The 61,194-nt window shown below is 41.1% G+C and overlaps 1 protein-coding gene across 1 annotated transcript; it reads left to right on the forward strand.

Annotated features, from left to right (window-relative positions):
* Nucleotides 1–29,627: 29,627 nt before the first annotated feature.
* On the forward strand, nucleotides 29,628–60,406 carry plekhh1 (pleckstrin homology domain containing, family H (with MyTH4 domain) member 1). The gene is made up of 30 exons (XM_067478951.1): nucleotides 29,628–29,916; nucleotides 34,156–34,338; nucleotides 41,691–41,753; nucleotides 42,650–42,799; nucleotides 42,891–42,974; nucleotides 43,222–43,303; nucleotides 43,624–43,806; nucleotides 44,488–45,245; nucleotides 45,686–45,764; nucleotides 47,122–47,213; nucleotides 47,356–47,503; nucleotides 47,919–48,055; nucleotides 48,392–48,502; nucleotides 48,829–48,915; nucleotides 49,579–49,737; nucleotides 51,006–51,086; nucleotides 51,238–51,417; nucleotides 51,523–51,634; nucleotides 52,416–52,528; nucleotides 53,539–53,715; nucleotides 53,822–53,919; nucleotides 54,018–54,195; nucleotides 54,770–54,925; nucleotides 55,362–55,459; nucleotides 55,672–55,813; nucleotides 55,962–56,104; nucleotides 56,374–56,503; nucleotides 56,774–56,857; nucleotides 57,524–57,670; nucleotides 58,718–60,406. The coding sequence occupies exons 2-30, from the start codon at nucleotides 34,195–34,197 to the stop codon at nucleotides 58,868–58,870; spliced, it is 4,269 nt and encodes a 1,422-aa protein (XP_067335052.1). The 5' UTR covers nucleotides 29,628–29,916; nucleotides 34,156–34,194; the 3' UTR covers nucleotides 58,871–60,406.
* Nucleotides 60,407–61,194: the final 788 nt, after the last annotated feature.

Genomic DNA, 61,194 nt, shown 5'->3' on the forward strand with positions numbered 1-61,194 from the left:
GTAACAAGGCAGCTGCTTGCTAACATGTTTACTATCATTCTAAAGTGACGTATGTATGAATATGGTCAACAGATTGTTGTATTTACCTCAAGTGGAAAAAGGTTTTGCAAGTCATCTTTAAATGATTTGTGCACCACAAATTATTGTTTCAGTCACTTCATTGCAACAGTGGCAGAAACATCTGAAACAAAACTCTGAAAATAAAACCAAAAGTATCCTAATGGCTGGCAACCACAAGGAATAACTGAAAGAAATGTACTTTTTGGCATTTGCATGACCTGAGGCAAGTTATTTTAGGTCTCAGAAAATAAATGACACTATAACCCTACAATTAGTTGTAGTGACTGAATCTGTTTATATTACATTATTTATTACGGAGGATCATCAGTCTTATCATTGACTTCAGTAACAGCCACAGAACAACATTTTTCAACTGTGGTCTAAACATGGCTTCACACCAAATTCTTCAGTTCCTCCAGTGGGTGGAGTTTTCCCAGAGGGTTGCTGACGCTGGGCTCTGATTGGCTGATGGAGACAGTTGAGCTGAGTGACGGGCTGTCAGTGGTGATCCATCGAGGGACAATGTGTCCACTGAGAGGCTCAGAGGTCAGCCTGCTAACAACGGCTCCACTGGTGAAGTTTGTTTTCTCGTGAGGAGCCACTCTTTCATGTGTGCCAGTCATTATCAGAGCTTGTGCCCCCCACTGCCCTAAACAAGGCTGTCTCTGTACAAAATTGTGTGTGTGTGTGTGTGTGTGTTTTACCAAAAACCTCTTTATATACTATAGTGACCCTTTTTTTGCCAGAACTGGAGCGCATACAATTGGGAATCCGACTCAGCTTGACCTCAGCTGGTCAAGACTCACCTGTGTATTATTTGGCATCAAAGAGGGGCAGAGGGAACAATCAAAAAGTGCCCTTGTCTTTTTTTATCTGGAAAATCTCTATCACTTGTTGCAGTTTCACTCTAGCTTTCCCAGGCCTGCAACAACCAAAATCCCAAAACTTTTTTAACTATTCTCATCTGTCTGCATACCAAGCCTTTACATAATCCATGTCGCAAATAGACGAGCGGCTTTGAAACACTGTGCAGATATGGAATATTTCCTGGAATGTGGCTACCCTTGGGGTGATGTCAACGGGGCCACATTTTTAGGAGTTGCTGGTGAACAGCAAAGTGAGCAGAAACAGTGGACATCCTGTGGAGGAACAGACAAGTAAAGATCAATAGCTTGCAGCGAGAGGGGTTTTATTTTGAGCTGAAAGCAGATAGACACAGGCCTTTTGTGTTAAAGATGAGAGAGTGATTGATGCTGTGTGTGGACTCATAGAGTTAGTGTGTTCATGTCTGTCTACTTCTGCGCATGCATTTGCAAAAATGCCTGCGTGCAAACACTGTATGTGTAAATGAGGAGGTTAGCATGCATTTCCGTGCATGTAGGTGCGTGGGTTCAATTGCATGTGTATGTGTCCATTTTGGTATGTGCGCTGATCTGACGTGACCTTTTGTCTGGAGAAGAAAGCAGCTCACTGTCCTCGCGCTGTCCTGGGTTTAACGTCTTGCCGGGTATATTCTGAAACCGGGCCTGCGTGGCTGAAGCTCTGTGTCTCTGCATGCTGAAGCCCGGCCTTGTTCCTAGCTGTTTGTTCAGCTGGCCCACCAGCAGGGGCACCAGGGACCGGGACCCCCTCCCCTCCCTCCCTCTTTAGGCCCAGTTGGACACCTCCACTCCTGCACCCACCCAGGTCACCAACCTCCTGACCCCCTCGCCTGAGGGTTATTTGCTCCGAGGCCATCGTTAAAGAAGAGTGTTTTGTTCGGCCCCCATTTGGTCCACAGTCTCCACTTAAGCTCTTATCATCAGCACCATTGATCTGCTTCAAATGAGTTGATTAGGGGGCCTGCAGTTTGTCCCGCTGAGTGGGCCGGCCTAAGCCGGGCTGAGCTCGGCAGGATGAGGAGGAGATTACTGGGATGAGGGACAGAGGTCAGAGTGCACACAGAACAAACACAGTTGGGCATTCACGCTCAAAGATGCAACATGAAATTAGTAAATGTTTGAAAGTGGATTGGATCAAGCCCATTGGGATCTGCACTCAGCGCTGGTCTCTGACATTGTTCTCTTTGATTTTTACTTGTGTACATAGGACTCTTTCACTTTGTATTTTGTGTCATTTTGCTTTTGTGGCCAAATGTGTGTAGACTTGTCTCGGTTATTTTGATGACAGAAGGCATGAGATTCAGGAAATAGCTTACCGTTGATCTGGCTGATCTATGTGGGAGGTTGATAAACAAAAAATAAAATCTTAACAGGATACACCTAAGCTCCATCGTTTAAAGGTGCCAGCTGGTTTGTGATCAGTGCATTTGTCGTTTTAACATCACCTGATTTTATGACTGTAATGGGAGGCAAACACTACACTGAAAGTCATAATCAAAATCAAGAAAGTCGTGGTAAGAGCAGCCTGACCGCCAGATATTGCACTAAATGGCAACGAGTGTCGTGGGAGTCGATAAACCTGTCACTTTTTCCTCTTGGTGCACAGGAAAGAAGCAAACCAAAATGCATCAGTAAAAACCACGTGAGAATGCTCACTCCACTCTTTGGTTAGATGTGTGAAGTAAACAAAGGAAAAAAATTCTATCTGTCAGAACTTCAAGGCTGCAAGGTATTTTGTTGTCATTCCACGTCAAATCTCGTTCTTCAGTTAGCAGCTGGTGGTTTTGCTCATGTGCATCCTGGTGTGCATGAGCTGTTTAGCTCAAAGTCCACATTGTCACGTCGTCAGTGGGTCACGTCGAGGTTGGATCGTGTTCCCACCGCAAAAGAACTTCTCCAAAATGTGTTTGTGTCTAAGACCACTTCCTTATGGTGTGGTTATTTTGAATAAATCTTCTCAAATCTTACCAAGGGAGAGAGCAAGTCTGATTCAACCACACTAAACAAAGCTGGTTTAAAAGCAACCTTTGAGGAGGAGACAGCTACAAAACCTCAGAGGTTCTTGGTCACCCAGTACAACAATGTCCTTTTAAAAGCTGAAATCAAACCTTGTGCCCTTGATAGCGACATGATGTGTGCCTTTGTGTGTATGCATGAGTTTGTAGCTTAGAGCACTAATAAAGTTTTTTAGCATTTGCAGCTATTTATCAGTCAAGGGGCCTAATAATTATAGTCTTCCTGTAATCTAAAGCTCCCACCAGTCTCTATATAAACTGAACATCTTCCCTCCTTCAGGCCAGGAATTAAGAACAAGGCCCTGCTGAAAGAGCTGCACATTACTCTGAGACAGCCTTTTGTCAAGGGAAACATCAATAATATTAGAAGATTGGGGTTTGTCTAAGACCCAGAGATAAGGAAATAATGACAGACAAAGAGGGGTTACCTACAATTACTCACACAATTTGTCCTGGATACATAAACAGAGAGGCAATTATTTGAAATAATGAGGGGGGGTGTATATTAGTATAATGTGGACACACTGTGCACACGCATGGTTAGAAACTCTTTCATATGCAGTGTCTGATCTGAAAGGAGCCTGGGAGGTACAATGAGGCCTTTGTTTTTGTTATGTTTTTCACTTGTTTACTGCAAGTCGATATTTTCCACAATTTGAGTTGGTTTATGGTGTGAAAACCTTTCTTCCACTGGGATGGTGAAACTGCGAAATGCTTTGGAAGGATGCCGTCTACTTCTGCAATGAAGCTGTGTTCTCCTGCCAAAACTGTCTTTTTTTTTTTTTTTTAAAGCTAGGCTTCTATGCTATGCTGTGTCACAGGTCGAAGTTTATAAGGTCAGGGTGCATGCTGTGTCCTCATTAGAGGTCTGGAAGTACTCAGTGACCAGACCTCCTCCTCCTCGTCCTCTTTCTTTTCAAAACTCTCTGTCCGTTTCTGATAAACAGCTTCATCCGAAGAGCAGTCTTAGCAGTGCCAACACACTGACATGATCCACCAGTGAGACGATTTCTGCAATAAACTCATTCGCTCTGCAGCAACAAAAAGATTGAAGTCATGAAATGAGTTCACATCTTTACTTGCTCTGGGTTTTTTTTTCCTTGAAACATATTTCGATGATGCATTGCTTACGTTTCGGGGGGGGGGGGGGGGGGTGATGGTGATGGTTTCAGCCTTGAGAGGAAATCATTGCAACAGCCAAATCTCTATCAGGACACTAAAATACTGCCCACACACTCAAGTAAAACAGTTAAACACAAACAGTGAAACTCATAAAGGTGGAGAAGGTGCAAAGTGCAAGTTTTGTTCTTAATTTCACATCAGACTACAATCTCTGTTTCTGACAAACCATTAAACATTCAGCCTTCAGTGTGTTGCAACTGACCATATTTTAATAGAACAACAAAGAGTGTAAGTTGCAAACCAAATTAGATTTAAAGACATACGGTATGTGTGTACACCTTTGTGGACAGCAGTATTTGCTTTTCCTCTGCATGTTCATTGCGATTGTAATGTTGCATAGAGATAAAAAGGAACAGTTATATTGTCACTTCAGGACACAATTTGCATAAGAGCCAGAAGATAATTAGTGCAAACTAAAATAAATCCTCAAGACAACAATAATCAACGTTTGAATGAAACCCCTGATAAAGATCTGCTAGACTTTTTTTCTGTTTTCAAAAGAAGCTGAATTGATTTATATTAAGTATTTAGTTATTATTGGAATTTATTTCGATGTAACTTTTGTGTATATTAGCTATTTTGTCAGCGGTTTATTGACATGTCTGTTCTTTTCATCGCCTGTCAGAAAGTCCTAGTAGTTTATTTCTACTCTGCTGCTTCTAATTACAGTTTAAAAGATGCAACATAAATTTACAACATGGGGCCACAGAACAATCACCTTGTCAAGGAAAGCGTCATACTGCCACACACACAAATCCTATTTATTATTTATTTTTCTAATCACAGCTGTTTTGTGTGAAATGCTGGATATGTTTACCACTTGGCGCCACAACAAACCACTCAAACGCATCAGCCTGAAAATGGGCACTGGGGAACACTGACAGTCAGTGTCACCTCACACATGTTTCAAGGAGAATTAGCTTCATAATAGAGGGTCACCATTTCAGAAGAGAAACACTTTAGTGATACTGAGTCCGACTTTGTAACGGAAGGTTGTTGCGAGGAAACCTGGTTGCAGACAAATATGGGAACCTACCAAGCTCAGCTGGAAGTAGTAGGCATCAGCCTGAAGGTGTGTATCTCAGTAATAGATGGACATTATGATAAAGATGGTTAGGATAAGGTGGCTAGGGTTTGTCAGGGCAATAGGCACAACACAGTCTAAAATGTTACTATATCCCATCTGAGGTTACAGGTTTACCATACTTCTGGTGCTAAAGGGTGTATTAATGCAAGAAGTCAGGTCTGTGAAGAATAGCATTCAAAAGAAGTCATTCTTTTTGCATTTGGCATTCAGCAAATTATAGTTATTATTGCCATTATTTTATTGATGCAGCTTCTAAAATAGCGTCCTAAAATATAATGTGTTTTAATCCAAGTTACTAAACTCAGATGAGAAATGAAAACATTTCCAGTTGACATTACTCAGCATTCAGGATCCTACAGTGCAGTATTTGTGTATATGTACATCTTCAATTGATGTGAGCCGATAACTGTTCTGCCTCCTTAATTCATGTCGTGTCGAGTGTATAAAGGAAAATGTGCAACAAAATCAAACTACATCACTTCCTGTGGGTCATGACAGTTTCACAAGAGTGCACAAAATCGTGTTACCTTTGGGCAAACTCACTAGACTGGGTTTCTTCCAGTCTAGTCAGCTTCATGCTTAATGGGGAGACATAAAGATGGTTTTGTCATCTAACGTTTGCTCAAAATGAAAACAAGAAAATTCAAACAGTTCCTGTGGGCCAAATGCTTGGTTCCATCTTGTAGCATCTCACTGAAAAACTGATTGTTTATTAGATCTTTCGACAGTTGTTCCATTGCTTCTTTGGATTTCTAGTCCTGGGTGAAAACAGATGCTGTGGAAGTAAGACACAGATCATGTCAGAGCAGACCTCCAAACCCATTAAGATGCTTTTCTGATCCATTGCTGAAACATTATCACGACACATAATTTCCACTACAGAGAACCCACCAGGTTTTCGATCCAAAGTTCAGGAAACCAAGGCCTACAATGGTGCATCAAACTAAACTAGACTAAACATACTCGAACGAGTTAGACGCTTGACCACACCAGACCAGATGCAACACATATGAGAGGACTGTCCCTCTTCCTCCCCGAGATCATTATCAGAACAATGACATCACTGTAGTGTTGTCTGCCTGTGACATTACCAAATCTGTGGAGGGTTGTGGACAGAGGGCAGAGGAGCGACAAAGGGAATGAGACACAGAGAGCAAAAGAGCGAGAGAGAAAGATGGAGAAAGACAGAAGGATGCATTGACAGAGACACAGTGTCAGAGAGAGGGAATAAGAGAGGCAGAGCTTCGAGTTGTGGCTTGGCTGAACTCACCATGAACTTTTGCAGATTTATTTTCTCCGGAGCCTGTTGCTCAGTCAAAGGGGGCCAGATTTACGTGCCTCTTGCAGAGCTGCTGTGAAGCTTGGACAGGGGGAGCTGAGGATGGGTTGAGTGGGCTGAAGGGATGGGATGGAGGCTTTTCGCGGGTTAGAGAGGTGACACACAGAGCAGCAGAGGGAAGAGGGTTTCAAATGGAGTCCCCTCTCTAGTCCATTATTTGCTGTTTAATGATCTGGCCTGCAGTTTCATGTGCCCTGGTGGAGCATTCCAGCATGTCACCCTAATTAGAAACACTCCCTCCATTATCTGGGGTGTTTCATATTAAACTCATTGACAGAGTATGGTGTGAGCTGATGGATCCCTGCTCCCACAGCTCGGTCTTTGCATCTTCCTGTGGTGACGTGTGCATTTTTGTTTTCTTACCATGAAGGTCATGTAATTCTCTTTTGACACAGTCTGGTTTATGTAAGCAGTAACATAATGTTCTGGATTCACACTTGTCGAGATAAAAACCTAGACGTGTGCAAACACAGGCACTTCTAGTAGGGCATCATGCCACGTTAATGCAGATTTTAATACTGCTCTTAGCGACAATGTGTGACCACTCAGGCATTGTATATTTAAACTATGCATGTACCACAATCTATGTGCAATACCTTGTTCCCAGACATGTTTAACCTTGTTCAACAATTAGACTGAGAGAATCCTATCACAGTATGAAGCAGTAACCATTTTTCTATCACAATCAATGTATTACCTACAACTAAAGGCAGCAAACTCAGACTGACTTTCGGGCTTTTTTCGGGAAATGTAGCGAAGACTATAGACAGAAACACGTATGGGTTTTATTTTTCATATAAATTAAGCCGGACGTACATGTATTACTTAAGTTTGAACAATATTGACTCTCCTAGTCCCACAGAGAGCGGTTTGTGGCAGTCGTTGCTAAACCTTCAGAGTCATGTCTCAAATTCTGAAGGCATTTACTCAATCATATCAAATTTCTGTAGCTATCTAGATTTAAAAAATATCTGGTTCCCTCCTTTTACGAAACACTTTTAAACCACTGGCTGTGACATTTTCTCTCAACAAAAACAAAAAGGTTGACAGGAAATGTCATCCCACTTATTTAATTTGAAGTTTTTCTTCCTTCTTTGGAAGGAAGAAAATGCACCCTTCTCAGATCCTGTTGCTCACTGGTATTTTTATTATTAAATTCTGTCACATTTTCAAACCTTCCTTATGTGAAATTAGAACTGTTACTGTGTAGGCGAACTGGAGATAGATGTGTATTTAAGGTTATTAGCCAAAATGGAAAGAAGAATGAAAAAGGAAAATTTTGAGTCATCACACAGAAACCAACAATAGCTCAGACTGATACAATGTTACAAGTAGCATTTGATATATTAGCCAATTAATAAATTATTCTGAAGGTAGCAGCTGAGGTGAAGTGAATTATACATAAATGAATTAGAATAGAATCATCCAAAACAGAAAATAAATGGTCCCCAATGTGAATTTTGGACTTCACTCTCTCGATTCTTGGCCACATCCATCAAAAAGCACAAATCCTGTCATCCTGACATTTCACAAATGTAAACCTTTGTTTGGATGTATAATTTGTTCAAAGGGACAAAGGCTTTGTAAGTTTGTAAAGTTGAAATTATGTTTCTGGGGGTGGGAGTGGGGGGGGCAGCATGGTGGTGGAGTGGTTAACGCTGCCGCCTCACAGCTAGAAGGTCCTTGGCTGTGGCCTTTCTGTGTGGAATTTGCATGTCCTCCCAGTGCTTGTGTGCATTTCCTCTGGGTACTCAGGTTTCCTCCCACAGTCAAAGGACATGCATGGTAGGTTAATTGGTGCTCGTCTCTCTGTGTTGGCCCTGAGATAGACTGGAGACCTGTCCAGGGTGTACCTTGCCTCGCACAATGACAGCTGAGATGGACACACAACCTTGGACAGGGTAAGCCGTTACAGATTATGGATGGATGACATGTCCAAGCCAAATTTTGACAATACAGGAAGCCTGTCCAAGTTGAAGGTTGAAGTTAAAGTTGAATGTTTCTCTCATTCATTTATATTCATCTGAAGAGACTAAAGAGGAAAGTTATAGCATGGAAGAGGACTAATTAATGATATGGCTTGGAATAATAATAAAAAGCAAAGATAACATCATATAAAACCTTATGGTGATGTCATTTTGTGATAACAAAAAAATTGTGATTGTGATAGCAGACAGCTGGTATTTCCACGACTGGACTAGATTATTTTTAAATATGAAGAGCTAGAGAAGTCTATGAGGATTTAGAACATTTCTTTCACTTAAAAAATTGAAAAACTGCCGGCATGTACTTTCCTGGATTACCTGGGGGCCAATGCTATGACTGGGGTGTATTTACAGCCAGAAAGTCTAATCTGGGACAAAGTTACTGGGTAGAGCTGAAGTCAGATGAGAGAACAACAAGCATTAGACCGTGTTGTGATGGCCATTTTTGTAAGCGACTCAAGCGAATAAAGGCAACCACACATCCAAACAGTTTCACAATTTCCCCCAAAACACACATTAGAGGAAGTGTAATTAACAAACGCCTGTAATTTCTTTTGTGAATATAAATAACTTTGTTCTTCTTCTTTTTTTTAATTCATTTTCCACCCACTTCAACAGAGCCAATGTGAACAACTCCTAGATGAAAATGCTTTGACCCTGGCTGCAACATCTAAACTCATGCTAAACAGAAGCTTTTTATAAGACATGAATTGAAATATTATAAAATATAAACTGTGTAGTGCATCTAATGCCATGTTAAAGCATTTAATATTTATTGTCAGATTTCCCTTTCAAAGAAGTACACGAGTGAACTTATTATATTATATTCCTCCAACTTAAACAGGATTTCTGCTTTTGTCTTCGCTTTGTACCTCGTGCCTTGTAATTGAGGAGATAATACTCTGCTCGATGTGAGCTTACATGCAGAGGAATCAACAAGTCAACTCTCTCTGAACTGCTTGTGCAGCCAGGGGTCAGCGACTCTGGGTTTCATATGGCTTTTTTACCTTCCTTTGCTCGGCTGTTTTCGCCGGGGGGGTGAGTTTCGGTTTGGGAGGCAAGAAGGTTCTGGCCTTCTGATCCCAGAGCTCGCTTCATCTGACATATAGCATTCAACACGCCTGTAGGAGCTGCTCAGCTATGACCCCGAGAGAGAAGAGGTGTGAGGGCAAAAGGCCAGACAAGAGACTTCGGTCCTGTTCACCTTTCATGCATATGTCCATGTTTTAGATTCTATAGTTAAATAAGGGAGATGTGGAAAGACCATAAAATATGTCCTTAGTTGCGACATATGTCCCCTGACAATGTTGATCTTGGGTGAGCTCAACGCTCGCCGTTTTTTAACATTGATTGTTTTTCTTCCTCTAAATGTGCAACTTCTGTCTTCCTTCCTCTGTCAGAACACTGAGATGTGGACTCATGTGGAACATATGATTGCGGTTATGATGACAAACTTGCTAAATTTGTAGTTTTACTTCTCCAAATGAAAAGCCTTCATATGCTGAATTGGAGTTAATAAGTGATGATATGGTATGTAATATTTTGTTTTCAGCATGTAGTGCAAAATAAATAAAACAGAGAAGCTGCAAACAGCAAACTCAGATTCTAAGGTTATGTGGAAAACGTTTAGGCATTCAAGTAAAAAATAATCATTTCAGGACTATGAATATTGTTTTTTATCAGTTAACTTCATGCAAAGTGCATTAAAAAGAACAAATATTGGATTTGTTATTCCGAGCATCTTGTACAGCCACAGCTTAGTTCAGTTGCCTTGGTTGCTTCTGCCTATAATCCCAGACTGATCGGGTCTCTGGGGCGACCTTTCATCTGTTATTCTTCTTGATATTTAAAACAGTTTATCATTGTTTTGAGCACCTGGAGGTAACTCAGCACCTTTTAATAACATAATAAAATATTCTCACCAGTTAAAACTTGATCTTGCACATACGGCACAGCGTTGGCATTCATTTGGGATAGCTTTTCTTGCCACCCGATGAATATAAGTCAAATATTAACTTTCCTTTCAGCGCGTGCGGCTTTCCTCCAGGCTAATTAACTATTTGAATAATTTGGTCCAACATCAGTTAGACATTCTGTAAATTACAGACTGTCCTCTTCATGTGTGAAGGGAGACGAGAGGCACAGCTTGAGGAGGTCATAACTGTGCAGGTAGTGTCAGCAGGATTTAGAGCTTTAATGAAGGCATATCAAAGAAGTGAGAACCTGTAGAAAATGGTTATAAAGTTACATTTGGTGGAGAAAGTTCTATTATTTGTAGCTCTGAATCAAAAACAATCAAAAGAAAACAACAACTTTTGATACCTGAATAACTGAAGATACTGAATACTGAGGTGCTGAGCATAAATTATAGACAACGGGCCCAACTAACTTTCAATTACTGATTAATCTACTGACGCTGTTTACCCGGTGTTAACACTGAACGTTTGTGTATAGCCAGTATTTCCTCTGACAATAATCCACTTACTCAGCTGAAGCACTGAAACTTTGCCTCATTGCTGAAGTCGTCTGCCTATTGTGGTTGGAAACAAGATTCATGAGAGTGTTGAGAATCAAAACAGCAAACAGTTGCATGCTCCAAAACCAAAAGCAACAACCTGAAAGTTGCCGCCCTTTTCACATCGAATTTAGTCATATGGTTGTTAGTAAATTAATGAAATGAACAGCTTTAAAAAATCTGATATGAACAAATTGACATGTAATATTTGATTGGTATAGCTTTTTGGTTAAAATACCATGTATACAAATACAGCCTGGGCTACATTTGCAACAGAGTAGACGTTGATGGAAGTTATTTTCCAAGTGGCATATCAATTATGATGTCATTCAATACCAAGTAACTACACTCCTGCAGACTCTCAAAATGAGCAAAACAACTCACATACTGCCTTACAACACACAGACACGAGTGCACAAAATCAGAGACACAGACACCCCCCCCCCCAACATTTGTACAAATGTAAAGACGCTGTAGTATTTCATCTTTGGCCTGTCAGAAATACATGGAGGCTGGAGTAGGAGGAGCTGATCAAAGTAAATGTGGCTAAAAAAAAAGGGACACCCACTTCCACATAAACAAGGGATCTCCTTACCAAAAACAAAGAGGCCTGAGCAGCAAAAAAAGAATGGGGGAGGGGGCATCAGAGAACATGTTACATGGGCGGAAAGGTAAAGCGAAATCATTCATTACTGTAATTGCAACCTGAGCCCACTTACTCTTTCATTCAGTGGGAGGAGAGGAGAAGAGATAAAGAGGGAGAGGTGTTTAACACACTGACGGAAAAGGACACACATACTGCAACACACACTCCAGGGCTTTCCTTAATCAGTTAGCATAATGCGGTTTCTGCCAGTAAATGAAATGAGCTATGAAAGGCCTGTCTAAGTGTCTTCATCGCAGTATTTATTTTCCCTCCCTGCCCTGAGTCATGCCCCCCCCCTCACCCCCAACCCACTGCACCTACAAAGCAGAACAGTGTTTGGATGTTTAATGCGTTTGACTGTCAGCTTGTTTTTCTCCTCACGTTTCAATCTGGACAGTTTATTGGATCGCTAAAGCAATAATTTGACATTTTAGAAAGCGCGCTTATTTGCTTTCCTGCCTGCTTGTGGTGAGATGATGAATATCATTCTCATGTGTGTTCAAGCGGTTGTAAGCAACATTTCTGTAACAAAAATGCACTCGTGACTGAATGTGCGAGCGTTTTATCACTGTCTCAGCATTTTAGCTTTAGCTTTTATGTCATCATTTTGATGACATCCCGCAGCTTAATCATTTAGCTTCACTCAGTAACAAAACACACCCATCCTGCACCAAACGACAGATTAGCAACCAGCCAGTGAACATTCAGCACCTTCGTGCACAAATCTTTGCCTCAGGCGTTTGTGGAGACTGAAAACAGCAAATAAGGAGAGTAAATGTGGCGCTTGCATTCATCAGGTGACCAGAAATATGACACCAAATGAATGATAGTGTTGATTCATATCTGCTGCTTGTGTAAATAGCAGCAGATGTTTGCCAACACGTTAGCCATATCAGCTCAAAAGATGGTTGTATTTCACAGATTCCAGTAGTCTTCTCACCATTTAAGGAATTAAATATGCTCTTGCTAAGAAAGTGAATAAGCTTGTTTCCCAACAAAACTATTCCTTCAAGTGGCGACATAAGTAAATAATTTTAATGAGAAAATGTAGGACACAGTCTGTCACCTTATCACTTTTACGTGGCTGGTTTTGGACACCACACTATTTCGGCTTGTTGAGTATTTTCTAGATTCGCTTTGTGAGCACAGCTCCCGGCCTCATGTCTCTTCACAGTCTCCCCCTCCCTGTGTTTACCTTGCTCTCATCCCCATGTTCCTCAGCACTTCTTTAAAGCTGCCCTGGGAGTCCGTGTGGCTAAATAAACATGCAGTAGAGACCAAGGGAAACAGTAGCCTATATCTGTTCTGGAAAGTTCCCCTACCAGGCTACATTCTGCCGTGGCTTCTGCTGAAGGTGTTTCCAGTCACTCAGGAGACCTACAGGTGTCTCCATCCATGCCAGGAAATAAGCATTCAGGAATTTAATACGGCAAATCTCTGGGAAAGATGCATGTGATAGGATACGTTTATGCATGTGTAGACGATGGGAGATGCGTGATTAGCTTTTATGTGATCCTCCTTCCTGCTGATGGGAAAGCTACAGACAGGGAAACAGGACACATGGTTTTAGCTCCTCATAGGCAGAGGGTGAATGAGTCTGTGTTCAGCAGCGCAGAGACAGGACACAAGTGGCACCTGGTGGACAGACACAGTACTGGATCATGTACAAGTCACAGCAGAGAAGCTGTTTAGGGCTCTGCTTCCGGCTTGACTGACAGACTGGTAACACACGTCCTTGGTATGATTGTGTTACTTCGTCGGATTTGCTTGAATTTTAGTGCAGTTCGAGCGAGAAGCCAATCCATTTGTTGTGTATCAAGGGTGGAAACATGACAGTCTCACAAACTTGCCGTGAAGTAATTACATGCATTTTTTTACTCATACTGATTCATCTTCTTCATAAAAAACAACCAGAGTGCGATGGAAAACCAGTAGGACCAAAGTAACCTGCAATCACTCGCCATTACAGGTTTACACCACTTCCTGAAAGATATAACAATACAAAAGGTTTGTGTAATCTCCACCTGCATAATTGATGACTTAAACTATTATTCTATATGTTTTTCATAAGTACATACACTTTTTAACTACTTCATAAGGAAAATTGTGTTCCTTCTAATACTTATGTTAATTCTATTTACTTTTAATTCTATAAGGGAAACAGTTAAATATCTGTAACATAACATTAGATGAATCAAATAAGAAGACAGTGTGTTCTGACGGGTCCCCGTTGGCCTTATTTCTTACATAATGATAAGTTTACATGTGGAGAAAGACAAGTGATTAAAACCAACAAAAGCTCATATTTACTCTTACACTATAAAACGGGGATATCAGTAGCCATCCTGGGTCATGAGATGAGTCATGAGTAAATTAGATTGTTTCCAGCCGCTCTGCATGAATCTTGTGCTGCAAATGCTGCTCTGCTCCCATGATGCTCGGAGAGAATAATGCCCTCATAAATATTACAGAACAAATTGTAGACTTGTTCCATCAGCATGAAGTGAGATGTCCTCATTGGCCTCCTTACTCACCAGATTTCCACGAATTGGTGGCTCTCCCTCTTAAAGATCAGTCCAGTGTTACATCACGCACATTTCAAGACCTGCCACTTCTTTATTAGGCGTTTCTATTTATTTATATGCGGTTCTGTTCATTTCTCATCCCCTTTTTTTGTTTTTACAGAGAGTGTATGTATTGGTCTGGACATCTGCATCCAACTGTGTGTTTATCTTCCTCTGACCTGAAACAACTCCTCTTCCTTTATAGATGTCGAGCTTCCATGGCTTTCTAAACAGAATTCAGCTCTGAATGGCTGATTGTATCGACTCTAAGGCTCTGATCTTCTCTTCCTCCACCCGCAAAAATGCTGCTTCTGCTACAGCCCATTTGGTTACATACATAGACACACGTGTGCACCGCCTCTATATAAGAAACAAATGTGTGCTCTGTGTAAATATGGATACACACAGCCGCTCATACACAAAGCATCCAAGTACGCATGCAGAACCGTGGAGCTGCCTCTCCCCACTTTTCTGCTGATGGTACATCTGCAGCCCAGATGTGCACTGTACTGTGAGGTGCTGCTTGAGCGCAGGATGTTTTGCATTCCCTCGGTGGAACATGTGAGGCGTTCCTGTGGGCCGTCCGTCTGGCTGCATTAGTCTGTGTGTCATGGGGATCTGTTTGCCGCGGCCCCTTGTCGGCTGGCTCCAGGGGTTTGGGCACGTCCGTTAGCATGCTAATTCACGGCAGATGTGGGGTGCTGAATCAGGTGGTGAGAGGAAACTCCGGCCCTAGCAGGGGGAAAACACTGGCTGCCCTGTGTGGCAGCCCAGCCCTACATAACAAAATCTTCTCGGCCTAACCTCAGCTGCTCTTGTATTCGTCACATCTGATGAATGGTGAAATGAAATGAAAACATAGGACTGGTTGAGACAAAACAAACATACATTAGTGGAATATGGCAAAGCTACACCGTCCATCAAGTAAATTACTAAGAAGCCTTGTTGTTAAGTCTGCTTTGAATGTGTTCTGTGAAGTAATTAGTTTTAAGGTTTTAGGGTTATTTTAATTTACATTATTTTAATGTGTTGTTACTCATGAAAATGTAATAACGAAACATATCTGTTATTTTTTTATGTGTTTTTTCCTACAAGCCAAACAGTGGATAATAACAAAACACTAGGCTGACTTTTGAACCATGAACAGTGAGCACATACAGCTGTCACTTCCTAGGTCTCCTTGTCCTTATATTACATTTACATTTTTACATTTACATTCAGTCATTTTGCAGACGCTTTTATCCAAAGCGACTCACAAGTGAGACATGAGACGATATTAGTCTCATGTTATTAGTCTCGGTTGATGTGGGAAGTGGGCAGTTAATACAGCACAAAAGCAGCACAGGTGCATTTCAGATGGCACGTGTCCCAAAGAGGATGTCTTTTGGCATACAGTACATGTAACAATGAAGAAATGGACCACACTGTCTGTATTACATGGCAAATCTCATAATTGAAGTTGTGCAGCCGTGTGGAAGCCAGAGAAGAGTTTGTGCAGGTGCAATAAACATTATAGCTGAGCTGAGTACAACATGCATACATAGTCACAGCACCCGCACACCCAGACTTGTTCTTCCTCCATGTTCTTCTGTAAACTTGGCATTCGGGGAACTCTGCAGATTTTACTCATCAAAGTGAGCTTTCTAGTCACAGGGAGTGTTGACAAGACAGTTGCGTAATGTTTTCTGTGGTTCGTAAAGTTGAATTGTGGGAAATGTTTTTGGAGCTTGAAACATACATGGGGGGTAAGGTAAATAAAGCTCAGCCACTGCTGATTTTGGACTCAACAATAAAACATGTGATAGTTTTATAGTTTTTAAATACATATTAAATTATCGATCCAATAGCAGAAGAGGGAAAAGAAATACAGCAAACCTAAAGTTTCTCTTGAAAAAGGCCTCGTTTCCCCTCAACTTCCAGGTTCTGAAATTGCCATTCACTTATAACATTAGTAGAAACACAAGATCTTAAATCCTAAATTACTGTACATTTGTGGTAATAATTATGGAGCTATTTGTTCAAATGTGTGTTTGTACTGTGCAGTATATCACTTTATCTCCAACTCTGTCTCCTAAAAGTTTCTGTATATTGACATTCAACTTAAATGGCAAGTTGCAAATAAAATGTTCCCTGACGGTGTATTTTTTATTTTATTATTTTTGTCCATCAAAATATCCAATCTTGCAGTACAAAATGTAGTTTGTCTTGATAGATTATTTTTATGTGTGTTGGGGAAAGATTGTGGGCTGGTGATATGGAGGGAAAAAATGTAACATACTTCATACACAACATGTTTTTCTCCATTTAAACCTTCTTCTTCGTCTTTGTCTACACGTAACCACTCATCGCACTCTCGAGTTGTGCCACCCTCTTTCCAGCTTACTTTTCTGTTTTGGAAATTTTGTTGCATAGTGTAGTGTAGATGTAAAGGAACAGAATTGTTGGGCAAGAGGTCGACAGTTTTATCCCGTCCTCAGCTCAGTCCCTGCATGTGTTTCCCGGATTCAACTCTGACTCAGATTCACTCCGCCCCACGTTTCTTTCTTTCCCGTACACACACCGCAGTGCTATTCTTCTCTTGGTCCTTGCCGTTGGCTGGCGTCTCCACAGCTGGCCAAGAACGTGTTTCAGCCATACCCAAGCAACTGTGGCCCTCACACCACCTGCCATAGGGTCACGGTCACGTTCAGAGCTGGTTCAGGCTGTGTACTGTGCGTGTGTTAATGCACATGAGTGGGTTTCTGCGTATAGGGCAGTACAGGATGCTTCAACACAAACACACATAACTGACACAGCATGAGGCTCCATTGTGTCCTAATCAGTATACCAAGAACTGAGTAACCATAATGCCCTCCTTCCCTCGCCCCAGTTGTCCAAGTACGATGGGATATGGACAGCGAGAGACGGAGGGGAAGGAATTCCCCTTTGATCAAAGCGTCCGTTATTCAATGGGATGTGGCATTGCTGGGGATGCGGAGCAGGAGGAAGCTGCTGGGGCTGAGTTCAGGGAGAGTGCTCAATTGTTTGGTCGCTTTCTTTTTTCGGGAAGCTCACCCCCACCAAGAAGCCGATACCGAGGTTGCGACCTTTTGCCCCCCTCCCCCCTCCCCTTCCTCATACTTGAAGGACGCTTTTTGTCACATGTAACTGCTGAATAACCCCCATTCAGAACCAGCTCGGCTCTGTCTTTCTCGCCTCCCGGCTTCATTAAGGCGTAAGGCGTTAGCTGGTGGGTTAGGAGGCTTTTATTTGGAGAAGATTAAAGACAAAACTGACAAGAATTGGACAGAGGACAAATTGACTGTGTCAGTGTAGGTATGGCAACATCTGTTGCTGTGAGTGTGGTGATAGCTGTATTCTTTTTTTTTCTGTTTTCTAAGAACTACAGGAGGAAAGCAGCTGTTTGTTTCTAGAGTCTGATGTTATTTATTGTGCTGTTATATCTGCGTACAGCCAAGCCATTAAAATCTCCCAAAGAGAACATTTAGTGCTTAACAGGACTGTTGTGTTTGACAGCTGTATAACATGCTTTTCATTTGGAAGGGCTACATTTGCAAGTCTGCACACAAAGCATCTGCACTCTGTTTCACATGTCCTCAAACAATAATGTTTTCTGTTTACTTGTATAATGTGGAGAAACATGTGAAAAAATGTTAATAATCTGATCAACAGGAAGATTTCAGCAAACATTTTTATATATTTGTTCCTTAGCACTCATTAAATCAACATTATTTAAATATGAATTTAAAAACTTGCTTTTCCTACTATATGAAAAGTATATGGCAAGTAATTTCATCCTTCATATTCTTGTGTGTGTGTGTGTGTGTGTGTGTGTGTGTGTGTGTATGTGTCAATTTGTTTGTTTTGTGTGTGTCATTTAGCTTTTAACTGCACCATAAATAACACAAACATCTTAAACCTAATGTGTACGATGATGCTTCTGGCAGGAAATAAGCAAAAATATTTTACAGAAACAACATATTTACAGTCAGCATGGACTCGTCGTCGGCTTGGCTTTGGCCACATCCTTTTGAACCAATGACAGAAGACAAACGAAAGGCCAGTACTTTCATTGTCCACCAGAGGTCAGCATGTCACCGAAGTTATAGGGCGACTTCTGCAGCTAAAAAACAAACTGCAGCTCTCTGCCTCTCTGTCCCTCCTTAAATTTGCTTTTCACATTTTCTCCCTCCTTTTGTCCTATTCCTCAATCACTTTATTTATCTCTCCTCTTCCCACAGTCCCATCCCTCCTTCCTTCTCTCTTCTGTCAGCTTTGCTAAAGTTGCTCTCAGACAGACGCTACCACACAAGCAGACAAACCATACCATGGTCTGTTTCTTGACTTGTGTCCTGGGAGGTGTTTTTCCTCTCCTCTATACTGCTGTCTGCTCTGTCTGAGTCTGTTAAAGCCATCACTCTGCCCCCCTATAACCTAAGCCCTCTGTCTTTCTCTCTCTATATAAATTGTTATTCCCGCTTCTCATCTCCTCACCCCATCCACCTCCAGCTAACACTTTTTTGTCCTTGTCTTTTCCCAGTCCTTTCTCCTTACTCATTTGTCCTCACCATCAACTTCTCCTCCATTCTCTCTTCCCCATTTGTCTCTCCTGTTTTCACCTGCGAACCTTATTCTCCTTTTCTGTGAACACTGTCAGTAAGCATCCCACTTGCTGCAATGAAATAGTCTGACATCCATCTGTCGAAGCTCAAAGGGAAAAGGAAAATATTGCATTTGTGCTGTTCTGGACTCTTTCACCAATTCTAATTCTATTAGTCTATTTTCCCTGTAGAAAAGGATGCAAGACTGTCAGGAGACAGACTTCCTGTTTCTGCATTACCTCCTCTGAGGGACTAAAAATCCCTCCCATGCATGTGGTCTTTCCACTAATCATACCTTCAGTATTTTATTGATTCATAGAGTTAATGATTTTGCTTCCATGCACACTTTTCTCTTTTGCAGAATGAACTAATGGACTCACATGCAACCTCGTTTCTATCATGAGCCCAAGCCAGTCAAATTCATTTCTGAAGGAAGTCGTTTTCTTCGGAATAAATAAAAAACTGTAGTTTTTTTATTTGGATGGACCCCTGAGGACGAATCTATTCTGAGGTTTCACATAGCATCAAAGTAAGGCGGAAATTTGTGGCTTTGAGTAAACTATCAACAAATATAAGATGCATTGCCATGAAACTGAGTGCAGATATCCATGTTTTTCACAACTGTTTGGTGGCTTTATTATCCACAGTTGTATTACTGTACCTGCGAGCCAAAATACTCCATTACAGACTGAAACAATTCAACACCTACTTAATGAATGAGCACATTTTTGTGCAGACATTTGTTTTTCTACATCTAGGGTTTTCCTCCAGCAACACCATGAGGCTGATATTCATAGGGTTCTCAGTGAACTTTGGCACAAATAGTCAAGTAGTTGCAAAACTTTTCTCAGCAAATCAAATTGTGGGAGCCATTATGGGTAATTCTACTTTTGACAAAGGTTTTTTGTGTTTTTGCACTCCAAGCCACTAGGGGACAGCATGCCAGTATTAACATGAGGCAGATTTGGAGCTGGTTTGGATGTTGTTTGACGAAGGGGCGGCTATAGCTCAGTTGGTAAAGGCAGTTGCTTACGGACCACAGGGTGAGTGGTTCGATACCCGGGCCTATATGTCGAAGTGTCCCTGACCCTGAACCCCTAACAGCCCATTCCCCTTCCCCAGCGATGCAGTGCCGGTCCAAGCCCGGTAGAAATTGGGGAGGGTTGTGTCAGGACTGTCAGGAAGGGCATCCGGCGTAAAAACTGTGCTAAATCAACATGCGGACAATGATCCGCTGTGGCGACTCCGAACTCACGGGATAAGCCGAAAGGAGAGTAGTTTGGATGTTGTTTGACGATTGCAAGATAATATACTGCATAATATACTGTAGTCCCAAACAGAAGTCTGCGCTTCAAGCCATCTGCAGCCTACCACCCCTGAATAGCGGTTTTATGAATCATATACAACAGACAACATGAAACTAATATTTGCAGAAATGCATGTCTGTAGAATGAGCTGTAAAATATTTTATTTTAGCCCTAAAATCTCACGTGTTATTTGTTCAAACACCATTTATTTTCTAACTGCGACATATTGTTTGTGGGTGTAGGTTTACAAGCCTGTCATGACTCTCTTTGTCGTCGTCCTCCTTGCCCCTTGAAGTCCTGTGTGGACCTGTGGTGGGTCTCTTTCACAACCAAACCAGTTTGGTATGTGTTTACTCAAAGCCCCAAACCCTCAGTGTCTGCTGTGTTTCTCTGCAGAAGCTGGTTGGTAAATAACAAACCCATCTCAGCACAAACTGACCAGGGCATTTATGGCTTCATAAATGACTGATTCAGGGATGTGGTTTCCCTTCAGGAGGTCATTTTAAACAGTTTTCTGCTCTGTCAACATGTCTAGCAGCAATGACCAGTTGGCACCAACATTATGTGCAAATGTGTAGAAAAGATGATACTGTGCCGCTAAAGTTGTTGCTGCTAAATGTATGTGTGTGGCAAATTTTGATCCCCTCAACAATGTGTTTGTGGGCCATTCGCACTCTATCAGTTCTCTGAGGGGTTAAAAAAAACATCACGCTGCCTACTGCGAGGAAGGGTGTTCAGAGGCTTTATGTAGGTCTGTGTGGGCTTTACACCTCCTCACCTCTCACTCCGCACTGCTGAGCATCAACATCAACAACAGATGTATTCACCCAGACATTCCCAGTGGACCAGCGGCAGGAAGTGGAGTTGGGCAAAATCAAAACATGTCAGTGAGAGAAAACCCTCATTTGCCAAACCTACACGACCATGATGAAATGTACTTTTACCTCTGAATATGCAACGTTTAGGTTAGTAGAGGCTTGAAACACATAATCGACTCTCCACCCAGCTCTCATCTGCCTTGCTCTGCCATGTCCTTCAGCTAATAATCTGAAGAATTCTGTAACAATTCTGTGACCTTCTCTATGAGGCCAGTGGTTGCAATATCTCTGTACTGCTTCCAGGTTATAAGTTGAGTTATCTGTTTCGCACATCTTCACATTAAGACATGGTTTGTAGCATATTTCTACTAAAACAATTCAGAAAAACACTGCGTTATAGTTACTACACTATGTTTATTTAACAACTTCTTGTCATGTTATACATAAAACACTGGATAACCAGTGGAAACTAATCATTTGGATGGTTCACCTTCTGAAAAGATGCAGTAGGTTTAGTTGGGTACCCTTTTTTTATTTTTTTATTTATTTAAAATGTATTTAAGCTGAAGAAATCCAGCAGTGAAGATAGACATTAAGCTTTTCTTCAATCCAGTAGCACCCAACATCCTCTCTGCTTATCAAAGCTGGTTCTTATCATCTCTGCGTGCAAAACACTCAGTACAGCTACTGACAGAGCCGCCCGTCACAGAGCAGGACTCCAGCCAAAATCTGCCCAGAGGAGAGAAGCCTTTGGGCTGCGGAGTCACAGTTTACAATGCTGGGTTTTCTCCATTTCATGCTCTCATACTCTCCATTGTCCTCAAACTTTCACAGCTCCCCATCCGTAGAGTTTCAAAAGATCATGTGACATTGCCTCATCCTCCTGTTTGCAAAACACTCATTCCCTTTCTACCTCCACCCTGTTTTACTGTGTTTTTTCCAAATATCTAAACACATATTATGCGCACTGTTTGGCAGTACACTCCAATTGTATCTCTCAGTCCATCGGTCTTCATCTCCTCACACTCTTTCTCACCTCGTTCACAATTACCCAGTGTAAACAGTGCGTGCATTTTATCCGAGCAGATCTCGTCTGTCCTTAGTGTTGACTGTTTTGTCTGTGGGAATCACCATGATGGATTGAGATCCCATCGATTTGTACAAGCAGACATTTGTGCTTACGCTCCCGCTCTCTGTTTTGACAGTCTGCAAACAGCAGCGGAGTATGGTTTGGTCGGCTGCCCCAGCTCTTCTTCCCCTTTAAGTGTATGCAGTAACAAAAAGCAAAAAAAAAAAAAAATTGAGTTTTAATTTCTACCAATGTGACCTCCACAGTTACATACAGTCACAGAGAACATACTGTCTACCTTCTTAGGAGTCAACAAGTCTCCTTGCAAAGTGAAATCTCCACCTGTTTGGGCATCTAAACAAAGAAACATTGGTCATTTGGGAAAACACTGTACACTTGTTCACTAAATATGAAGCTGTACCCATCTCACCAGCTGTTGTCTACTCATCTGACTCTCTATCAGAATCTGTTCCAGTAGTAGTTCCATGAATGTTAAAGTATTCCTTAAAGCTACTACTGTAACAGTTGCGTAACATCTTTTGAGCATGGCATGCTGGAAAATGAGACAAACGAGACCCCAGCCCCCCATAGGTGCAAGGTCCCAACTGCACAATCCAATACAGGCACAGAGCTTTTAAAGTATCACATATGACACCAGGGGTTTGCTAGAATCAAATCTTTTTTGACTATAGCTCTGAAATGGCCAACGTAGGACGTGAACGTGGCTCGTTTTACTGCTTCATTCGGGCTGGAAAACTATATTCAACAATTGGGGTTAAGTGGTTTGTGGATTGGCTGGGATTTGCACTCCAACCCATTGTAAACACTTTGGCCGGATCACCTATGGTAAATCGCTGCAAAGCATGACCACGGGATTCTGCATTGTAATTTAGATCTTTACAAGGCTTCATCCTGCACACGGACCAGCGCAAACTCCTGCACAAGCACACATGCTTCTTACCCACGTATGTGTTTTACAGATACAAACACACACACTCACGCATGCAGAACCACGTGCAGCATTATGAAATAAGTGTAATTGTGAAGCAGCTAAATAGTCATCTCTCACTGGACCTGTGATTTAAGGATCACTGTCTCACCACACTCACACTGTCTGCCTCCAAAGCCACTGTCAGGGCATACAGCTTTACATCCCACTCACCATCCGGATTTTTCAACAACTTCCAAGTGCTGATGATGTTGACTGTATGCATAATGTCAGCCCGAGCCCCCTCTTTAATGTCTATTACACAAGTGTGGAGTCCATAACCAGTGGCTTGTTTTTGTTGTTGTGTTATATTACTTTTGAGGTTGTTAAACAAACGAATATATGATTATTTTAAATTTAGATTTCAGATACAAGTTTCCTCTCTAAGCAGTATCATCTCAATCTGTTGCTAGACTCATCATTACAAAGCCTCATATAAATTTTCCACTCATTGTCTAACTGTCAGTCCTACAACTTTATTGTCATAGTTCAGTCTCACCGCTCTCATAGGGGTTTATTTTCATTATTAACCCACTGTACACTGTCTACACATCTCTAAATGCTAAGCATACACAGTTGGTGTGAAGCCATTGAACACTGAGGAGCTTTTAGGAGTCAGATATTAGTAAGATGTCTAACGTGTTGATAGAAATCAAAATATGTCACTTTTCATGGCTTGTTTCCACCTCCACGTCATGGCCAGAATAATCAGCCACTGCAGGATTTTAGAATTTGTGTTTCACGAACATTTGCATAGGGATTTAAAAAAGTGAAAATCCACCTTTTTTGAGAAAAATTGGTGTAACAATGACATCAAAAAGTAGTGAAGCACTTTTGGAATGAAGACGTAAGAGTTAATTAAACACTGCACACATGAGCACGTGAGTGAAACATCCACCAAAAAGGTGAGAAACTGCGGCTGAGAGAATGTAACATTCTTCACGTGAATGAATTATATATTACATGAATTATGCACATTATGACTATAATTTATTTCATTGTGCACTCTTTCTACAGTGCTTTAATTATTTTACAAGTAGCATCAGTGATCTCATACATCACATATCTGCCCCCTCTATGACGGGCGGCTTTTCGCCTACTTTGCCATGAGGTACAACAACAAACAGTTTTCACATTAGATGAGCTCTGAATGATAATCCGGTTCAAAAAATCAGTGTATGTGTTCCATACTTTGACGTGGTTTTTTTTACGCCGGATGCCCTTCCAGCCTCAGCCCTCCTATTCTGTTTGCCGGGCACCAAGGTGGCCCTTGATCGTGGGATTCGATCCTGTGGCCTTCTGCATCCCAACTCAATGCTCTACCCACTAAACCAACAGGGTGAAGTTAATCCAGTCATTGCATTGGTTGCTATTATGATCCAGATTGGGTCAATTTTGAAACAGTGAATTTTAGAGTGTGGTACTACTAGATGCGTAAAATCTGCAAGGGATTTCTTCGATTTCCTCTCACAGGGATACAGAAAGAGAGATGACCTCTACCTGCAACACCAGCCTTTGTTAATGTGACGCCATGCTGCAGCTCATCAAGCAGACCACACACAGAGCTAGCGGAAGCACGCTGGTGAAAAGCGAGAGGAGAAAGAGGCAAAGGGGAGAGGAGTTAATGGTCTTGTTATCACAGAGGGGGAAGAAATGAAATGTGTAAGTAGTTTTTGTTGCCATAAAAACTTATAATGTATATTCACCAACTCCCACCAATGTTAGACATATAATCCTTTGCATTTCTCATCCGCACTACCATCCTCTCACACACAATGTTGCTGTTGAAGTTAGTTTGGTTTATTTTCTTTTTATATACAGTTTCCATCATGCTCCACTCCCTCTGTGGTTCCAGCACGGCTGGCCAAATGGCAATAAAACGCTCAAAGGACATCAGAGAGGGAAAAGGAGAGCTATTTGTTAGCCTAACAAAATCCTTGGTAGTTAAATAGCCAGTCAACATGTGAGAAAAAGAAAGAGATCTGCTCTGCTTCAGTGCTGATGAGAAAGGAAAGACAAGTGGCCTAATGACAGCTGCAGAGAAAGTTTCTGTCAGTGTGTATGTGCGAACTCATAAAGTCAATCACCCTTGCCGTGTGAGTTCAGTCATCGGTATTTATGTTGCGGGAGATTGTTTTGTTTTTTGTTTTTTATGTAAAGGGGCAACTAAAGCTAAATTACAGCCACAAAATATGCAAAAGACAAAAAACTTGAGAAAACAACACTAGCACATAACTCAAAGTAGCTCTGGTTAAATAAAAAAATGCAAAGCCATCAAAAAAACAACTACTTTCAACTGCCATGTTTGCTAAAATTGTGGCTTTTAAATGCAAGAGTGGAATGACTGTATCTGTGTTGAGTTTTTCCTGCACTCAGGTCCATTTGGATATGAAATGAGTAAAAACCCTAAGTAGATTTTTCCTTGTTTTATTGTGGCTTATGAAAGTTTGACAAATCTGTGTGAGTTTACCCTATGACTGTCTCACTAAATGTCAACTAAACACACTTTTTCTAAAACTGGCAGCTGCGTGTCTGTTACTACCTACACGTCTACTGGACAAATCCACTCGGGATGCAAATTCAGAGCAAACAGTCGGTGCTGATGTGGAACGGCGTTCATCATGCACCAAGATGAATTATTAGGATTTGCACAGTTGTGTTTGACCTGCAAGACTTTTTCCTGACAGCAAAAACACTAACAATGTTCAAAAACTCCAACAATTAATGATGCCTATAATGTATATACACCCATGAACCTCAGTCAAGAGTAGGGGACTATTTTCAGCTGTGAATTTGAATGTTCTACTCAGTATTTACATGTTCAGTATAGTGAAAGAATGTGACTTTCACTACAAGTGTGTTGCCTACTGACAGCTTTCACAGAACAGCCGAAGAAACTAAGCCAGATTGAACCATCATCTTTTTCCCCTTTGTTTTTTTCCCAGCCTGACATCTGCTGCAGTCATTTTTTGCTTCTTCACTCAATCACGATGGCACGCTTCGGTCTCCCGTCTCTGCTCAGTGACCTAGGCACAAGCTGGGTCATCACGCAGCTCTGGAGGTTCAACAGCTGTAGGAAGACGCATTAATCTGCAAACACTGAGTGAAACTGGTCTTCATCTCTCTCCACAGTCTGGCTGTCCCCTCACAGCACTGGCAGTCGTGCCCGGGAGCAGGCATGTAAACCACGTAGGCCTGACACCAGTTGTTTTGACTGAGAGCACTGAGGCACTGACTTATTGTGCGACACAAGGCAGAGGCTTTGGCCCATCCAACTATGGCACCAAAAACCCTGCTGAAAACCCACCATCCCAGTTGCAGTTCCTCTTCCACCATGAAATTGGCAAGCTTTCCACCCAGAAAGGTCCCATTAGCTACATCAGAGAAAATTGTACACAGGGCAGAGTATCTTTCTCAGCACTGTTAAGAGTGTTTTAGTGAAATTTACACCCATTAGAGTGATTAAGTATTTCTGATAGTTCTGATAGCATATCAGCTGTGTGAATGGACAAACAAATCACCACTCAGTCACTTTCACTGAAAGGTCAACAGTGGAATAAAGCCATTAACTTAAATGTCTATGAACTACTCTACACTATGTGGCTTTTATTGTTTTATTTTTGAGCAGGTTATAAAGAGGGCTATGAGTTTGCCCCTTTGGATACAAATATCTCATAGTATTTTATAGATTCATATGACATTTGCTACACACATTCATGATCCCCAAGAGGCTGAAGCCCAATATCCCCTCTAGCGCCACCAACTGGTTCATGTATGAGGTTTTGAGTGAGGCGTCATTGGGTGGAATCCTATTAAATGTTTTCTGACATTCCCATCAGGATGAGTTATAATAACCTGTTGCCTTAATCTTTATATTAGCACCACTACCTGAAATCTGCAGATGCACAGGGAAAATTTGATGTGTACCATATTTGTGACCATATCTAGAAGTTATGTCAGCCTCCTGGTTCAGCCGCAGTTATTTGTGTGAGTTCTCTGTCTGTGTGATTCTTCATGCATGCACTCTGTATTTGTGCACCGGGACTACTACAGTCAGCGGACAAAGCAGGGTGTGTCACACCACTGCATGCTTCTCACATTAACACACAAATCTTAAACAAAACGATGCAACTTTGAGGCCATAATATAATTGGATTTTAGAAGTCCTGTTCTTTTCATTATGCTCTGACACTTTTATATGGCTGTTGTATGGCTTACTATCATATGCTATGTAAATATAACCTCAGAAATAATGTGAAACCTTTATTTGGGCGTTACATGCAAAAATTCAATAGCTCAGACATTATAAAATGTTCCAGATGGTGATGTATGAAGACTACAGAAAGGAAAATGATCCTCCCACAAGGGCCACAAGTCTGCATCTCTGATTAGGCTCCATTTGTTTCCAAACTACACTGCTGATTAAAGCTGCTTGATTCTCAACAATTTCTGACATTTGAGGGAATCCTTGTGAGGTTTGGGGAATGAAGGCCAGCCCTCCGAAGGGGATCTGAAACCATGCTGCACTTGTATTTTGTTGGTGTGGTCTCAAACTTTGCCACACTATCCCCTCACCATTCTTTTACTACCCAGATAATGATTCATTACAGTTGCAAAGCTGCACGTGGTGCTTTAACAACAGTTCTGATTCCAGTAAAGCCCAGCCTGCAAGCTTTGCCAGCAAACAAACATACTGTAATTAGGCTACTTAAAACCTAAACGTTGGATTTCTTAATGCTCACCCATGGTGGTCTTTAAACGCGTGAGTGTTAATTAATAGTAATGAGTATATGAAGACAGCTTCCAATTTCTTTTTACCTGAGTGCGGGAGCTTCACTGAGCAGAATGAAGGTGTGTGCGGCAAAACAGCTTTTATAACATTCATTGGCTGAACGGCTAAACTTTCTTTGTGCTCATCCTAAATCTGACTTTAATAACATGGTTTTGTGATATCAAAAAGGAGGCATCAACACGACATTGGCCCAACAGCAAATGTGTAAGGGAATCACTCCAAAAAGGCCATTCGTCACACTGCAGCATCCTGACAAGGAGCTTTGTGTAAAACTGTAGTTTGTTAGGTTAGTAAGTGTGAAAGTGGAGACCTGAAAACTCGAGCAAACAAGTACAGAGAACTGACATTTAAAATTAAAATGTACATGTGGAAAATCAATAGATGTGTTTTTAAGGAGACACTAGTTGACATGATTTGGCACAGACACCCATCTCTCCATATTTATTGTACCAGCTGTGATGGCTCCAATATTTTTTCGAGTTAATTCCCTCAAATACTCAAAAACTTGTAAAACTAGTGACTCAAATGACCAACATTTCCATTTTATCCAATGTTATCAAAGGCATTAGCTTATTAGTGTGTTTCCATGCATGACTTTCCATGTAACTCCATCATGTCAAAATGTCCAATTTTCCAACTTATGTCAGTATAGTTAATGAATATTTGATAAAAACAGCATTAGCGTCAGTCCATGTTACAGTGGGGAGGAAAAACTCCCTTTAACGGAAGAAACCTCCAGCAGAACCAGTCTCAGGGTGGGCAGCCATCTGCCTTGACCTGTTGGGGTGAGTGGAAAGTGGAGAGAGAAGAGAAAAAGGGCAACAAAAAGCAACAACAAAACATCGGGCAGGTTGGTAGGACCAGTAGCTGCACACTGGAAAACACACAGCTTCAAAGCCGGGGACACCGGCAGAAAGGGATAGAGAGAGGGAGACAGAGAGGGAGAGAGAAGACACAAAGTTAATGTTATACAGTGGTGGCATATAAATGTATTTGTAAAATCTGGATTTTACACTTTTCACACTTTTGAATTAATTGAAGGGTTTTTAGTAGAGAAATGATAGTAGTCCAACCTAGAAGCAACAAATGCATGAACTAGTTTTTCAGCATCACTTTGAGACAGGATGCTCCTCATTTTACGCACCGTTCGGTAGGTGGAAGTAGGCTGTTCTGGAGATTTGTTTTCTATGTGTGAGGTAAAGGACAAATCCTGGTCTAAGATAACTCCCAGGTTCCTCACAGCAGAACTGGAGGCCAAAGGTCTGCGATCTAAAGTAACTTTATTGTTGGACATATTTCTCACATTTTTAGGCCCAAATCCAAAACTTTCAGTAGCTACCATACCTGTCACAATATTAGCATTGTTAGCATTGTTGATGTTAGCGTCACAGAGCTGCCAGCATTATTAACACTAGTTAATTAAAATTTCCTGTGGGAAATTACACCAGACACTACATAACCCGAGAAAATGTCTCGTTATAGCGGGATACGGAGAAAACTCATTCTCAGGGTATCAGCAATAAGTTGACAAAAAATCACTACTTAAAGAGTGTTTTATATGTTTTATAACACGTCTGGAAGCGACCGAATACAATAAACCTTCAAAGAAAACTTGGGGCAAGAGGCTTTTTCCTTAAGCACAAAGAAATAGTCACATTTTTCCTTAAGCACAGAGAAATATTCACATAACTGTGTTTACATCCTAAAGGGAAAACCCGAGCCAGCCTTAATGCAATATCCTGAAGAGCTTCTGCACATAAGGGGGCCTGACTCCTGGAGAAACCTGATCCTGCATTGGGCCCTTTAAAGGAATATGGGATGAGTCTGTTGAATGGAGCTGTGAGCGAGTCCCGCTGAAGTCTCCACAGAAAGCGAAGGACAGCAGCGGGAGCGGGGCGACACCAGACGTGAGCTCTCCGGTATGAAATGAATGAGAAATGAGAGCGGAGCGAAAGTCGACGGGCTGAGGAAGAAGTTATGAGCCGCGCTGCGAAAACGAACAACCGGGGTAGGTGTCCGTGAGCGGAGGAAGCCGTATCGAAGGCGGAGAGACAACGAAGTCCCAAGGTAACGTAGCCGTGAGGGGCCCTGGTACAGGAGCACCGACTGATCTCCGAAGCTTCTGCACAATCACTGAGCTCAGTGTAAACGCCAATGTGTGTTTGAGACAAAAGCTGCGTTTCCAACTTTTTGACACTGGTTGAACTATTCTGTTTGCTGACGTTTTACAGTTGCTACTATTCCACTAAGCAGTTCGCGGGTGGCGCACCTGTTCCTTGTAGCCTTTTTTTTGGACAAGGTCTTGGTCACTTCTCGCTCTTGGAGTGGTCCTAATAACCTGGGTTAAAGCTATTTTAAAGGGTTTTACATGAATTCTATATAATAATAAATACAACGCATTGCTTTGGAACAAAAATATGGACACACGCCTGCATAATGTAATCTTTTCTTTTAATCCTTTGCATGCTGTTTTGTTATTTATCAAAACATATGAATATATGCATATGATTCCACAGCACCCAGGCCCTTGTCGTGCTGCAGAGTCACAGACTGAAAAGTGTTTGTTTGCAGGCCAGGAGAGCAGCAGAGGTAGATGTTTACACCTCACTACAGAGGAATGCCAGGGCCTGTACTTAAGGCTGAGACTGATAATGAGTGTGGTCAGTTTGCAGAGGCCTGTCATTAACCTGTACTGAGAGAGAGCTGCAGACTTACTTGCTTGCTCGCAAAAGGTGGGAGGAGAGGATGCAGAGGAAAGAAGGAAGGGACGAGGGTGGGAGGGAAAGGTGCTAGGGAGGCCAGGGGATGGAAAGTAAGAGGTGTTGGAGGAGGAGGGATGAGCCACAAAAAGAGGAGTAAGACAAGATAGTTAAGAAGATAAGTTGGGGAGGATTGATGTGATCTAAAAAGTAGGCTATAGACTTGAACTGGCCTCTACTGTTTTAAATGTCTGAGCTGAGTTACAATTACCTTTTTAGTCTGGATTATTGCAGAACAACATTTAAAAACTAGGGCAAATGCTGTTATTTATATACATTTTGTTTTTCTAAAAATAGGATAAAAGGTTAAGAAGTGTGAGGCTGCATTGGAGATTTGCCCCTTTAGTTAAGCCAATATGTCCCAGCTGTAGTTGAAACGTAGGGCCTAAAGAGTGAGGCAGGCACTAATGTAAACAAAAGTGGCCTTTTGAGTGAGGCCTACTTCACCGGATGGCAGTCGACACAGGTCCCCCTTTTGTTAAACATATGGGGGCACTGAGGAGATGATAGGGCAATATGTAACACACTGTTCTTGACTCTTTGTGCTCTCAGGGTTTGTCGTTGTCTGGTTTTGTGCATACAGCAGTCTTCCATGCTGACACAAATCTTCAGCAACTGACCCAGATTAACACTCATGCCTCTGTAGTGTCTGATGGGAGTTTTTTTTTATCTAAGGGGGGGTTAAAAATGAGGGGAAGCCAAGTTGGACGACAACGGCAGGGATTTGAAATGTCTGGTGGGAATGATATCACTGAACCACCTAATCACTTACATCACCACAGCTGTTTGCTCAGCATTGTGTCAGTGTGTGTGTGGGCAAATGTGTCTGTTTCCAATCTTTGTGTGTGTGTGTATTTCCATCTGTGTCTGTCTGTGCTCTATTAAGCAATCGCTGAAGAGTTACAACTGGCCAGGGAGTGTGTGTTTGACTGTGTGGTGATTAAGGAGGTTCAAGTCAATGATGGGACTGACAGGAGACCTGCACATGTGCCCCCCGCATCCTCTGAAGACCCTCTAAAGAGCAGCACACACTCCTGATCATCTTGCTGAGCGAGAAATGGCAAAGATTTAGTCCCGCAGCTAGAAAGAAACGTCACACGCAGTACTGTCCAAAATGTTTTATTGCACTCCATGATATCTTCCAAATTTTGAATTGAACCTCTTCTTACTGGATATCAAATCTCACTCAGCCTGAGGAATAACGCGATATAACTGTCAGTGCAGTCAATGGAAAGCATTTGTTGACGATGGCAGTTGTAAAAACCATCCTGCTGGGATCTTTGCGGTGGCGTTTCCATCCAGTTGTCCTCCCCAGTATTTGCTCTGGCCATGACTGTGTGCACGATTTTACAGTTAGATGGAAGTAGAGAAGCGCTCAGGGCCTTTCATATGTCTGCAGCCAGGTGAGGACTTACCATACCGTGCTTGGGCTCTCCCATGCACCTCCCCACCCACCCAATCTGTGTGGCCTGAATGTAAGAAGTACGAAACATGGATCTACAGTGCCGTGCAGATCCTGGAAAGCTCCCTTCCTTCTCTCCTACCTGAATGTTTCCAACATTGTCACATGCAGACAGACATATGTAGACACTGCAGAGGACAATAGTATTCATTAGGTCGTATATAAAAGTAGACTCTGTTGAAAATTGCGCTAAGCTTTTCTATAAACCATCCCACAAAGAAGCCTTAAGTTCACGCAAAAGGAGAAAAAACACATTTCAAATCTTAGCAGGAACAAAAGTCAATTTCTCACGTACTCAGTGGAAATGACCTCATTTTTGACAAGTTGATGTACTGGGGATGATTTTATCCTTGTGCACTCAGATGCAGTGAGCTGTGAGGATATGTGGTCTTCTGTAATCTCTGGTTGCCTTCCTCGTCCTGCTCGGTAGAAAGTTTTACTTTAAACTTGCTGATTAATCAGTTGGGTTCCCGACACCAGTTGGCATGACCACTAACACCCCCCACCACTAATCCATGTTCAACAAGCATGGAGTGCAGGCTTGAATTGGTACTGCAGTGCTAAGAGTGTTTAACCAGCAAATAGCATGTTTACACCCGGCTGTTTTAGCTCCTGGAGGTGGAGCTGACCTCCTCTGTCCGAGCTTACCCCAGTGTGGCCCAGCAGGGCTTATTCAGGCTCACTGATTTCCCCTGTTCCCTGCTCTGGCATCCTGCTTTACCTAACCTTCATGCCTTCCAGCTTGCCCTAGAGAGAGATAGAAAGAGAGACGTCGGTAGCTGGACTATGACTGCACAGCCAGGGTACAGCGGTCGGCTGGCAAAACCTCACATGCACGACTTCTGTAATTTGTTTGCTAGGCCTGTATTTATGAGCATGCTAATTGCAGGGAGCGCCGTGGTGCAGTTATAGTTGCTGGACTTTGAACGTCTGCTGTTCTGTTGACGGTGTCTGGCTTCACTTTGAGTCTGTCTGACTATGCAGACTTCCTTGAATTACATTTGGCTTTATTTTGACATAAGGACATGCAAATGTTTACTCAGACTTTTACTGAGCATCTGACATATCTTAAATCACCAAGTTTTCAGGAGTTGTAACCTCCAGAGCTGGTTGTTAGGGCTACTTTTATCTGGAGTTAATCAGATTTTGATTGAGTTCACACAGTAGGGCCTCAACCTTTGTGAATGAGTATCCTGCCAGAGAAAAATAGCCACTAGTCAATCCTTTCCCAGGTAAAAATAACTTCAGCGCCCCAGTTTCCTACATTCGGCACTTGGCCCATTCATTCTCACACATTCTTTTCTCCTTTCTTTACCGTCACAAGCTGACAGCCCCCCTCTCTAGCTGTGATGGGACTGTCATGCAGAAAGACACTATTGTACTGCACAGGATCCCATTTCACTCCTGCCTTGTAATTAAGAAGGGATTGCATGGCTAGGGAGTTGTGGGATGGGGGTGGAAGGGTTGGGGAGGGTACCAGGGGATTGGGTTAGTAGGTAATTTGGCTAAAGAGCACAGTGCTGACCTGCTTTGTAGCTGGCTCGCCTGGGAGCATGAACCCAACTCCCCCACTGACACAGAGCTTCCCTGCAGAGATTTTGTTCAGTGTGTGTGGGCATGTGGAGAGACTGGGGACGAAAAGGAAAGAAAGATTCAGTCTGTGGGGATCTCTTAAAGCTGTGTGTTTTTTGTCTGTGTAAAGTGTGTGTATGTGTGATTAGTATGTGTTTGCAGAGCATGTTTCTTTGTGTCACAGCAATACAGAAAGTAAGAGGAAGCTTTCATTAAACTTGTCTCATTGTGGAATTATTAGTGTTTGGCTTACACACACAGTCTTGGTGAATCATGGGAAATGCGGTCAGCAATGAGCATTTTAGAGCTTAAATCACTTTTTCTGCTATTGTGCTGTAAATGAAAACAGAAGCTGAACTGCTGACGGAAATACCATCATTATTTTTGCATCCTGTTGGGGCTGAAATTTACTGTCTCAATGCTGATACCTACATTCATGTGCTCTTTACAGCATGACTGGAAAAATAACACGCTAAAAAGATTATCAATAAACTTGTGTTTTCTGTCTGTCAGTCTGGTCTGAGTCTACACGCAGAGCGCGGAGTCTTTACCATGGCTGACGTGCTGGAGAACGGCGGGTCAGGAGCTGTTGGAGCAGCTCCCGTGGATTGGCAGAAACGCTGCGTCGCTCTGGAGATGCAGCTGCTGAGGTTCCGGCTGCAGGCGGGGAAAATCCGAGAGCTGCTGGCAGAAAAGGTAAGGGAGAAAACCACAGAAGCCGTATCTGAAATCACTCCATAGCTTATATTCACCTATTAATGTTCACCTGAAAATACATAATCAATAGTTAATAAGTGGTCAGCGGTGAAGTGAGATTGCAGTTTATAATTTACCTGAAGAGCTACAGTATGCAGCATTTGGGAATCAAGCTAACTGTAGCTTGAGGCTTAAAATCAATTCACCCAAGGTTCCAAAGAGCGTCGGGTGGCAAGGAACCCTTTCAGGTCAGTATGTGATGCACAGGATTTGGCCTTCTCTGAATGGTTCGGCGTTACTCATACTTGTGCATCAAACGTATAGCTTGACGTGCACCTCCCTAGAAATGCAACTACATGCTGCAGCAATGTAGATGACAACAACTGTGAAAGGCACATGGATGATGTCTGTGGTCTGGCATGGTTGTTCCTGCTTTGCAGTAATTTCAGTAGAAGTAAATGAGCCTCTCTCAAAAGCTTTTATGTGCAAACAGAGCAACACAGAATCGGTTTTCGCCAGAAATACTCTCCATGGGTTCCTGGGAGTCTGACAGCATTCTCAAACTAGAAGGATCAAAATTTATAGAGCACAGTTTGGTTTACTCCCCGATATCTGGGCTACGCTGGCATTAAATATTATGATAATATAACTGAAACTGTGACCGTTTTAGCCAAACCGAATGGCTCCGCTTTGATTTAAAGCTATCCTGTCACTTTCATCTGCAAAAGAAGTCAATGCCATTATATATTCTTACTTAAGCCATGCAGATCTCACTGCCCTATCATCATCATCATCATCATCTTCTCTTCTGGCAGTCGTTTTAGGAGCGTCATGCACGAGGTAACAAACAAAGCACGTCAACCAGTTGAAAGTACAGGTGTGGGTGACTGTATGTTTATGTGTTTGCCTAAAGACAGATGAAATTACTCCGCTTATTTGATAAACATTTGGTCCACTCATTCTGTGTCATCAGATGCTGGCCACAGTTTCAGCCAAAAAGTAATATTTAACGTTTTAACTCATCACTTCTGGTGCTTCCCCGTAAGTGAGGGGAAAGAACCGCCAGCAGCTGGCCAAATGCTTGTAAAGTTGTGGCTGTTGTAAAGCCTAACTACCAGACACTTTGGAAAGTAATCGACTGTCATCAAGAGATTCAGTTGAGTGCAGAAGATTTGTTGGTAAAAGAGTGGAAATGTTTGGATTAGAAAAAGGAGGAATGACTTTAGTAGCAGGAAAAAACTGCACTCCTGTCTTGACTTTTATACTGTTTCAGTCGGTTTCTCCATAGCTTTACAAGTTGCCTTTTTTTTTTTATAGACTCAAACAACTTGGAGCTGCCTTCTTTTGGAGTGTCACAGTGGTTTGCTTTCTGTATTATCTCTAATTCTGGAGACGTCGAGAGGTTCATTCAGTCAGTCAGCAGGATGTTTACAGTCCAAACATAACCCAGTGGCTGATAAGAGCAGGACGACTCCCTGCTGTGTCCTCTGTCAGGTTTTGTCAGACCTCCAACTTTTCTGATAGATCCTATGCAACCCACACACACAAACTTTTATGACTGTTAAAAGTGAGAGCAACTCATTAATAAAAGACATTATAACCTTATAAGCTCGGAGCGGAGAGACTGTCCTCCTGTAAAAAATGAGAGCGTATGTTGTTTGTACTGCTCTCCAAAAAACGATGAAGACGTACTGCGCGGCTTACTGCTTGGTGACAACTAGCAGCAATAGTGAGTGTGCCAACATCACATTCTGTTTAGAGCTTTCAGAGTTTGTCTGGAGATGGGAATTGTGTTTAATTATCAGGAGAATGATGAAGAAGATCTTATGTATGATGAGGATTTTATGCACCATTTTATGCACCAAGTTTGTATCTATTATCTATCTCCATTGGTCAAAACTGTCCTGTCCAAATTCCCTATTCTCTTCTTTTGAATAACATTTACTCATAACAGTGCTCAACTTACTTGAAATCTGTGCCACAGAGATCAGCATCTACCGTACCAGTAATATTTTAACTTGTATTTATTGTTGGTTTTGGCCTTTTCATTGCATTTATAAACAATTTTAAACAAGTTGAAGCTTGCGATGCAGTTCACATACGGACTAATTGCTCTCCTTTCCTACTTTTCACTCATAACATTATTAAGGAGCAGACAGTACCTAGTATTATTTATGTGCCAAGAAGGGGAATTCAAATCCTTTTTTTTTTTTTTTTTTTTTTAATAGGCAAAGTATTCCTTCACTTTTTCTCACACATCTGCCATAAACGTGTGTATAACAACTCTGATACACACAGCACTAACCAGGGTTAAGTTGGAGGCCTGTGCTGAGTGAGTTTTTTCTTCTCTTTTTTTTTTTTTTTCTGACTATGATTCCGTCATGTTATTGCTGTTTGGAAAGACTGCTTCATGCTCTTCATCTCCACTCTTGCCAAGTTAGGAGTGTTTTACGCATTGACCCACTTTGGTATGGAAAAACATGAAAAAGAGAAGTTGACGTGGTTGCCTGTGACATGGCATTTATCTCCAGAGGCAGACTGCAAGTTAGGGACTAGAAAGAAAAAGAGAGCAGGACTATTAGTCTATTTAAGAATTAGTTTGAGTGTTTACTATGGATTGAAAAGTGTCCTTTTATGACTATCAGCATTTAGGCTTTCAATCTTAAACTTTGACCTACAGAAAATATGAAAGGAGGGTTTGCAAAAGTTATCGGGGAAAATATTTGCTTTCACTTCTGGTACTGAAGTGACATAATTTTACAACTGAGCAAACAAATGTGGTAATAAAAAGTCAAATTACCAGCTAAGGCTGTCTACTCCTTTGAAAAGCTGAAGATTTGCGCACATATGTTGAGATTAAAGTGTTATTTTCTGGCTTCTGTTTTACATTTTGAGGGAAAAGCGAGTGAGTAATAACGCCTGAAATTACAGATCTGGTTCTAATTCTATGCTCTTTATTGGACTAATGCCAGTAAGAGTTCATCCCTACTGGGTCCTCATCAGGGAAATGGCTAACATGACAGAAACAGATCATGGAGAACTGGTTGTACTAAAAGTTAGTTGGGAAAACAAGCATAGCAGTGAGGCTTTGAAGACCTGAGTTGAGAACACCAAGTTTACAGTGTAAAACATCAAGGAAGTCAAAGAAAAACTCTCCCTTGTCTTTAACTTTTCAGTATAACTTAAGCACCTAACAAACCTTCTGCTCGCCATGACAATGTTACCTAAATGTCCTAAAATACCTTAAGTGTGGCTCAGCGAAGCTCTGTATTATAAAGTAAAAAATTAATGTAACACTAATTATTTTTCAAAGGTGACGTCAACAGTGATCCAACTCTGAACTATAAATCAAATCATGTGTTGTAGGCACCTCAAGCAGGACTCCAGCTGCAGATTCAGCTTCAGCTTTTGTTTAGTTTGCTGTGCTAATATTTGCTAACTGCCACTAGACAGTCGGCGTTCGTTCTTAGAGTTTTTGTTCACGAATCGAATTACTGGACAAATTCTGCTGGCAGAAATAATATCATCATGAAATTAAGTAGGCCCTATATCGTGGGGATTATGAATGTTTGTACAAACTGTCACGGGAACCCATCCAATAGGTAAACTATTTAAATCTGGAGCAAAGTGGTAGAGACCAACATTTCCCTCCCCCATGTTGCTGCAGTGAGTTTGATATTTAAAATGTTCCAACCAAATTGCATAAACGAAATTCAATAAAAGATTCAATAGAACACACTGATAAGAAAATGATGATGATAAATGACCAAACGTTCCAATGCAACTATTGCTTCCAGCTGTTATTCCTTTGATTATTCGGCTAATTGAATAGTGGACGGATAAGATTTATAAGCCTTACATGGTGCAAACACTGGTATTTGTGACCATAGGTATCAATGAACATGTCAGGCTACAGAAAGCTCACTTGGATCCCATTTGTATGTATAAATATTTATTTTCATGGGAGGATTTGTTTGGATCAGCTCCTTCCATTAGTCCAGCAGCTTAAGTTTAGCCTGTGTAGCTTTTTTTTATGGTCCATTTTTAAGGTCATAAAAATCCAGGTTTTTACTGATAAAATAACCCTTTTCTCTATTTCCAATAGTTAAAACGGATTTAATCAATCACTGAGACATACAGTAGTATTTAAAATTATGTGCTGAGCTTACTTCAACTCTTTTCGTATTTTATTACTCTTTCTTTCATTTGTTTATTCGAACTCCCCTCTTTTGACCAATGGCTTAAGCATTTAATGATTCAACCAGAGACATTACTAACTATCCTCTGTGTACAAGGGTTAATGATTAAAGTTGAGAGGCATGTGGAACACTAACATTTTACAGTCAAACCAGTTTTCGATTCACTTTACTTTATCCAGTGTTTACGATTTGTATAATATCTATTTTGTCCTCCAGTGTGCACTGCAGAAACAGACAAAATAAATTACCATCAGATTTTAGCTCCCTCACTCATAAAAAACCATGAGTGAGTAAAGTCAAGTCCCTTGTAGGTTCATTCAATAAGATCAGATCTCAGATATCTGTCAGCCTGAGGTAACAGATATTTAGCTCTGACAGACCTTTTGTGTCCTGGAAGTAGATGATCTGTGGTTTGCTCTCCTCTAATCTCCACCTCTCTGGATAATATCAGTCCTTCTAAAGTTCCTCAGTGGAAACACATTGTTTTGCATTTCACAACACAAATTATTATTGGCAATTTTCAGTTATATTTTGAAGTCTGGTTATAATCAGATTTTTTGATATTGTCAGCAAATAACAACAAAGGATCAACAATGCTTTATTAGTCTGGCTCCCAGTACTTTGGGAAATTGTGACTCACGGCACCCAACACAATTATTCCTGAAGACTTTAAGAAGCACAAAAATATAGTTTTAAAAGCCTAATTAGGTTCCTAGATTAACTGACGGTGCAGTGAAGCTTTCAGCAAATGTCAATTGAATAAAAGCAGAGGGACAAAATGTAGTTATAGCAGCAAAATGCACCCATTGGAGTGGTGGGGCTTATTGACGTGTTAGGTATGTATGGCACACAGAAACTAAATGGATCAGGCTTTGGTTACACAGACAGTGTTGATAACAGCACTTCATTCATCTGTGGCCTGGGGATAGACTAGACTGTCCAGGGTGTACCAGTCCTCTGACCCTATGACAGCTGGGATAGACTCCAGCCCTCCCGCGACCATATACAGGAGAAGAGGTTACAGTGGATGGATGGCATCTGGATGGATCATCTGTTCATATTTGGTTTTAGTATTTTGATAGCATTTGTTAACAGTAGGTAATACAGCAAATCATCAAACACATTGTATTATATTCTCGAAGTGTGGCAATATATGTAGTACAGCACTTTATGAAACTTGACTCCCATCTCATTCGTTTTCTGCCTTTTCAGCAGCAGACGTTAGTTGCTGTGTGACACTGTGGCTTGACAGATGCTGCAGAGCAGACGTAGTTGTCTCACGCCTGCTCAGCGATTCGGGCCTCAACAGTTGGAGTCTTCAGCAGCTAATCGGACAGAGATAAACTGACAACAAACAAACACAGTCCGTATATCAGTCCTATGTCTGATAGCCTAAAGGTTACAGAATGTAGTTTCTTACTATCAGGTCACCCAAGGTGATGATGATATGTAACAGTGATTCCCAAACAGAGGGGACATCTGCAGATCTTTTACAAGAAAGAAATCTGCCTGCACACTAAGGCTGGTCAGATGCAAAAATAAATGTGAATGTGTTTCATATGCAAACAGTGAAGTCTTTGGTCCAAGGACCATTGTCGGCACAACTTACAGAACATGTAATTGTAGAGTTGACAGCTGCATTACGGAGTGTGTGGAAAAACTTTAAGTAACTAAAATGAAAAAAGGAATCAACAGTAGTGTGAATACAATGGTTTGAACAGAAAACAACTAGTTTGCAAGTGAACTGTAAAAGTGGTTTTAAAGCTTATATACCTTAGATCTTCCCTTACTGCTCAGCTGTGAAGAAAAGGTCCTTAAGTGAGCAGCGCAAACCTGATTACTACAAAAAGTTTTAAGGGTCCTGATCTCAACACACACATTTGTAGTGTGATGTATTTTAATGCTGTACTCTAACTATTAGGAAGTTAATTTATGACCAGCTCACACTCTCGACAGACCCTTTGCTTCACACCCAGGTTTTGCTTCCTTACACTTTAATCCTATGACTCAAGGTCCAGCCACCTCCACCTCCTGACCTGTTACTTGTCTTCCATATGTGGTGTAGCATGTTTTTAAGCTCGTCGATGGTTTCTTCTGATCAGCACTTCTCACATCTGGACTACAAAGTGACCTTTGAGGTAGTTTATGTTCACCTAAAGTGCTTGCTTGCCTCTTCCATTCTGTTGCTTGAATGGAGAACAAATGCTATTTGCTCTTCTTTAGTTTAAGCGTGGTACAACCTTTGACTTGTGACAAAGGCTTTTGACCTTGAGGTGAGGAGTTATCCAACCACTAGCCACAAACCTCCTCCCACACCTCCCCTTGCAGATGTGCTTCAACTTTACTGAGTGTTAATCCGGCTGTGAGTAAGTGTTCAAATATTGTGTGTGGTGGATTCTGGGAATCACGTGACAAGAATGCAGAAAGAAAGACAACGAAAACGGAACAAAGATGACAAGAATAATTCAAATAATTTTCCCAAGCAAAGTGAATCCATTAGGATGTTTGCTCTCCTTTCTATTGGGTCACTGCACTCAGAAGTAAGGGCATCCTGTGTGTGTGTGTGTGTGTGAGAGAGAGAATTGCTGAGAGACAGGGTTCTTGCAAATGTGTGCATGGACAGTGTTTGCCTTTGAAAGCGTGAGTATGGATCCTCGCACAAAAGGTGACACAAGCTTATGGACACACATACTAGCATTCTTCTATGACTCTGTTGTTTGACCAGGAGAAGTAGTGTGACAGAATATCTGAGGGCCTCTCTGCTGCTTCCACCATCTGTGCCCTTCTGCTCCTTTTCAAATAGTAAAACATTTGACTTCAGAGGAGAATAATTGTGTTTTCCACTTCTAGAAGGGTTTTCTTGATTAGAAATGCTTTCCTAAAAGCAGTCTGTTAAAACTTCAAACTATATTACGCTTTTTATGTCTTCCCTATGGCAAAAGTGATTATGAAGGATTAAGGTTGTCTTTATGCATTTGTGTGTGACTACTTTCTCAGACCTTTACTGGATATCTCTTGTCACAACCTGTAGCTCTGGGCTGTAGGTGTATTAAAGGTAACCATTCAGTGACCACCCCCTAACCCCAGCATTTAATATGGACATTGTCCTAACTAAGTATAAAACTATAGTAACCTCCTCTGTCTCTACTTCAGATGCAGGAGCTGGAGCAGAGGGTGATGGAGGCTGACCAGCGAGCTGAAAGTGCCGAAAAACAGGTAGATCCTTCTGACCACAGTTTATAAGATGTGAAACGATAGTTTGACTGTTTTTCAACCTGGCATTCATTTTCATAGTTACAAGTATGATACCTAGTGGGTTTTGGGATTGATTGCTAAAACCAGTCCAACAGTGCTGGCAACCAGGTTAAACAAGAAATAAACAGGTTAGAAAGAAATTGTGGACACAGAATAAAAGTAAATGGGTAAATTATGAATCCATCTGTCCATTTTAGGGTTTACTGAAAATCCTAATTGCTGCTGTCACACAGTTTAATTTCCATGTAGTGAGGGGTTATTACATTTCAAGCATGCCCATTGCATTTCACAGTCTCCGTGCTGGAAAATTTGCTTAGTTTGCAAAAGTCCTTCTTAGAGGAGAAGCTGTGACTTGTGGCTGAATAAATTTCTAGTAAGTGCATCTTAAATTCGTATTCCTTTTTGTTAAATTTCCGTGACCTTTCATGCTCGACACTGAGTGAAATTAGGAGAAATCCTGAATTTGAGAGCCATTACGTCAAATGTCAGTTGGATTTTGTGTAGACTCCAAACCACTAATTAGGAGTCAGCCTCTTTAATGGGACCTAAAAGAGTGTGGTTTAAGGACAGGAAACTTCATACATATCACACATTCTCTGTCCTTTTTGCTGTCGTGTTTAATTACGGATCTGCCGTCATCAATGGCTCTTCCAGGTGTTTTCTGTAGGTGGTAATTTAACGGTGCCCTTTCTTTAAAAACAAGAAATACCTAAAGGGCTTGAGAAACATTTTTTTTTTTTTTACAGTTGGCAAATGTATCTGTGTTTTTTTCTTCCTTGTGCGGTGCCCATCAAATCTAAATGACCCATGCAAATCTGAACTGTGTGTGCATTCACCCCTCTAATTATGCATTTCAGATCCATGTCATGGAAGAAAAGCTCAAGTGTGCAAACATACAAACCAGTGAATCAGAAAGCTCATTGTACAAAAAGTATCAAGACCTGACCAATCAGGTTCAAGAAAAAGATGCTATGATAAAGAGATTAGAGATACAGCTGGAAAAGCAGGTATGGATTGAGCCATTACATAAAGAACTGTCATTATGAACTTTTAATGTAGGTTGCAATAATCCACAAATCCTGTTTTCTCTGTCTCCAGATCTTAGTTAGAGCCCAGGAGGCAAAAATTATTGAGGAGAAGGCCGCCAAGATTAAAGACTGGGTCACCTTTAAGCTTAGAGAGGTAAGCTCAGACATGTATGACACAGCCCTGACTGAATTTAAAGCCTCTGGGAAAGGCCTCGCTGTCTTCTTGAGAGACAAAGGTGGCAACAAGAGATGCCTACATTTAAAACTCTATCTACTACGGTTTATAGAATATATTAACTAAGAGTTTCTAAATACTCGGTTATAAATGATGTCAATGCATCTTTCAAATTAAGCCGTTTTAGGAGGCATTTATATAACTGCTAAAATGTGATTTGTTGCAGATGGAGAAAGAGAACCAGCAGCTGAAAATGGCCAACCTCAAGCAGACAGAACAAATAATGTTGCTGCAGGACAAATTACAATGTGAGTATTGCTGTGGGTGTTCATACAGGTGCATCATAACTAGCATTGGCCAACAAAGGTGCAGGACAGGACCCACAGAAGCTGCGATGTTGAGAAAAAGGATGAAAGCTTTTAGCTGGCTGACAACGTGCATAACATGAAGAGAGAGGAGTGATTATTTTATCCATATGTTTTGGACACTCTACTGAAAAATGTGTCATACTGTGACCTTTGGATAACAGCATTTTGTTATCAGCGGGACAGGCAAAGGTGATGCTGACAAGTTGGGAATGATTGAAAACTGTAGTGGATAAGACTTGTTGGTTGTTGTCTTTGTCCAGCTCTCTTAGAGAAACCTGCATCCTCAGGATCTCCTGCCACCTCCCCTGTAATAGATACCCACCTGGTGCCCAACAGCCCGCTGTTTCCTCCCAGCTGCCCGGGCACACCCCCTGCCCAGGACGACAGCTGGAGACTGACAGGTCCTCGTGGGGCCAGCTCTAATATCAAGATCTCGCCAACAGGTGTGCTGCCCTTGATTCATATTACAGTATTTCAGGCTGGGTGGCAGGAAGCTTTGAAGCGAGGTTTTTTGATTCAAGGAACTGAAACGAAGATGTTGATCTGATTGGTAGACTCCAGTCTGCAAGCATTGTTTTCCACAAATCTTTTCTGCAGACTTTGTGTGAGTGTAAACATGCAGAAATGAAACAAATTAATTAGTCCCGTGGCAAAATATGCACTGCTCAGCAAAAATAAAAAATGCATCGGGTTAAATCATTTTACTTCTTAATACATTTGCTCTCTTCATAAAGGATTATTTTACAGTTTCTATAATTTCTATAACATTGTTTTCTTTGAATGACTCTTGCTCTAAGCTACTGTGTAAATAATTAACACCCTCATTGCTTTAAGCAACATTCCACCAAAAACTATTTTAGAAGGGGGAAATTCTCATTGCTTAAAGTGTGTAGGTCCTCTGTGGAGGTTTGCAACTGGGCTTCACTGAAGCCAGAGCTACAGCTGACAAAATTCACCACTCCATCACCATGTCCCCACTTTAGCACTTGTTGATTCATATGTTCTAGATACACTACTTGATGCAGCGATTGTCTTGATCTTATCGTGCACGTGAATCAAAGCACATATTAGTTTCTCTGTAATATGTAGACTTTCTCATATGTTATTAATCTGTCCAATCCCAGATGTGAAAAGGCCTTCTGAACAGATTAGTAAAGGGATTTACCTTGGAGATCTTGCAGCCCACGATGCACTTTCTCAGGGTCCTAGCAACCCTGTTTCCATCAGCGGAACAGATCTCCCAGCAGGCCCTGAGGGTCAGGCTGGCTGCCTGGATCGAGACAACTCCTCCGATGAGCTCAACAGCAAGTTTCGCTCTCAGTGTCTTCACTCTTCATCATCCTCTTCGTCTTCCTCCTCTGCTTATGAGATGGCCCATGGACCAAGCCCCCCAGATTCACCCACCAGAATAACACCCAAAAGCCCACTTCTATCTCGCTCCCCCTCCACCAACAATCCCTTCCTTAATCCACAAAAGCCTATGGTTCATCAGTCAGGAACCAGCATGACGTTACCCAAAGTACGAACTCCGATCACCCCCAGAGACAGCATTCAGCTGGTTAAAAAGCACTACAGCCAGCCACAGCCCAGTCTGGACAGACTTCACCACCTTAATGTTAACATAGACATCATGTCCCCATCTTCCACCTCCTCCACCCTCAAAAGCACCGGCACTACCACCTCCCCCTTCTCTCAGGTGGTGGAAGAAACAGACATTGACGACGGACTTTCTGACAGCATGGATGGGGTGGTGGAGGGGCCTGAGACAGAGGACCTATCCCAGGATGGGGTCTCATTTGTGGGACTGGCAGATGAACTGGAGAGGTTGGATCCAGAAGCTCTTAAGCCGCCAACTCCTCCATTACACCGCTTTCCCTCATGGGTATGTGAAACCATTATCAGTTCAATTTAGTTCAAATCAGTTCAAATCGTTTTTCAGTTAATTCCAAAGTATAGTATTAGGACCTGGCTGGCTTTGCTAAAAACTGTTGGCCTGGCTCTTTCCAAAAGTAACTAAATCCACCTACCACCACCTAATGGTGGGTTGAGCTATTACTTCGCTAGAAGAGTTAAAATTTAGTCAAGTTTGTAGCCCCCATGTGTGACTTTTACACTTTGGGTTTTAGTGATTAAACAGATGCAACATGCAAACTATAAAGATGTTGGTGATGTTGTTTTCTGAAACTTTTCATCACAAAAAGCAAAGGTGTAATTTACAGTGTTAAACTGCTTCTTCTAAAGATTTATTTAGCAGATGTGTTGATGCCAAAAATGTTGTACTGTCTAAAATTGTTAATAATTGAAACTTTCCTGGCTTTGCAGGAAAGTCACATCTACGCTGTGGCTAAAGCAGGAATGAGAGTATCAGAGGCAAGTCCTGGAGCCAGAGGCCCCACAAGAAGTAAGCCCCTGCTGGAAGTGGCCCACTGACTTTTCACCAACATCCACATCTTTGTTATTACAGTGAAATATTCAGTGCAATGAGAAATACAAAAGAAAAGCAGATTTTCCCCTGTAAATCTGTGTCTGTGTGTCCTCTATTCTGCCACTGGGTGTTAAATTTGGGTGGTGTTGCTTGTGGTTTGGTAGGTGAGTCACTCTGTGAAGTGACATGTCATTCAGGTGATTCTCTCTCGGGGGGGTTGAGTTGAGTGTGGTTGGTTTGGATCTGTCATTGCTGCCTTTGATATTGCTTCCTCTGGCCTGAGGCTCCTCACACCTGTGCAGCTATGGGCTCCTCTTCAGGAGGCTGTCCAATCCTCTTGTGCTTGGCTCTTTTTTCTTTTTTTTTTTCTAAGGGGGTTAAGGAAGAGCATAAGAGGATGGATGTTTAGAGGAGCAGAGGGAGAGGCTCCTTTTTATTTAGCTGTGATGAAAGGATGTGGTGTGGCTGTAATTACTGCTGTGTTTTCAGTCCCAACATCATCCATTTTGTCAGGAGGCAGACGCTGAGGTTTGACAGCTCTCTGACTATTGAGTTTTCTAACTATCAGGTACATGTAGCTGACTGCCAAGTGGCCGTTGTGAATTTAGTCATAGCTTGCTCAGCCTAGTCCACTGCCTTTCCTGTTTGTGGCTTAAGGTGCATTTGTTGTGAATACCATGGACAAGTTTTACTTTGTTTTCGCTGACATATTTTGATGAAACTAAAGTGGAAATGATCAGTATTTTTTTTTTTTATTAGTTCGATCCCCTTGAAGTGCCATAGTAGAATTATTATTCCATATTTATCACTATTCTCATGTTCCCCAGTGAATCTTTAAAGCGGTCTAGCCTCCCTTTTAACTTTAAAAATAAACCTTTTTTTGAAGTTTTGAAGGTGTAAACAGTTTCAAATAATCAGTGATGCAGCTATGAAATATCGATTTCTTCTTATTAAAGTTCTGTGTTTCTCAGTGGTGTGCATCAGTTTAAAGAGCCTCGATAGCACAGGTGTGGCAAACTAGTGTAAAGCAAATTTTGTATCCCGTAAAAGATAAGGAAAAACCTGCCTTGTACAAATGCAAACCTAAACGCCTAAATGAGAGCAGTACTCATTAAGTGTTGTATGTGCTACATCCTTACTTAGTCTCATATAACCAGTTTCTTATGCTGCCATTTGGATAAATACAGAGCTAGATGGATAGATGTGTTCTGACTCTCCTGCACATTGTTAGCATTAGATTTTTTTGGCACAGTCGTGCTATGCTCTTGTCTCTAAAATGTCATTAAACGACATACCTTTTTTTTTAGTAATCGTCCACGCTTTCACATTGCAGGGTCCAACTTACCCCAGTATCCAGCGGCAAGTCCGTTTACGCAGCTGATCTACAAGAATATAAATGTGCCAGTGTATATAACACTGAAAGGGGTAAGTGAAATGTTCTGCATTAGTTAAGGTTGACACTTTGGTATCTTGACAGTCAGTTCAATGTAAATATCCAACCTTTTTTTTATCTCTACTGAAATTACATTAGCTCGTGTTTTGCATCACTGTAAATTGTTCATTTTAGAAAGCCACTCAAATCAGCAGTGTCCCTCTACCTGATGATGACTCTGGGTCAGAGGACGACAGCAGCTCTCTGGCCAGTTTACGGACCTCCATCCTGAGTCCAGACAGGAAGAGTAGTGTCCCTGGGAGCCCACGAGCTGTCAAGAGAGGTGAGAATTGGAAATTAGACAATGACCTCTCATAAATTCGGAAATACTGCCTTGCTTTAACAACGTTAATAGTGTAAATTTTAGATAATGATGTGGGATTGAATGAGCCTCATTATTTCTTTGAGTGATGGTGTATTCTGAGAATATGAAAACTGGAAATCATTTACTGATACAACTAAATAGAGCAAATCTACAACAGCCAGTAGCTACATTTAGCATTCAGCACTGAAACTCACATACTGTAAAACAACAGTTGGAATGCACCGAACCTCACATACTGATATATAATACTGTAATAGTCTGGATTTTCCATTTCAGACCCTTCTGACACGTACAATTTATTTCTCCCTTCAGACACTTCTAGGACGCCTTTCTTACTATTCCTTTTCATGTGCAATCTTCTCTCTTTTCCAAGGTGTGTCCATGTCCTCTGTCAGCTCAGAGAGTGACTATGCCATTCCTCCTGATGCCTATTCCCTGGACAGTGATTACTCTGAACCAGAACATAAAGTCCAGCGGACCTCCTCCTACTCGTGTGAAAGCACTGGGCCTGTGAGTGAAATTCTCCTTGGGCTGTCATCTCTGCAATTGTACAGTTTGTACACTTAGAGGGTCAAATGTTACTAATATTCTATATATCAAATCCTATATTGATTACTAATTGGCTGACAGGCACAATAATATTGCTATATTATTGTGTTTGTTTTAGTCTTAAGCTTGCATAATATAATTTAAAATTTAAATGAAGTTGCTGATTATAGTTTTAAAAAATAATTGCAGACTAGTAACAGGACAGTTTAGGAATAAAATGTCAAAAACGTATATTTTAGCAACTTCATACAATAAGATGTATCGTGAATTGTTTGCCTTTACTGTTTGGCTCTGCAGGAAATGTTGGAGAAGTCTGGGTACCTGCTGAAGATGGGCAGTCAGGTGAAAGCCTGGAAACGGCGTTGGTTTATCCTGAGGAATGGAGAGATCCTCTACTACAAATCTCCTGTGAGTGCTTCTTCCTATGAGCCTGCCGGACTGTGTCCTTCTAAGGTTTTGCTTTCTGCACAGAAAACATTGCAGGAATGCGTCTATGTTTTGTGTGCTGTTGGTCTAAGTTGGCTGTATGTTGGCTCTTGATATAAATATAGTTCAAATGATGGTTCATGTGTACTATATTTACACCTCATTAAACTAAATTTAAAAATTATGTACATTAATGAATCTATAATCACAGCATTTAAAAGGTTTCTGAGGTGATGTTTTTTACAACTTTAAACCGAAATGATGAAGTTAGATTTGTGATTTTGTATATGTTGTTGTGTGTTTCTCAGAGTGATGTGATCAGGAAGCCTCAGGGTCAGATTGAGCTCAACTCATCCTGCTGTATAGTACGTGGAGAAGGTGCACAGACATTTCAAGTAGGTGGAAATTGTCCTAATAATCATTTGCAAGACAATGTATTGGTGCTCAACATTGTGTAGGACTTGAATACTTGAACCGATTGATTCAAACAGGAAACTGTGATGAATCAAAAAAGAGGGTTAGTTTTTATAGATCCAATTTAAGAGTGTAATGCAAAAGAAAAACTGAAAGACAGTGAGCATATATAAGCACCTACATATACACCAGTGCTCATACGCACTGTTGCCTATAAAGTTGGAATAAAATATTTTCATATTTCTCTTCTCATGAAATTATTATGACAATGTGATTTATTCTTAATAGATAAAGTGTATATATTCTCAAACCTTTACTGATCAATCTCTTTCAAACATATCACAGTGAAATTTTAACCACAATTAACCTTTGCAAAATAGAACAATTTGTCTGAAAGCAAAATTATTCCAAGTTTATGGCCAACAGTGTATAATATCATACACCAGTATTATAGCAGTGTTTCTCAGCAGAGCTTTACTGCTGCATACCAGAGTAGCTGTTTAACATGACATCAGGTATAACACTAGACTGGAATGTTTTCCTGGCTCTTTAGAAGCTGATTATGATCTTCTCTAACATGATGATGTTATCTCTGTCAGCTTGGATTAGCATTTTTCCCATATTTCTGCCTTTGCTCTAATCAGTTGATTACAGAGAAGAAGACCTTCTATCTGACCGCTGATTCACCCAACATCCTGGAGGAGTGGATCAGGGTTCTACAGAACATACTCAAAGTCCAGACCAGCAGCCAAGTTACCGTGGAGACCACTGCTAAACCCACCGTGAGAGGTTGGCTCACAAAGGTCAGAGGGCACAAGCTATATTATTTGACCTCATTTTCAAATAATAAAGTTTTACATTTAGGAAAATACAGAAAGATCAAATATACAACTTCTAAATCCAATTTACTGACACCATATATATGTGCATAGGGTATAAACTACATTGATCAGGTTTATTACTTGCTAGGCAGCTAAAGTTAGCGGAAATTTGAGGAAGTTACTGTACCTTTCAAAGAAATAGACTGGTACATACCCACATGTAAAACCACAATATTTATTTATATTATATGGAGGTGAGTAAGTGATATTTGTTTGCTTAACAGCTGTTATATCACTGTTTTCATTGCATCATTGCTAGAGGTGTAGGTTAGCCAAGCCCTGAAGAGGATTTCAAAAATAACGCCTCTTCCAGGCAGACACTTCTTCAGTTCTTTAACCTATCAGGTGTATTTTCCTAAATGTAACACTTCTTCAGAAGTTTCTGCCTCTGGGGTGGGGAGGGCTTGACGGAGCAGCCTTAAAGCATATTCTTGAAAACCGTCTTCACGTCGGGACATTGTTTTAAAGGCGAAGCTGCTGGAATTCCACAGAGCTCCTTCCCCTCGTCTCTGGCTGTCCCTGCTTTTTCTTAGCTGATGCCTGTCTGTTGGTAAAGTTAGGACACTTGAGACATCTGACGGCTGTGTGTGATGGATCTCTGGCAGGTGACTGACAGCCTCCAGCAACCACACCAGCCCCCCAGTCGTCTTCCTGCGAGCAGTCTTTGATCTGCTGGTTATGACGTGATCACAGTTCAGACAGGGGCTGTTCTGCCTCTTAGCACAGTTAACCCCTTTGACCCCATCTGAGGGATGCACAGCTGGTTTTGTGTTGAAGGCATCCTGCAGTGACAACACTGGTTCACTCATATTTGTAAAATTCTCTGAGAAAATACGATTAAAAAGTGACATGTAATTATCTTCTAAAGCTACACTCCTCATTAAAACAAAGTTTAGCAGGAGAATGAGAGCGTGGTGTGACCGTGTTTTCATTTGGCATGGATCCTAGAAATGAAAAAGGTTGTGTTTGCACTTTTAAATTATTTTAAGTAAAAAGTAAAGGCTTTGCACAGGCAAACAGTCCATACACTTCTAGGACATTTGTGGGTCAGATGGAGAAATTCCCTGGCTAACGTTTGCCAGACTATTAAAAAACCCCAAAAATGATTGTCTCATATTACTACTGTTTAGCTAACGAGCCAGTCTTAAAAGTTATCTCATGGTTTTTCCTCTGTTGTCTGTCTGTTTCAGGTCAAACATGGACACTCAAAGCTGGTGTGGTGTGCTTTGGTTGGAAAAGTCTTCTACTATTATCGTAACCAAGAAGACAAGGTTCAAACAACAGGCCTCATCTGCTGTTAACATGTTTTGACCTGCCTGATGTTGCTTTTGTTAAATATTAATGCTTTCATTCAGTGGTGTCTTAATCTAGCTACCACCTTTTGTTTGATTTCTCTTCCCGGGTTTTTGTTTTCTCTTTCAGTTGCCTCTGGGTCAGTTACAGATGCGGGAGGCATCGGTACAAGAAGTGGATCGGTCCTGTGATTCAGACGAGGACTATGAGGCAGGTAGTCGTGGTTTCCTCTCCTCCCACTGCACCTTAGTGGTCCAGCCCAGAGACCAGAGCCCCACGTACCTGCTCATCGGCACCAAACCGGAGAAGGTATTTGCACAGAGGACGACCTAATAAAAGCCTGAATAATATTATGTTTTTTTAAATTCGTTTGTCTTACGTTAGTAACAAGTGGTCTTTTTTTATTTGCACAAGGACACGTGGTTGTATCACCTGACTGTGGCAGCAGGCAGCAGTGCAACCTTCAAGGTGGGGACAGAGTATGAGCAGCTCATCTGTAAACTACTTGATGCAGAAGGAGACCCAGGTGAGAAATAGCTGTTCTTTAGTATCAGCATCATCAGTGATTTGTTTTTCATCCTTTCTTAAGTATGTTTAGAGAGCAGAGAGAAATTGCAGGTACAGAGTCTTCCAGCTGGGCTCATACCAGAGTTCAAATTATATAGTGGCCTTGTGAGCTGTATTCTTCTTCTATATAATGAAATATGACAATCCTGGTTTCAAATGTTAAAAATAAAGCTGACTTACAATTTAGTTTGCATTTCCTGCAAAGTGTGAAGTTTTAAGATTAGAATGATGGATTACTTCTAAGTTTCTAACGTGCTGTATGATTTGATATGTAACGCATACAAAAGGAAATTTGCTGAACAAGACTCGATGCATATTTTGTTGACCCATCTGAAACCAGGGTTGGTAGTGAGTTTATGTTGTCTGTTAGTGTTTTCTCAAATACAATGCTTTATGAAGAATACAGTTTTATGTTAGATGGAGCAAGAGTTTTGGTTTTTATTTCAGTTTTTGATTTTCAGTTTAAATATGAACTAAAGGCATGACAACACTTCTTAAGTTTTCAATACTTGCTGACTGCAGATGTATTACTTTATATAAAGTGAAGATGCACTTACTAAAAGTCTTAAGGCTTGAAAAGTCTGTAAGTGGGCTCCATTTTCCTGTGACCCACACTGTCTGTGACAGCTTTGATCCACACTGCAGACGGTGTTTATGACTGGAGCACCGTGTGTGAATTTTTGTCAGCTGTTGAGCCATTACAGCTTTGAAACTCTGTGTGTGTGTGTGTCTTTTCCTAGAATCAGCTTTGTGGAGGAGTGAGGGCTTGAGTTTCTGTAAGGAGGGTCTGCGCTCACCCCTCACCACTCTTCCCTCTGAAGCTCTGCAGACAGAAGCTCTCAAGCTTTTCAAGGTCAGTGTCTCCCCCTCTTACCCCTCACTTTCTTTCTGTCTGGGCCTCTTGTTTCAACCTACTTTCTTTTTATTTTCTTCTCGCTTTCATCCTTTTCTTTCTCTTTCTCTTTCTCTATTTCTGTCTGCCTCCCTTACCGCGAGAGCCTGTTCCCGGCATTACCCATCTCATTCCAGTTTGTTCCCATCATATACCCCACTTTATCCCCTCCTAGGTGGGAACACTGTCCTTTGTACCCTTCTTCTCCTGCATCCTGCCTTGAAAGTGGATCAAAGGCTTGAGGATGAGGTCCCAGCTCATTAAAAATGTGGAAGAGAGATAATGCACTTGATTGTCTGCTTTGATTGAAGCTGACCATTCCTCTGGTTTAGTGTGGAAAGACCCCCCTTTTAAAAGGACATAGGGGAGGTGAGTGGCAGCAATTGATATGGATACTTGTAGGAAATTGGCAGAGCTTTTTACTCTCTTTTCAACTCTGTCAACTTAAGCTCACCCACCCAGAAGCCCCCACCCTGCCCGACTCCAGCTACACTGGCCCATCCACTAGAGCAGGCCTGTTGGATTGAAGTTTGAATAGATCATCTCCCTCTTTGACCAGCCAGCCTTAAAAACTGGTCCCAAACACACAAAGACACAGAATGAATGCAGGTGACAGGCTTTTCAAGCCTGTGCTCTATTTAATGTGAGGTATTAATGAATCTGACAAGACGGATTGTTGTTTAAATTGGTGCTTTGTCTTGAACCGTTGCACTGAATGAGTACAAAATAATGTTCTGATTTCAGAGTGGGGCCTATTATTGACACGATGACATAATATTTTTGTTGCTGTTTATTTTTCTTTCTTCAATCTAACCTAAGTATTATAATCACCCAGTATTCTATTTACTTTCTGTGAATGGAAAATGTGGAGCCTCTATTAAATCTCTGGCGTGTGTTTGCCTCCACCTCCTGGTAGTTATCTGGAATTACATTTCAGAATGCAAAAATAAGATGCTTTTGCTTCTCTGCAGTCCTGTCAGCTCTTCATCAACGTCCTGGTTGAGTCTCCGTCTGTCGATTACCACACCTCGTTGGCCCAGAATGCTTTGCAAGTGTGCCTTACTCACCCGGAGCTTCAGAATGAAATGTACTGTCAGCTTATCAAACAGACAAACCATCGGACACCTCACAACTACTCCCTCACGCAGGTCAGCCTGGTGCACACTAAACACACAAAAGGGGTTGTTTCCTCTTAATTTGATTTAGAAATGGATTAGTTCAAGTATTTCCCCCCTTTTACATCTCTTCCTGTAGTGCTGGCAGCTCTTGTCTCTGTGTGTGGCTCTCTTCCTTCCTCAGCAACATTTCCTCTGGTACCTGAGACAATACCTGCAACGCAATGCTGACCCAAGGTGAGCTGCATGTTGCTGTCCCCCAAATTTCATTAAAAGGTAGCAGAAAAGCACAAAATCTTAGATCTGTTTCTCCTGCGTTTCATTTTTCCACACAGGAGTGAGGTGGGAAAATATGCAGTGTACTGTCAGAGGTCTGTGGAGCGAACACTACAAAATGGAGAGCGGGAGGCCAGACCTTCACGTATGGAGATCATCTCCATCCTACTGAGAAACCCCTACCATCACTCGCTGCCATTCAGCATCCCAGTTCACTTCATGAACAACACCTACCAGGTACCTCTCGCATCCTGCTTTTGAGAGATTTAAACACAATTCTTAGTTAGAGTAAGTTATTATAGAGATAATCCAGGTTTTTGCTCCACCTCAACGAACACAAATTATACATTACACCACTTTATTCTAAAAACATTCTATGTGGAATTTCTGCATTTGCACATATTTTAATAGCCATTAGCCAAGGAAGGTGTTGCACTGCTCTGTGTCTTTTTGGCCAAAGAGGCTGCAATTTTTAATGCTGTGAAATTGAGAAGCACAAAATTGCACTGGCTTTTAACTCATACATTCACTGTCAGATCAGTTCTGCACCATCTATGGTAATGAACAGCATTAGCAACAGAAGCTGAGATCTGTAGATGCCACGAACTACTTTACACACAAGATGTCTTTTAGTCAGACTTTCTTCACTTGGGGAAAACAGCTGCCAGAAATGGGTCGTATTCACCTTATCAACATGCAGCTCAGACTGGAGTAAAACTGCAGGTGCAGAACCACTGGCTCTTTTATTTACTGTGTCATGGTTCTGTACTGTATCATCACTTTGTGCCCTTTGTTTTCTCATGTACTTTAGGTTGTCGGTTTTGATGGCTCCACCACGGTGCAAGAGTTTCTCAACACACTGAACCAGAGGATTGGCATGAGGAAGACTCAGCTGTCTGGGTTTGCCCTCTTCACTGATGATCCATCTGGCAAAGACCTGGAGCACTGCCTGCAGCCATCTGCCAAGGTGGGACTGTGGGTCACTGAGCACAAGTGGATGGAAGAAACCGTCCACCCACGACTTAGGCCTCTTTGCTTTTGTGGAGTATCTAGCAAAATCATTTGTCTCATGTTACCTAATAATTAGAGGATCACTAGTGAGTAGTTCAGGACTGTTATGATAAATTAAAGCTGTCCAAACATTTTGTGACTTAGGCATATTTCAGTGCACCACGGCTTTCCTCTGTAATTTAATGAAAAGAGGTGCTTCCACTTAATTTTCATTATGGTTAATTAAACTGTTCCATGGAGGGCAGTGAATGGCCTATGTATTACACTCATACAGTACATCTAGTATTTCTGAATAAATCTCTTCTTGCTATAGCTACAATCACCTGCTGACCTGCTGAGAAGCTTCCTTACTGTAGGTCTAACTTGAGACTGACTTGTATCCATTTTCCTAGATCTGTGATGTCATCTCTAAATGGGAACAGGCCTTAAAGGAGCTGCACCCTGGGAAAAATGAGGGGACGCGGATTGTTCGGTTAACTTACAAGAGCAGGTAGGATTTCTGTTGTCCCGTACATTTTTTTGTCATGTGGTCAAAAACTTTAAAAGTTAGTGATGTTTGTTCTTTCAATATCATTTTTTGCAGGAATTTTAAATACCAGCTTTAATTTCCTGCATCTTGGAAATGAAGTGTTGTGTGCATAGGTCCAGTATTTACCTGAGTTTTACTTTTTCATCATTGTTTTCTCTTTTGTGCACATGCAGACTGTGTTTCAGAGCTCAGGTTAAAGGAGAAACAGAGCGAGAGCGCCTCCTGCTGGCATACCAGGTGAATGATGAAGTTCAACATGGCCACTTCCCCGTGAACAAAGAGCTGGCTCTTGAGGTGGCTGCCCTCATGGCACAGGTCTGTAAAGATTATGCCAAGATACAATGTAAATCATACTACTTGAACTCAAAAGATATTTTTATTTAAAAACTGCAGTTATACAAAGCCTATTAAAACATTTTTGTTCTCTTTCTAATCCTGCCTCTTCTTTTTTCTTTCATTTTAGGTTGAACATAGTGATTTGGAGCGGCCAACTGCCTCCACTCCTACCGGCTCCCCACAACCTAAATCTCAGCTGATTCTGTTGCAAGCTTTAGAGCGTTTTTACCCCAAACGCTACAAACAGGACTGCAACTCAGAGCAGCTCAGGTAAAACTAAATCCTGTTGTTCAAATAAATACATCACGCCATATTTTTTTTATCTAGAACCTGAGAACTTAATGTTCCCATCCAGATTTATTTACAGTATTTTGTAATATCCTTTCGCAACAAAAACCAAAGTCTGACAAACACAGTTGTAACACTTTATCTTACATTGATCTATGAAAATTGATCCATTCCAACAAAAACTACAGGATGTTCTTGTCCAATTGGTACAAATTGGGTTTAGCCAAGTTTAGTTTGTTTTCTTCTTCCAGAGATCTTGCTGAGCGTCTGGCCACTAAATGGTCCATGCTACGTGGATGCAGTGCATCTGAGTGTGTGAGAATATACCTAACAGTGGCTCGGAAATGGCCCCTGTTTGGAGCCAAACTCTTTAGTGCCCAGGTAAAAAGGTTTACAGTCTACTTAATGTCGTGTTTTTGTGTTAGTCCCAGAAATAAAAAGCACTTGCTCTTGATACAAACACCCTCAAAAGTAAGAGTACGCTTTTTATTTGTCTTCACTTGTCTTCTCTTAACACAACCGTCCATCATGCTTGCGGCCAGAGGTTGTACCACATTAAGACCAGAAAAAACACCCAGAGAGGAAGCTGCAATGTTTACCGGCGTGAGTTACACATGTGACATGACCTTTCTTTGTTTCTCCTGTTCACAGCCTGTCCCCCCCTCCTCTGTTGAGCAAAGCCAAGTGTGGCTGGCAGTCAATGAGGATGGATTGTGTGTGCTGGACTACACAATGGTGAGTTTGAGAATTAGTGCGGCAAATACCTCCATAAACACAGACCATCTCTGTCACATGTTGTTATGTAAAACATGGAAAAAGAAAATTACATAACATTTATTTGGAGCATTCTGTAATTTTGAATATCTGTTCTTTTTGAACTTTCCATTTAATAAGTAAGTTTCATTTTTACAGCTGCAGAGCTCAGCTGGATAGGCCACAGCTTTAGTAGACCCACTTGTCTGGAAAGATTTTTATTCTGTGGTGTGTGAAACACCAGAATTCCACAAGAAAATAACATTGCCAGCCTCTGATTTGACATTCTGGACCTTGACAGACAGTAGTTCTACTATGTGAAAGATGTTAAAGTGAGCTCTGTAATTTTCAGCAGCCCATGCTGATCTATTTCATTTTGGCCTGGCAGGAGGTTTTTCTCCTGTATTCCAGAAAGATGAATGAAAAGGAAGAAAAAGTGAAAATCATAATAACTCACTGGAAATGATGTTACGCTTGTTCACACTCAATTTCCCCCTCAAAAAAAGCAGAAACCAAAATGATTTCCTAAATGAACTCCAAGCTTTATTCCTCGACCAGAAATAAAATATGAACATGCTCTGTTTATATCTGTTTCACTGCACATTTCACACTGGCAGTGCTTTGTGTTTTTTTTTGTTTTTTTTTCAGCACACTCTGGTCACATACCCCTACCAGTCTGTGGTTACCTTTGGTGGTTACTGTGACGATTTCATGGTGGTCACGAGCCAGCACAGGGAGCCTGGAGTCAGGAAGAAGAGTGTGGAGAAGCTGGTCTTTGCAATGGCTAAACCAAAAGTACGCTTCTTGTGTTGGAACAATTTGTGGATGTTGAATCAAATTTTCCATTTGCTGCCACATGTTGTCACTTGCCACTTTTGATTATCCAATGTGGGAAGATCATAGAGTAGTTGAACAAATTAGAAGAAAACCCCACTATTTAATAGAAATATTTTCAACAATAACAATATGCACACACACACACACACACACACACACACACACACACACACACACACACACACACACACACATTGATTAAAACCCTGACTACTGTATGTTTAGTACAAGCAAACACAGAGTTCCACAATAATGCTGCGTTTAGTGCACAGCGGAGGCTGCAAATGTCCTAGTTGAACATTTCAAGTTCAAAGTGTTCCATGACTCATAAAGCTAAATCAAACAGTCAACACGGTTGACAGAAAGAAAAACCATGGATGTTACACCAGACACGATACAGTATAAATATTTGCAATGACAACAGAACTTCTATACATCACAGAAACACAGGAGGACAAACAATGAATGAGGAAAGAGGCTGTAAGACATATTAACGTTGTTTAATTTTACATCAAAAAGCTAATATTACATATTACATCATATTTTATAGCTATAGTTTGCCATAAGGCATGTGGGAGACTCTACAGTCAACTGTGGTCTGGTGAGACCAAAATCTCCTTGACCATCAGACTGGATGCTGTGTTAGGCGACAGTTGTTGTCTTTACAGTCTCCTATCATTTTTTAAGGGGTAAAAAATCCAAGGGGGGTGAAGACTTTTATGGGAACTCTATGAAGATGAGGGATGGCTTTTTTGTGCAACCGACAGCTGATGAAGTAACCAGATTATTTTATTATTTAACATAATCTCTATGGAGCTTTTAAGACAGACTCGTATTACCACTGTGGGTGAAGGTAATGAGAGTAACTTCATTCTTAGACCAGTTGGATTTCTCAGATTTTACATCTTCTGTGAACAACACACAGTCTCCGACTCCCTGAAATCTAATGAAACATGATCACATCATGATGTTTAAGCCATTAATCCTGATCTGCTATTCTCCCAGATACTGGAGCTGACTCTGCTCATGGCCAGCTACATAAACCACTGGAACCCCAGCCTCCCGTCTGCGTCACACCAGCCCACTGGCCACTGGGACGTAGACAACAAGCACTTCCCCACCATGAACTACACCACCAAGGGTCCCACACTACTGTGAATTGTGCAAGCGACAAAAACAACAAAGACTGTTTGACCAGATGGAGGCTTGATGACAACAGTTACCTTTAGCCCACATTCATCTGGGGGGAATTGGGTTGCATCTCCGTATTTTTACATTCTTACAGAACAGGTACTAGAAGAAACTTTTTTTATACAGTACGTGTCCTATGGAGATGTAGATTTAGAAATGGTAGAGTTATTCTTGTTAGACTATTTGTACCACGAATGAATGTTGCAGCTCTGCTTAAATTAGTTGTAAAGTCAAATTGTCCTTCTCATTCTCGTCACACTGCATCTTTTCTGGCCTTCGTGTTTTCCAGTCTTCCAAATCCCACTCTATTGTTGGTTTCTTTCAAAAACAAAACTGTTGCCTTCTGACAGCCTGGCTGGCTGAATTACAGTGCTGTGTGTCACTGTAATTGTTCACAACGAATGATCACACATACTGTACTTGACAATGAACCAGTTTTGCATTTTTAAGTGCTACTGTGCAATTAGAACAGGGACTGACATTACTCAAGATACATCTGATGGATTTTAGTGTCTTCAATATTTCTCTAATTTAGGGCTAAAACTAACAATGATTTCTTTTTAATCAATGTGATGATTCTTTATGCATTTGATCTTTTTATGTGAATGCTTTATTCCATAAGAATACAGAAAAACCGTGTATCCCAGGCTCCTAGAGCTCAGGTTGACACATTCACTTTTATTCAACCAGCCTAAAGCCTAAAATATACAGAATTTAATTTTTATCAAAAATGTGGAGACAAAGCAAACATTAACGTGGAGACAAAGCAAATATTACCCATTTAACTAACTGGAACCTATGGTTTTTTTTTTTTGCATTTATACTTTAAAAATGACTGAAACAATATACTGTTTATCAAATACTTGATATTTATTAATAGTATCCTAATACATTTCGTTGTTTCTTTTTAAATGGAGTGTAGAACTCCCTTTCTCCCTAAGACATTAAGGTCCTCGTTAACCTTTCATAATCCTTACATAGTTTTTTCTGAAAGTTATTTTTGGCTTATATCTGCTATTGATGTAACATCGTTGGTACACATTTAGACACCAGGATAGAACAAAACTATATTATACTGTATGTCCAATACACCTGTGCAATTTGTTCATATATTCATTTTCTCAAGGTACTTTAATTCTCTACAAACTCTAGTAATTTCCTCAGTTAGTTAGGTCACTTAGTGTTTTAACATCTAATTAATAGTCTAACAAAAAGAGGGCAATTTAAAAGAAGAGCTACCAAACTATGTTAATGACTTGAACTGTTTTGGATCAAACCACTGTCTTGCTTGTATCCATATTAGTTATTTATTTTATTTCTAACATTTTTCAGCTTTTGCTTAAAAGGTGATGTTTTCCACAGCTGCCATGTTTAAACTTAAGTTTCCTTTATGTAGTGGAGTAAAAAAGAGCATGTTTGGTTGTTGTATACAAATGTGTTTGAAAGGTGGTGTTTTTATGTTTCTGTATGAGCGTGTGGTAATAAAATGTAAGGTCAATCTTCTGTCAGGTTGTTTCAAGTCACTTTATTTAAACTCTGCTTTTCCTTATTTCACTTCAATCTATTTCACATCTTTACTTGGATGTTGACTTCCCAGATTTTCAACTTGCTTCTGTTCATTATAGTATATACTAAAAACCCAGGGTTGTACAACAAACACATTCAATGTAATCTATTTAGAAAAAAAAACAAAACAGGGTTAACATATCAGTAACATAATTTTAGTCAAGACTTCTCTTGAGAAAATAAGACCATGGTTTCTGAACACAGTGCCACTAAAAAACGTCTTCCCTCATTCAGCACATCCATAAACTAAATACTTACCTTCTGTGCTGGTTACACACACGCTGCCCAGACTTGATGTTTTACTGGAGTTGAGGTTGCAGAGGTTGAAGCTGTTCTGCTTTTTCTTATCCAAGGGGGTCAAAGTGGTAATGGCGTTTTCCTGCCAAATATATGCTGTAAATCCCACAGTTTTATAGCATGTCTGAAGCTCCTCTTTTTCCATAGCTCTCTTATATAAAATAAAATGATTATTATAGGGCTCACATGCCTTCACTGCTCATCAAAAAAGAAAACTGTAATTTTTCCATGGTCCAATATGATTTATACGTTTAAATCATATTGGATTTAAAGTTGATGGGCATTCTGTTACACTTGGTTGCTTCATTATGTAAAATAATTATAAAAGAGGCATGATTTGAGCAGCATTTGCCTTGGACATTGTGTATGTTGAGGGATTTATGGGGTTATTTGTTTATTTGAAACCAGGAAAAGCAACTGAGGGCTCA

This window comes from Channa argus, chromosome 16 (assembly GCF_033026475.1).
Source record: "Channa argus isolate prfri chromosome 16, Channa argus male v1.0, whole genome shotgun sequence".
In the NCBI taxonomy this organism is placed as follows: Eukaryota; Metazoa; Chordata; class Actinopteri; order Anabantiformes; family Channidae; genus Channa; species Channa argus.

What these genes read in the sequence shown, in the direction of transcription:
- plekhh1 (XM_067478951.1), top strand. Translation starts at nt 34,195, where the DNA reads ATGGCTGACGTGCTGGAGAACGGCGGGTCAGGAGCTGTTGGAGCAGCT. An exon ending in ATCGTAACCAAGAAGACAAG is followed by an intron (nt 51,087 to 51,237) that starts GTTCAAACAACA and finishes TTTCTCTTTCAG; the next exon opens with TTGCCTCTGGGTCAGTTACA. An exon ending in CCAAACTCTTTAGTGCCCAG is followed by an intron (nt 56,504 to 56,773) that starts GTAAAAAGGTTT and finishes TCCTGTTCACAG; the next exon opens with CCTGTCCCCCCCTCCTCTGT.